We start from the raw sequence: 60948 nt of genomic DNA, 5'->3' as shown, positions 1-60948 counted from the left end.
TTAACACAATCTGAACTTGGAAGCCCTTGGGGTAAGGAGTAGGGCGAGCTACCTGACACGGCTGGCCTGCCTGACTGTACTCCAGTGAGGTATGAACACCTGCTTGGTAAGGATGCATGGCATTACCTCCTGGGGCGCGGGCCGCACTGGCGAGGTGCGGGATAGGAGAAAAACGAAGGCCCTGTTCCTCTGCCCGCAACTTCAGCACAACGTTAAGACCTACAGGATGTTCACAGCACATTGAGTGCGCATTTGCCACGACCCGACGAGGGGCACCCGTGCTTGGGGGCGAGCAGGGGAAAGGCACGCGGTGCGCATCCCACTCGCGCAAGCGGGGCAGCGCGGCCCTGCGTCCTCGGCCGGCCCTGGTCTCCCGCAGCGAGCGGACTCCATGCCCGACAAGGTCCGCGCGCCAACAGCCGCCAGGGCTGCTCGCTTCCAGGCCTGCGCTGGGTCCCCAGTAGCTCAGCCCTGCTCCTGCGGAAGCGCTCCACCTGGCCGCCATCGAGAGCCCGCGGGCGGGAGCCGCACGGTCCTCCCGGTCCCTCCCGGGCTTTCCCGTCGTTTCCCGGTCCTTCCCGGGCCCTCCCGTCGCTTCCCGGTCCTTCCCGGTCCCTCTCAATCCTCCCCGGTCACTCCTGGCCCTCCCCGTCCTTCCCCGGTCCCTCCCAGGGCCGACACGTTCCAGAGATCTCGCGAGAGGAGCCGTGGCTGACTCCTCCCCCAAGAGCGCGGCGCCTGCGTGCTCGCTCGCCGCCAGGCCTTCCCAGGTGGTGCCCGGGTTGCGCAGTGGACGCAGGAGCGCCGCTGGCGCCGTTCCGGAAGTGGACGCGCCGGCTCGCCTTGGGTCGGCGGAAGCGGCTTACAAAGCCGGCCCTGGCATCTTGGCGGAAGTTCGTCACGTCGTAGGGCCCCCGCCTGGCGGATGTGTGTCGCCGCGTAGGTGACGCTGGGAAGTGTCCGCAGCCTCCGCCGCTGCCTTCTGGAAGCGCTATGGAGGGAGAGAGGAAGAACAACAGCAAGCGGTGGTACTTCACTCGAGAGCAGCTGGAGAACAGCCCGTCCCGCCGCTTCGGCTTGGACCCGGATAAAGAACTCTCCTGTCGCCAGCAGGCGGCCAATCTGCTCCAGGAGATGGGGCAGCGTCTTAACGTGTATCCTTGCGGCCTAGGCCTTGGGCCTGGGAGTCGGGCAGGGCAGGGGCCGGGGCTCCGGCGGGCCGGGCAGGGGCCGGGGCTCCAGCGGGCAGGGCGGGCCGGGCAGGGGCCGGGGCTCCGGCGGGCAGGGCAGCAGCCAGGCCGGAGCAGCAGCCCGAGCTCGCGCCGCGAAGGCGCCTGCTCAGCCCTTGCCGGGAAGCCGGGTGGTGTGGCCGGCGCTCGCGCTTCCTTTCCTGGCTCTGACGCCGTCCCCGTGGACCGCTGCCTCCCACGCTGGGTGCGGAGAGCGGATCTCCCGCAGGTGCGGTGTGGGCGACGAGACTGGCTCTGCGCGTGCCGTCCGAGCTGTCAGGAGGGGCTGTCTCGCCTGCTTTGCGGCTGGGCATTCGCGGGGTTGGATGGGTGTAGAGTTCATGGATCCAGTGTTTTCTGCCGTCTGCGAAATTCTGGGTCCTTAAGCTTTACTCAGATTCGTTTTTCTTAATAATTCAAAGATTAGGGCATCGGGATGTTTTCCACCCGAGTGTATTAGAAAATACACACTGTGTGTTACGGAAAACAATATCGAGCTAAAACGCCTTCTGTTGTGCGCGTGAAAACTCTCCCTGAAGTTCTAGCGTGTTACTCTTACGCCTTGTATCAGGAAATGTGTTTGCCTTCTAAATCGGCTTTGTTTCTTGAGCGTTCGCCCTGTACAGAGCTAAACGGTTCTGCTTGAAATTCTGTGTCTGTGTATCCTTGAAACTTCCTGTGTTTGATTTAGATGGTTGGTGTCAGGGGCCTGGTCGTTATTGTAACCCAGTTGTTCCATGCGGTCTGGAGATGTGTTTAGAAGTTTTTCTTTTCAATGAGTGAGCATCAGATCATTTAGAAACTGCTGGTCCCAAGGGTTACTCCGTGGCCAGAGAGAAATGAGACTGTTAGTTACCAAGGGAAGTGATGGCAACACACTTGCCAGGGCCGTGACTGCATCCGGACTTAGTAAATGAAGATTAGGAGCTGTCCTGAGCCAGGGGATCAGCTTTGCAGGAGTTTTGGAAGTTGTGTGGAAAAAGCATTTAAGATCTTATGACACAGTTTTGTTTATAATCCACATGGAGCCACACATGCTGAGAAATTTAATGACACAGTGAAGTACTTGCGCAAGCTATTGCAGGAGGTAATGTGCCGTAAGTTGGCAATTAATAATTTGGTGAAGGAGAGCAGGCTGCTGCTTGAGTGGGAGAAGTAAGCAGGTTTTCCTTTCTGGAAGCCTCTTGGTTCAGCCTTTTGGTGTTTTTGGGAGAGGGGATGGGGTGATATTTTGTGGAATCTTACTGCTTGCCTGCTTGATCTGGAACCTTAACTGAAACATCTCAGCTCACAGCTGACTATCAACACTGCCATAGTGTACATGCATCGATTCTACATGATTCAGTCCTTTACTCAGTTCCATCGCAATGTAAGTATAACGTATTTATATTGGTGATGCCTTAGTGACTCCTTCCACATAGCTGTTTTTCTTTGTGGTTCGTCTTTGCCACTGAACTAAGCTATGAACTTGAGAATTCAACGTTGATCAGTTTCTGTCTGTGTCACGCACTGCTCTGAATACAGCATCCCAGTTTTCCTGTGAAATGTCTTGGTTTTCTGGTGGGTGGATTCTCTTTAATAATGAAGTGACTACTGAACGTGTGGAAATGTTTTTTGTGGTGAAGGAGTCGCGTTAAGTGTAAATCATTTTTCACTTCAGCTTACAAAGGGGCCAGTAATAATGTCACAACAGCGCAAGTGAGTGTAAGTAATTTAGATTTTCACAAGCCCTGGATGAAAATCCAATCAATGCTGCAAGGTTGTGGAAGGTGTATTATGTGATACTGCCTCTGGAAATAAATGCCTTGTAAGAACAGGGGAAAAAAAATAATAGTGATAACGACTTCTTTTTTCTCCTGGGCAGAATTGTAAATAATGCTGTTTTCAGTTTTGCTGTGGAAATGGTCCTGTTTAGCATCGATACTAGTAATTAATTGCCTTGGAAGTGAATGAATAGTGATAGTGCGGTTTCAGCTAAGACTTTTTATTCCAAGGTAATGGGGATCAGCTTACAGATCTGTTCATCAGAGATTTCCTTGTATATTTTTAGAGAACGTCATACTTTTGAAGAAACTGCTTTGGGATGATGGAGTTTGAACCTTTTTTTTAAGCTCTAGGAAGAGAATTTGTGAAGTTAGATACAGCCCCTGTAAATGAACACATTGGCAGAACCAAGATTGGGAGAAATTGCCTAGAAACCCTGTGGATTTGTGCTCTAGGAATTGCTCGTGTTTTCTGATTACTCAGCGGTCAGCTCGACTGCTTCTGTTCTTGACCCTGATACCTCAAGTCAGATGTCTGATAGTACCAGGTAGCATGTAGTCAAACTCCAGGAACAAGTTCATAGCTGCCTTGCCAATGTGAGGGCTTTCAACACCCCTTGCCTTTCATTCTGAGAAAGAAAGATTTGGGGGCAGCTGTGTCTGAAGTCACTTGTTAATATGTGCTTCTACCTTTCAAATTGTATCTTAAAATTTTGTTTTCATTGTATTTGAAAGGCAGAGAGAGACAGAGGTCTTTCTGTTTGTTGCTTCAGTTCTCGGATGTTGGAAACAGCTGGAGCTGGGTCAGGCTGAAGCAGAATCCCATGGCTTGATCTTGGGTCTCCTACGGAGGTGGCAGTGACCCAAGGCCTCAGCCATCCTCTGGGCCTCCCAGGTTCTCCTTTAGCAAGAAGCTGGAGCAGAAATAGAGTAGCCTGGACTTGGACCAGGATGTGGAGGTAGTCCAACTGGCGTTTTAACGACTGTGCCAAAATATTACCCCCTGATTTTGTGTCTTTACTTACATCATATATGTCAAGTTCAGCAAGAACAAGAACTTGGATTTTCTGTGTGTTTTCCAAAGCACCTTCAGTGAACTTGTTAAATGACTGATCTGGCGGTTTTCCAGTATAGAGTAGTCTTTTGGATGTCTTGACTGTCTTGATTTACTTTGAAAATCCAGTGGTTAGTTGAGGCTGTTGATCTTCTTGGAAGGATTGGTCTTTGGAAAAAGTATTTAGAGGCTGAGTGTTAACATGGGTTAACATGCTGCTGGAACCTGCCATATCCCAGTGCCTGGCTCCATGCCTGTCTCACCCCTTTGCTGATGTGATCTGTGGGAGGCGGTAGTAATGACTCAGGCAACTTCGTGACAGACCCTCTTGTGGATATTTTGGGAGTGAAACTGGTGGATGCAAAGTCTGTTTCTTCACAGTCCTGATTGCTCTGTTTCCAGTCTGGTTCCCTTTTTAAAAAAATCATTTATTTTTATTGGAGTTAATAGATGAAAATTATTGCCTTTTTTAAAAAAATTCAGTTTTTGCAAAAATATACTTATTTACTTGAATGGCAAGAATTACAGATTGGTTGAATGGGGCTTGGAGTAGAGGATTTCTTTTTTCCTTTTTAAAAAAAGATTCATGGGCCCGGCGCGGTGGCGCAAGTGGTTAAAGGTCCTCACCTCGCACGCCCGGGATCCCATATGGGCGCCGGTTCTAATCCCGGCAGCCCCGCTTCCCTTCCAGCTCCCTGCCTGTGGCCTGGGAAAGCAGTCGAGGATGGCCCAGGGCTTTGGGAACCTGCGCCCGCGTGGGAGACCCAGAAGAGGCTCCTGGCTTCGGATCGGCATAGTATCGGCCCGTTGCGCTCACTTGGGGAGTGAATCATCGGACGGAAGATCTTCCTCTCTGTCTCTCCTCTCTGTATATCCGCCTTTCCAATAAAAAAAAAAATAATAAAAATAAATCTTTAAAAAAAAAATAAATAAATAAAGATTCATTTATTTTTATTGGAAAGTCAGATTTACAGAGAGAAGGAGAGACAGAGAGGAAGATCATCTGTCCGTTGATTCATTCCCCAAGTGGCTGCAATGACCGGAGCTGAGCCGATCTAAAGCCAGGAGCCAGGAGCTTCTTCTGGATCTCCCATGTGGTACAGAGTCCCAGGGCCTTGGGCCGTCCTCCACTGCTTTCCCAGGCCACAAGCAGGGAGCTGGATGGGAAACGGGGCTGCTGGGGTTAGAACTGGTGCCCATATGGGATCCTGGTGAGTGATTTCAAGGACTTGAGCTGCTAGGCCACTGCACTGGCTCCCCCATTCCCTCTGCCGTTTTATTATTATTATTATTTTAATATTTGCTGTGCCATGAATTCCTAGACTCCTTTCCCTTGCTTATCACAGAATGTGTTTTTGTGGCTGAAACAGGCTGTCCTTGGTGGAACCCAATGAATTTTCTCTTTGTCTTCCTTCTTTTTCTCTGTCAGAAGTTATCTCAGCTTCTATAGTGCTTAGTCTGGTCCTTGGGTGTTTACAGCAATATGCTAGCTGACACTGTAGCTTCTTCCAGTTTTGCCTTTGTGACATTGTGATTTTGTTTGAAAGGCAGAGAAGGAGAGAGAAAGAAGAGAGATTGATTTTTCCATCTGTTGCTTTATCTGTGGCTTAGAGCTGGACCAGGTTGAAGTCAGGAGCCAGGGACTCCATCTGGCTCTTCACACAGTTGACAGGGGCCCAAGTTCTTGGACCATTGTCTGCTGCTTGCCTTGGTTCATTGGCAGGGAACTGAATGGAAGCAGAGCAGCTAAGATCCAAATCCACACTTTGGTATGGGATGCTAGTGGAATAGGAATTTATTCCCTTGATGTCTATAATGTTGTCTTTGTTGTATCGTATTTATTTGGCCAAAGGAACAGAGCAGCCTGGAAAACTTCTGTTGGAAGGCTGGTGGCATTGTGACACTGCAGGGGAAGCCATGCTTGCAATGCCGACGTCCCGTTTAGACACCAGTTTGTGTCCTGGCTGCTCTACTACCGTTCCCCTGCTCCCTCCTCATGGCCTGGGAATGACACCAGAGGATGACCCAGGTGTTTGGGCCGCTGCACATACGTGGGAGACTTGGATGAAGCTTGAGGTTCTTGGCTTCAGTGTGGTGTAGGCCTGGCTGTGAGGGCTATCTAGGAAGTGACCTAGTGGGTGTAAGATCTCTCGGTCCTCTGTTCTCTCTTTTTGAAATAAAGACATTTTAAAAAATGAATGAATGAATGAAACAATGAAAGAAAGAAAGAGAAATAAATAAATAAATATAGGGCCCAGTGCTACCAGTAGTCTAGTGGCTAAAGTCCTTGCCTTGCATGTGCCGGGATTCCATATGGGCACCGATTTGTGTCCTGGCTGCTCCACTTCCCATGCAGCTCCCTGCTTGTGGCCTGGGAAAGCAGTCGAGGACGGCCCAAAGCCTTCGGACCCTGCACCCACGTGGGAGACCCAGAAAAAGCTCCTGGCTCCTGGCTTTGGATTGGCTGCAGCCATTGCGGCCCATTAGGGAATGAACCGTAGATGGAGGATCTCTCTGTCTCTCCTTCTCTCTGTAAATCTGACTTTCAAAAAAAAAATCTTTAAAACAAACATACAAACAAGCAAACATCTCTTGGGTGTCTCTGCCTCCTCCTGGAAGACAATAGTCTGGTCAAAAGACCATGTTATTTGATATTTATTATAAAGGTAATAAATTCCCATGGTAAAAATCAAGACAGGATGGAAATGGTCCAGGTGTAATGGAGAAAATGGCAGCTGCTCTGTAACCCACGCTGCAGAGGTAGCCATTGAGCTTTCTGTATGTAGACTGACATTTGTATATTTGCATAAAGAAAGCATGTCTTATTAAACTACCATGGTATAATTTGCTCTTACCTCTTAACAGATCTTGAGAGATATCTTCATATTTCTGTGATTTTATATTTTCATAATTTTAAATGATCACTTAGTATTTGTTTAGTAACTATAATCTATTTAACCTGCTCCCCTGTTGGATATTTGGGTTGGGTTAGTAGTGGCAATAGTCTTATACTTGTATATTGCACTTATGAGCGTTTTAATCCAAATTTTTACATGTGGGGTTGCTTTGGTCAAGGCTATTCATATGTAAAATTTTTGTTGTGATAATTTGCCCTCCTGAAAGATTATACATTGTTTCTGTGTGGAAGTTTCCTTTTCCCCATATCTTTATTTAAAAAAAAAAAGGCTCATTTGTTTGAAAGGCAGAGTTACAGAGAGGGAGGAAGAGAACAGAGAGAAAGGTCTTCTTTCTGTTGGTTCATTCCTCAAATGCTGAAGCAGTTGGAGCTGGGCTGGGCGGAAGCCAGTAGCCAGGAGCCGCTTCTGGTTCCCCAGCAGCTGGGCGGCCTGCAGCTGTTCTCCAAGCGCATGAGGGACTGTAAACCATCACACGTGTGGGTCGCCGGCAGCGCAGGTAGCAACTGTGCGGTGCCTCAGCACTGGCCTCTGCACATGACAAATAACAAATATTCTTATAAGTACTACCATTATCAAGTGCAGAAGAGTTTTTTTTTTTCCAAAGATTTATTTTTTTGAATGAGTTAGAGAGATTTTCCATTTGCTGGGACACTCCCCAAATGACTACAGTGTCGCCCGAGCTGGACGGCCCAGAGCCAGGAACCAGGAGCTTCTTCTGGATCTCCAGCATGGCTGTGGGTGTCCAAGCACTTGAGTCATCTTTTGCTGTTTTCCCAGGTGCGTTAGCAGGGAGCTGGGTTGAAGTACAGCAGCTGGGACTCAAACTAGCGTCCATATGGGATGCTAGTGCTTCAGGTGGCAGCTCTGCCTACTATGCCAAAATGAAAGATTATCAAACAAGACACATGGGGTCCTAAATTACTTTCTTAAATGTCTGAAATTGGATTAGGTCTTGTAGTACAGCAAATTAAGCCATGACTTGGGATGCTGGCATCCAATATCAGAATGCCTAGTTTTGACATGAGTGAGAAGGGATGTATTTTTTTTTTAAGTTCAGGTCCTTGTCTTTGGGAAATGCATTCTAAGTGAAGGCACAAATCAAGTGCATAATGTGATAGAATTTAAAGGGTGAGAAAATGAGCACAGTTTTACAGCTGCATAACCACAGGTTGCCCCACACAGAGAAACCCTTGTCAGGAAAGGAAGTAGGCCAAAAATTCCTCTGAAAGCAGAAAAAAGGCCGTGGGTGCCTGGCAATCCCTTTAGCTATAGATTGCAGCAGAAGAACGCTCCTCCTTTATGAACGCAGGTGGTGCCTCCCCAGGGATTATATGACATCTCCACAAGTTCCAGGGGGAATTCAGTGTCTGTTTTCATGGCGTCTTCCCCTCAGGTCCTAGAGGAAGCAGACTCATCCTGGGGAAGGGGATGCCTGATTGACAAGTGGGTTAGAATTACACTTGGGATTATAGTCGGAGGGTGAGTATAAGGTGGTGATGCTGAGCCAGGCAGAGGACCTGATTGGAGACTTAGTTCCTCTTTTGATATACTTTGATCTGGAAATAAATAATGACTGTGCTTTTCTTTGCTGGTTCTGTGCAGTCCGTGGCTCCAGCAGCCTTATTTCTAGCAGCTAAAGTAGAAGAACAGCCAAAGAAGTTGGAACATGTCATCAAGGTAGCACACACCTGTCTCCATCCGCAGGAGTCACTTCCTGATACCAGGAGTGAGGTAAGAGGCTGTTAAACGCTTCCTTGTTTGTTTTGATTGTAGCTTTATTTTGCAACTTTCATGTACTGAAGTATGACTTAAAGGAACTTTTGATTTAAAAAACTGGTTAGCAAATGTAACAAAGAATGTAATGTCTACTTGTTTTCTTCAAAGCTTCATGCTTGAGTCTCCAGTTTTTTGAAATGATTGGCAGAAGATATTTCCTCTACTAAATAGAAGGAACTAGCATAGTTTATGTTCGTAGTGTACTTAGTAAAATTGTGAAATATGGTGGAGCGTTAACTACAATAAAGCTGTGAACTTGAGTTATCCCAGAAGTCATTTAGCATGTATGTAATCAGTGTTAAAACGTTATTGATGAGATAATTTATATTGCTGTTTTTACTAAGTCTTTAAACTCCACTATGTAATTTATAATCATAGCACATTTCACTTAGACTAACTGCATTTTGGCTAGTCAGTAACCACATGTGGCAAGATTAGATTTGACTGAGATAAATCTGATTTTTTTTTTGTTTATTCCCTTTTGCTTTGAACTCTTCCATTTTTAGAAATCTAGCATTTTCCTAAAGAGAATTGTTTGAGTGAAATATTGACTAAATATTACAATATAGTAAGAAGATAGTACAAGTATGTTTTGATGACAATTTTTGCAAATTTTAAATTTATTTATCTTGAAATGTTTGTTATGCAGATAAGGGGATTATAGACCCATGCTGGTCTCTGGGTGGCATGTGGGGGAATGAGGGGATCTCTCCCTCCTGTGACTGTGGTGGGAGTAGGGAGTAGGGAGAAGGGGAGATGTTATGCCTCTCCTTGCTGACAGAGCACATCAGCACCAGGGGACAGAAATGGTCCCTTGGTTCCACCTGAGGGAACCTGATAGGAAGAAGAAATTCCCTGAGGGTGTTGCTTGAATAGTCTAGATTGTTCTGAGATTGTGTTGGCTTCCTTGTACCAGGTGCGAGATACCACTTCCCATACTTGCCAGCTGTCTCTGTCTGTTTCGGTATGTCCGTAGTCTTAGATGCTTGGTGGAGGATTTGGCCTTCAGCATTATTCAACTTGCTCTTCTTTGCATCTTTTGGTGAGGCACTCAAGTTCCTCTGTTGAGTCAGAGAAACCAGCTGTCCTGTCTTTCATGTGCATCCCAGTGTGTTACCTCTCTAAGAATGGAGTCAGCAACAGAGGTGGGGCAGTCCCACAACATGCTCTGAGATGACCATTGTGCAGTTCCCTGAGGTTGGAGAAGAGGTGGTGGATCTGTTGGCTGACTCCTAAAAGTCCCTGCTGAGTTAGTTGGTCTCCAGATCTGGCTCTTGGGTGTGCTTGCAAGTGCTATAGCCCAGCACGGCACGTTTAGGAACCACCTTTGCATGCACTGGTGGGTACTGAAGCCTGGTCAGAGTAACCCCCAAGAACCCTGACCAGACCTGTGCCCAGATCCAGCCCATGTGTGTGCTGGCGAGTGTTGTAACCCAGTCTGGCGTCTGTGTGAACCTACAGGCCTGGCACATCCAGCCCCCAGGCGGGTGCTGTGACCTGATCCAGCCCACCCCTGAATCTGGCACCTGTACCAGTGGGTGCTGTTACAGTCTAGTTGGTGAGATCCCCAAGGACCCGTTCTAGTGCTGCCTCCAGACCCAGCCTCATGTGTACTAATGGTAGGTGCTAAGGCCTGGTCAAGGCTATTCCTCCAGAACCAGACCCTGAGCATGCTAGCAGGTACTGTGGCCTTGCCCAGCCTGCATCCAGACCTGGCACTTTGTTGTATCAGCAGGTGATGCAGCTTAGTCAGACAGACCCTTGAGACCCCTTTCCAGGCTTGCCCTCAGACCTGGCTCTCATATTTGCTGACAGGTACTGCAGCCCTACCCCAGCCCCAGATCTTAATTGTACCAGTGACTGCTTGTGGCCTAGTCAGGAAGTATACTGAGGACTACTACTAACTTGTCCTCTGCAACCTAGCCTGGTCCAGCCCTGACTGTTAAAAAGAGTGCTGGCAGATGTTGTGGCCTAGTTTAGCTTAGTCCCACCCTGGCCCTGGCTCTTGGGTGTGCAGATGGGTGCTTTGGCCTGACCCAGGGAGTACCTCCAGAGTCCCACTTCTGATCCACCCCATCTCAACTACTGTGATTGATTACCTGTGGGTGAAGGGGTTTGGTCTATGGAAGCCCCCCAAAATCATTCAATATATATCAAACAAGCCCTCAGTTAGCCCCCATTCTGACCTGTTCCCAGTCCCCCAGTCCCTAACAATGCATGCAACCCCTTCCTCCCCGCACTCATGGTGGCAGCAATGGTGATGGGGTGGCCCTGGCTGGTGTGTGACCATGGTGGCATAGTGGGCATTCTCTGCTCTCTTTCCCCAGATCTTAACAATGAAAAAAAAAGTAGAAAAAATAAAATAGGTAACTATATTGGCACATTGGTATACTTAACACAAATTTGGCTTAACCAAGTGCAGAATGTCTGCCAGCTGTTAACTTCTTTTCTCTCAGCAGTATAATACTGTCTAGGTACAAGGCAAACTAGGCCATTGCCTGCAGCAGGAGTAATGGCAGTGTTTAACGTGAAAATGACCCAGATCTCTGCTTTTGCTGTCACCATATGATTATTTCTCAATGTTCTAGTTCATCTTCTTTCTTTTTTTTTTTTAAAGGAAAATCTATAATGAATAGGGATAGTGATGCGGAATACATGCCAGTTCTTAGTCTAACTGTAACCACCCTTTTTTTTTGTGTTGTTGTTCCTATTTTGTTTTGATTGTGTGTGTTTGTATATTATGCCTTTTCAGGAAATAATTTTTCTGTCCTTTTACCTTTAGGCTTACTTGCAACAAGTTCAAGATCTGGTGATTTTAGAAAGCATAATTTTGCAGACTTTAGGTATGTATATTTTTCTTCACATTTAAAATATCATGTATGTACTATAATATTTGGGTTTGTAAAATGGAAACAGAAGGTTTCTGTAGAGTGTCCATCTGTGTTGGGGTTAAAAGGTTGTAGGGCGTGAAGAGTTTAACACTGGTCTGTGTAGAATGTAGACCAGTATGTACGTACAGTTGATCTTTCCAACAGCGATTAGTGAAGGTGTTTTCTCCTTCTGCTAGGGTTCATGATACACTTTTAAGGTTTTCTGATTTTTAACCAAATACATATTATCAAGAACTGCCTAAAGAACATTTTTTATTCCATGGATTGTTACGGGCTGTCATTGCATTTTAGAGAAAAGCATTTGTTCTTACAATTAGTATCCATTTCCATTATTTATTTATTTATTCGTGTGAAGATTTTTTATTTTTATTGGAAAATCAGATTGACAGAAGAAAAGACAGAGAAAAAGCTCTTCCAGTCATTGGTTCAGTCCTCAAGTGGCCACAACAGCCAGAGCTGAGCTGATCCAAAGCCAGGAGCCAGGAGCTCTCTCCCAGTCTTTCACACGGGTGCAGGGACCCAAGGCTTTGGGCTGTCCTCTACTGCTTTCCCAGGACACAAGCAAGGAGTTGGATGGGAAGTGGAGCAGTTGGGACATGAATTGGTGCCCATATGGGATCCCATCGGATGCGAGGCGAGGATTTAGCCACTAGACTGTTGTGCTGGGCCCTACAATTGGTATTAAGTTTTAGAAAGTTGGAGAGAGAGACAGTGCTTGATTGTCCATCTGCTGGTTGATTTATCAGATGGCTTGGCAAAGGCTCAACCCAGGAGCCAGGAGCTTATTCTCCATCTTCCATGTGGGTGGCAGAGACCCAAACACTTGGGTCATCTGCTGCTGCTTTTTTTAGGCCAGTAGCAGGGAGTTGGAACAGAAGTGATGCAATCAGACATGTTGCCATGCTACAGCCAGTTTTTTTAGAGAAGTGGAGTAGAAGGGTATGAACCCGAGCAGTAGGGATCAGGTAAGTGGCTCTGATGTTTTATCTAATATGATTTCTACCAGTTTACTACTTTGGTACTTTAGAGGGTAGTGATATTCTGGTGGAATAAATATGTAAATCAGTAACATCTAATGCACAGAATAAGAATAATTTACATGATCTGAATTTTGCAATAGAACTTGTTATCTGGGAAATTTTACTTACATGTTCAAAAAGAAAAGCTGGAGGATAATTTGCACACTGATTTTGCTAAGTTATTATGAGAAAGATCATTTGGGGTTGGCTGTTATGAGTGCTATGTTGCAAGATGATGAGAACAAAATAGAGCTTAGAGAAAGAAAGGTTTTAAATTTATTTTTCAAGACTAAGATTTGGAAAGTAGTTGTTTCTTGAACATCTTATTCTAATTTTGCATTATTTTCTATTGTTCCTAAAAGAGGAGGTTTTCAGCAGTAAAAACGAACGGGTGAAGGCCAGTCAGGAAAGGCCACTGTTCCTGGTAGGACAGGAAGTGGACTAAGTAGGGCTGGCTCAAGGACTCATCGATGGGCAAGAGAACTGGCATTGGGAGAGGTTCTGATGGAGAAGCTTGGGGAACTCCTCTGTCAGGATACAGGTCCCTACAGGTGAGCGCAAGAACCACAATAGGGAGCAACCCAGACCAAGTCAGGGTTGGTACCCACCCGCATACATTTGGTGGAGGCCAGGGGTGAACCAGGCTGGCCCACTTCATATTACCCACTGGTGAATCAGAGCGCCAGAATGGAGTGTGGGTTAGGCTGGGTTCGGTCGCAACACAACCTGGTTCACAAGAGGGCCAGGACTGGGGGCTGCCTGGGCTGGGCTGGGCTAGGCTGTACCCCATACCAGTGAGTTGGAACCTGGGAATGGGCTTGGCACAGCCAGGTTACAGCACCCACTGGCAAGTGCCAGGGCGGGCCATGTCAGGCTGGGCCTCAGCATCCAACCAACATGTGAGCTCAAATGGGGAAGGGGTGAAGTTGGTAGGGGGCTGTGAGGTGCTTTCCTGCTGGACCACCACTCCCGCAGGAGAGTGAGTTGGGATAGTGGTAGACCAGGCTGGGCAGGGCCAACACCTGTGGCCCTCATGTGAGCTGGATTAGGGAAATGCCAGGCTGGGTTGACTGTTCCTTTTGGTGCTTGCGAAAGCCAGAGTGGGTATGGGTTGGTTGGGCTTTGCTGCAGCATCAGCTAGCAGATGCTGGCACAGGGGCACATTCTGTTAAGTTAAACTTCAGAACCACCCAGAGAGTGCAAGATCCAGGAGTGGGGGTGGGCCCAGTAAGGAAACAGTGGGCATGTCCCTCTTGGGTTGCCACTTCCACTGGTGAACATGAGACCTAGGACAGGGGCAGGCATGGCTAGATAGAGAGTGGCACCTGCTGGCCTGTGTGTGGGCGGGATAGTGGGATTGGTTGAGTTGAACTACGCTTCAATGCCTGTTGACATGTATGAGAGCTGAATGGGATGTGGGACAGACTGAACCAATCTGCTGTACTTAACTGGCAAGCACAGGAACCAGGGTAGGGGGCAGGCCTGGTGGGGTTATTGCGGATCACTCCGGCTAGGATGCAGCTCCCACTGGTTTGTGTGAGGGCCTACTAAGCTGTGGGTAGGATCAAGTTGGGCTGTTAGTAACAAGACAGGGCTGGAGACAGAACTGACCCAGCAGTTGCAGCTACCAGCGTGTGCAACAAGTGTGTCAGACCCTGTATTGGCAGGCACACACAAGAATCGGATCTGGGATCAACTCAGATGAAGTTTCTTTGACAATCCCTCCAACTAACTGCTGATTTCAGAACCCTAGCCATGAAGAGAATTGCAGGCTCTGTTGTCTGACCATGATGTACGCATGTGTCAGAGCCGAACTTACTTAGTGGCTCAGCTGGAGCAGTGGGCAGCATATCCAGGTGCACATGGAGGATATGGCAGTACATTGGAGTGTGCAGAGGACACCTGGTACCGGATAGAAGACAGAACAAATTCATCAACTAGCCCAGCCAAGCATTGGCAGTGAATACCAGGGTGGACTATGTCAGCCAGTAGATTCTGGAGAGATTTCATTCTGCTTGGAGTGACAAGATTGGCAGTAATTCAGATCTGTTGAACTCTTTTTCTAAACATTTTTAAATCTTGGGCCCGGCGGCGTAGCCTGGCAGCTAAAATCCTTGCCTTGAGTGCGCCAGGATCCCATATGGGTGCCGGTTCTAATCCCGGCAGCTCCACTTCCCATCCAGCTGCCTGCTGTGGCTTGGGAAAGCAGTGGAGGACGGCCCAAAGCCTTGGGACCCTGTACCCGTGTGGGAGACCTGGAAGAGGTTCCTGGCTCCTGGCTTTGGATTGGTTCAGCTCCAGCCGTTGCGGCCTCTTGGGGAGTGAATCATCAGATGGAAAATCTTCCTCTCCGTCTCTCCTCCTCTCTGTGTATCTAACTGTGTAATAAAAACAAATTTTAAAATATTTAATCATTATTATCATTTTATGATACAGTTCCATAGGCCCCTGGGATCTCCCTTGTGCCCTCCCTAATTTCCCACTCCCACCGAGTCCCCCTATATTATTACTAAAGTAAAGTTCTTCACACAGAGATATATATTCATTTTTGTGGGCATGGACAATGGCAGAGAGTCCATCATCCTGTTGTCATGTAAGTTTCATTGGTAGTCCATCTTTAGTCTGGAAGTAGAGATGCATACTGCATTGTATCCTCCCATCCAGATATACTAGTCTCCATTTCACAGCGACTATATATCCCCTAAATGAAAAGCCACAAAAGAAAATCAACAATAGGAAGAAAAAAGAAATTAACAACACCATGAAGTTAAATAATGTGCTACTAGATGACTAATGTGTGGCTGAAGAAATGTAAAAGAAAATCAAGATGCTTCTTGAAGAAAATGATGCTTCTGTATGATCTATGAGTCAGTGAAGAATTTAATGAGAAGAAAGTGTTCTGAAGAGATGGAACTAACAAAGAAAAAAACACCAAAATTAATGAGATATAGTTTCCACTGATCTTTGTTGGTGAAATGTGTCTCCTGTAGGCGCCAAATAGGTAGGTTTTGTTTTTTAATCCAGTCTACGAATCTGTGACATTTGATCGATGCGTTTAAGCTGTTTACATTCAAGGTTAATACAAATAGGTGGTAATTTGATTCTGTTATTTTACTGGGATGTTCTTCACATTTGCCTTTGGTTTTGGTGGGTGCTATTCCTTTTCTCTGTCAAGAGAACATCTTTATCTGGGAGTGGGAGTGGCCTAGAAGGGAAAGAGTGGGCTCCTCCCTCTTGGATTACCACTCCCACTGGAGGGCACAAAAACTAGGACAGGGCTGGGGTGGCTAGACAGAGAGAAGCAACCAATGACATTTGTGAGGGCTGGATAGTGGAGCTGGTTAGATGGAACTAGGCTTCAATACCCATTGACATGTATGAGAGCCGAAGGGGATGTGGGACAGACTGGACTACTCTGCTGCACATACTGGTAAACATACTGGTAGGGGGCGGGCCAGGTGGGGGTTATTGTGGGTCGCTCTGACAAGGCTGCAGCTCCCACTGGTTTATGTGAGGGCCAAGTGCGTGCTGGGCAGAACCAAGCTGGACTGCAACACCCATTGGTTCCTGTGGAAGACGGCTGAAAACAGAACAAAACCAGCGATTGCAACCACCAGCTGATCGGGGCGATGGACTGTGCCGGCCCCTGTACTTGCTAGTACATATAAGAATCTGGACTGAAAACACCTCAAAGTTTCTTTTGAGATCTCCCCAATCGAACTACCGGACTCAGAACCTTAACCATGAAAAGACAGAAGACAGAGCAAGTCAATCCAACCACCTCAGCCATATGTTGGCAGTGAAAAACTGGGCAAAAGGAGACTCTAAAATGGAGACTCTAAGATTCTTCAAGGACCTTATTGTGCTTGGAGTGGCGAGATTGGCAGCAGTTCAGAACTGATGAACTATCAAAACCATTTGAGCAAGACTCTCTGAGCATGCCCGGTGGCATGGCCTAGCGGCTAAAGTCCTCACCTTGAACGAGCCAGGATCCCATATGGGCACCGGTTCTAATCACCACAGCTCCACTTCCCATCCAGCTCCCCGCTTGTGGCCTGGGAAAGCAGTGGAGGACGGCGCAAAGCCTTGGGACCCTCCACCCACGTGGGAGACCTGGATAAAGTTCCTGGAACCTGGCTTCAGATCAGCGCAGCACCAGCCGTTGCGCTCACTTGGGGAGTGAATCATCGCACGGATGATCTTCCTCTCTATCTCTCCTCCTCTCTTAGGTGACTTTGTAATAAAAATAAATAAAACTTTAAAAAAAAAAAAAGACCCTGGAGCATGCTCCACATCAAGGACCTGGGGTGAGTGGGAGTCTGGGTGGGGCTTCTCACTTATTATCTCCTTGTACCCTGGATATATGAAGGAAACAGTGCAGAAACAATAGTCTTACCTACTCTCCTATAGCCCTTTAACCTTTTAACTATGTAACCATTATCAAAACTATAATAAAAAAATGAAAAAAGAACATTTTTAAGTATCATTCGTAGTGCAGATTTGGAAGAGGCAAATTCTTTTAACTTTTCTTTACTGTGGAAGAACTTTATTTCATTTTCAAAGACAAAGGAGAACTTTGCTGGGTATGTTATCCTGGGCCGGTAGTTTTTTTGCTTTTAGAATCTGGAATATGTCACTCCATTCTCTTCTTGCCTGTAGAGTTTCCTGTGAGAGGCTTCCTGCGAGTTTAACTGGCATTCCTTTATATGTCAGTTGATTTTTTTCATGTGTACTTTTAAGGATCTTTTCTTCAAGCTTCAGAGAGCTTGACTATTGTGTGTCATGGTGAAGATCACTTTTGGTCAAGCCTGTTGGGAGTTCTGTGCCCCTACTGGATGTTGTTTCCGAATTCTTTCCTGAGATTCAGGAAGTTTTTCCTTTTTATTTCATTGAATACATTATTTTAAAAAAAATAGTAGTCTTTTTTTTTTTTTTTTTTTTAAGATTTATTATTTGGGCCGGCAGCGTGGCCTAGAGGCTTGAGTCCTTGCCTTGAACGCACCGGGATCCCGTGCGTATACATACATACATCCCGTACAGCATACATCCGCCTTTCCAATAAAAATAAAATAAATATTAAAAAACAAAGCAAACAAAAAAAGATTTATTTATTCCTGTTACAAAGTCAGACATACAGAGAGGAGGAGAGACAGAGAGGAAGATCTTTCTTCTGATGATTCACTCCCCTGTGACCGCAATAGCTGGTGCTGCGCTGATCTGAAGCCAGGAGCCAGGAACCTCTTCTGGGTCTCCCACGTGGGTGCAGGGACCCGAAACCTTGGGCCATTCTTGACTACCTTCCCAGGCCTCAAGAAGGGAGCTGGATGGAAAGTGGAGCTGCTGGGATTAGAACCGGCGCCCATATGGGATCCTGGCATGTTTAAGGTGAGGACTTGAGCCGCTAGGCTATGCTGCCTGGCCTTGAATACATTTTTAAACCCAGTTTCTCTTTCTGCACCTTCTGGGACTCCTACACCTCTTATATTAGGCCTCTTAATAGTGTCTTTCAGTTCTTGAATACTGTTTTTTAGCTTGTTCAGCTCTGCTTCCAGCTTTTTGTTTGTTTTCTCCTGGTGAGAGGACATAGCTTCCAATTCTGAGATTCTTTCTTCTGCCTCCTTCATTCTATTTTGAGGTCCTTCCACTGTACTTTTAATTTGCTCCACTGTATTCTTCATTTCTAATTTCTGTATTCTTTCATTTGATTCATTTCCAGTGTGACATATTCCTTGAATTCCTTGAACACCTGCTTTACGTGCTTCTCATTGTTGATAAGAGGCATTATAACAAGTGTTTTGAATTCTGTGTCACCCATTTTCTCAATGTCTTCCTCAGCTAACTCTGAGGTTGGCAGAGGGTTTTGCTCCTTTGCAGGGGAGTCTGCAGTAATATTCATTGTGGCTTTATCTCGTTTTTTGCTCTTGGTCGTTGTACTTCTGGCTAGCAGAATCTTCTCCTTGGGCAGGTTTCTAAGCTGTGTCACCCACAGGTCTACAGTTCAATTTTAATTATTGCAGTTGGTACACGGCTCTTTGTTTGCAGTCAGTTTTGCTACTCCCTCTAGTGAGTTCCAGATCTGGGTTCTTACGTTAGATATCCGCCATGGTCTCTGTAGCCCCAGCTCCTGGCTCACCAGTCTCCACCTGAGTGCAGGTGGGGCTGCACTGTTGTCTTTACAACTTTTGTCCCACCTCCGGTTGGAGCAGGTCCCAGGATTACGGAGACACCAGGAGTCCTATATAGCTAGGTTGTTGTTGGTGGTACTCTTGCAGAAACCTGTTGGCCGTTAGATCTGAGGGCTACATGGACCCCTTTTGTCCCATACAATGCCATGGTTGGTATTATGTGGGAGCAGTGCAATGCACTGAGTTCAGTGAGTTCTCCCCGGACTTGGCACATGCACAGCTCGCTGTTGTCCTTTGCAGTCCTAAAACTTTTGTCACACTGTACAAAATGTCACCTGACGTACCACTGTTAGAGTTCTTGATTTGCTGGCCATCAGTTTTGATAGCTGCCTGGACCTGTCTTGGGTGGAACCTGTAGGATGCCATGTTGTTGCAGTTGGTGGAGTCAGAAATGAGTTCACTCCCAGCTCAGCATATGCTCAGTCCTTTCCCTTGCCTTTACGTCCTTAAACAAAATGGTGCTCAGTTCGGCTCCAGGGGGCGCAGACTGGGCTGTGAAATCCACCTGGTTCTAGCACTGCTGGTTGGGATCTGCTGCTCTGTCTGCTCCTGGTCAAATCAAACAGACCAGCAGCATGGACAGTTTTTGTCTGGGTTTACCTCCTGAGCTCCCAGTGAAAGTCCCTTCTCATCTTATTACTGGTGTAGTTCTGGCTCCTGGTGGAGTTCAGATCGCTGTTTGCTGAATGCCTCTGGAGTATCCATCACTGTAACACCTCACTGTTGTTTTTGCTGATTTCCTGTGTCTATCAGTCTCCAGGTACCCCTCTGCTGTTGTTCTGTCATCTCCTATTTCCTGGAATGTGCCCTCTCTGCTTTATACTGGTTAATGTTTCTCTGTTTAAACGTGTCCTTTCCCTATTCCGCCATCTTGATTCTTCCAGAACCTCTTTAGCAGGACCCTCGGAACATGCCCCACATTGGGGGTCCTGGGGTGGTGTCGAGTGGCTGGACCCAGGTGCAGGGTCATTTGGAAGCTGGGTGTGGCTTCTCTCCTTATTTTCCCCCTTTCCCCAGATATAGGAAGAGAAAAAAGAGATTATGGAAATGGTGATCTCACCCACCTTCCTGTAGCCCTTTACCCTAATCATCCTAATCAACTATGTAAAAATTATTTAAAAAAATTGATTAATATGAAAAATAAAGAGAAAAGAGTTTTTGGTTTTTCGGTGGTCTTTTATACTTGCTGGCTGTGCTGTATCATCAACTTGGGAGGTAATAAGTAGGTCTGAGAGTGCCTTGAGTCTTGTGAAAGAAGGAAATCAAGAAGGCCTTTTGGTGCTCACCAAGGTCTTTCGTGATGAGTGAGCAAAAATGTAAATTGCCTTGAAATCTGTAACTTTTTTTAATCAGTTACTTTTTTGTTGAAGGCTTTGAACTTACAATAGATCACCCGCATACTCATGTGGTCAAGTGCACTCAGCTTGTCCGAGGTAAGGAATCCTCAGCTGAATTGACTGTCTTCGATTGTCTTGCTGGGTTGGGTGTTGGGGCACAGTGTAAACTGCCTTTTCGGGTTCCTGCAGCTGAGATTACAATGTTTGTGACTGAATTCTGCCAGTGGTTATTTGCTGTTGTTGTTTGCGTGTTCAAGATTTAATTTTTGTTTGAAAGGTGGAGATACAGAGAGAAAAGAAAGATTGATCCTGCCCTCTGGTTCACTCCCCAAATGATTGCAAATGCCAGAGCTGAACTGGTCAAAAGCTGGGAGCCAGTACCTTTTTCCGGGTCTCCCACATGCATGGGTGCAGTGGCCCAAGGGCTTGGAGCAGCTACTGCTGCTTTTCCAGGCTCATTTCCTGGATCAAAAATGGAGCCAAACCAGCTCCTATGGGTGCTTGTGCCATAGACAGAAGCTTAGCATGCTGCGCTGTGCTGCTGACCCTGCATCTGCTCATGTGCATGGGAGGCACAAGGTGATGACCCAGGTAATGAGTCCCTGCCACTCATGTGGGAAGCCTGTGTGGGGTCCTTGGCTCCCGGCTTCTTTTGGCTCAGCTCCAGATGTTGCCAGCAGTTGAGTGAACCAGCAGGTGGATATCTTTCTATTTGTGTCACTCTGCCTTCATTAAACCTTTCACGAAGTTGTTTTACAATCTAGAGACTGATCTGTTATGGGCAACAGCTTGGGCCAGAAGTTAAAATTGAAAGGTCTATTTGGCTTAAATCCAATTGAATAGTTCTGACTTGAAATTTTCCTATTGAGTTCTGATAATTACTGTTTTAAATGATTTTCAGGTAGAGTTAAATTATTGTAAATACTGGAGCCATATTTTGTAAAGTTACCAAATAGCAACTTTATTTACTATTTACTTTCATTTTAGTTAAAGGCAGAAAAGGAAACATGCATAAAGAAAAATGTTCCATTTACTGGTTCACTTCCCAAATGTATGCAACAAATTGGGCTGGGCCAGGTCAAAGCGAGAGTCTAAGGAATTTGCAGTCTTGGTCTCCTGTAAGGGTGGCAAGGGACCGAGGGACGTGAGCCATCGCTTGCTGCCCTCCAGGGATGGAGCATATCGGTAGAAAGCTGCAGTTAGGAGTGGAGCTAGGACTTGGTCCCAGGCACTTCAATGGGCGACTCAGGCATTCCCAGGTGATTTCCTTACGGCTGTTGTAATGATTTTAAGCAAATTTTGGGTGTGGGTGATTTTATTTTGGTTTCAGATCTGAATATTTATAAAATTTCTGCCATTGAGCATCCCTTGGGAGGACTTTTCTCATTCTAATTTAACAGTATTAGTGCAATTGAAAGATACCCAGTTACTTTCTTCAGTTTAAATAGTACTGTGAAGAGAACCTGCACACCCTGTGCTCCCAAGTTCTTTCTTTGAAAGTATTAAGATATTTACATTAAACAAGGATGGGATTAAACAGATGGAATCATACTAACAGTGAAAAGTTTTAAGGAAAGAAGTTTCCTTTATCATCACAACAGTTTTGGGGCAAGGAGGACTGTGGTTGTTTCCATTGTAGTATATTTATTTATATCGTGAGGATTAGCTAACAACTTAAAAGTAAATTTGATTAGCAAAAGATACTTTTCCCAAATACATTTGGGTCTTTTGAGTTCTAATCTTGCGTTTAGATAATCCTAGTTCATCTTTACTTTTGTGCTGCTTCTCAGTGAACTCTTGGATCAGAATCTGGGTTACTAGTTAACAATGTTTGCATTTTTCTCCAAACTTAGTTAAGTTCTAGGGTGTGGACCCAATAATTGCTTTTTATGCTTGTACCCTTGAGATCTTGTATATAGAGTGAAGCCGGAGCCCCTAGGTCTGGGACCAACATGATCATTAATATTAAAATTAAAAATCTTGGTGGGATGTGTCAGGTGGCTGGGGACCATGCCTGTGCTCGTCGTGCCTTGCAGGTGCTTGTTGACGCTGCGTGGAACTGACATTTTTCCTTTTATCTCCCCCCCGCCCCACTTTTTTCCTTCAGCAAGCAAGGACTTAGCACAGACGTCTTACTTCATGGCAACTAACAGGTTTAAATTTATTTTTTGTCTTCTATTTGGGACTACACTTATTTAGGTTGAAATGATCAGCTTTTAAGGGATTTAAGGAATCTAGATAAGTTATTGGCATATAACACTTATTACCCAGCATCTTGTTCCTGTGGTTTCTGACTTCCAGTATTATTTATGCTGACTGAAGACACTGCTAACTGTCGGGGCTGTTGAATTCAGTGTGATCACCTGACAGGAGAAACATGAAATACAGCATTCATGCACATGTAAATAAGTGAATGGTCATTGTTCTGAAACTGAAGGATGAGAGAAAGGACTTTTAGGACATTTCTTTCTGTTTGTGATTTAGGGATTCTGCAAACCAGAAAGCTTATGACAGCTTGCCTTGTTAGAAACTTTTTCTTAGGGAAAACACATAATGAACATTGGTTTGGGGCTTAGAAATTAGAAATCCATGTTTTTGTCTTTAATATTTTTTATTTTATTTGAGAAATGGAAATTAATTTTCCACTTGCTAGTTTAAGCTTCAGATGCCCGTGGGTGGCAGGGATGCCAGGCCTTGAGCCACTATCAGGTGTGCAGTGACAAGAGGCTGGTTAAGAAACGGTGTAGCCAGGACTCAAAAACAGGCACTCTGATATGGGGTGTGTGTTCCAGAGACTAACTAATCACCCCCAGAAATTGTTTCTAAAAACCTAGCCTTCTGGGGGTACCTGAACAATGGACGGATTGAGTAATGTGAAGTCATGAAATTCAGAAATGTCACCTGAAGAGTGGATCCTTAGCTAATCATTACATTGAGTTCTAGATTAATGTATTGGATAATTGGTTGAGTCTTGCCCTTCTGATTTTTTTGTTTGTTTGTTTTTGTATTTTTAAATAGTGGAGTTTTAGCTTTGGGTTGAGAAATGAGAGCTCACGACACTCTCTTTTTCCTTCCCTCCGATGTCAGCCTGCATTTGACCACATTTAGCTTGCAGTACACACCTCCTGTGGTGGCCTGTGTCTGCATTCATCTGGCTTGCAAGTGGTCCAACTGGGAGATCCCAGTCTCCACTGATGGGAAGCACTGGTGGGAGTATGTTGACGCCACTGTGACCCTGGAACTTTTAGATGGTAAGTTTTAGAGCAAGGGACCTTGAAAAACATTTACTTTTGGCCTGTTACATATCTGGCCAGATTTAGATGAAAATAGTGAGTTAGTTAAGGTTATTCTTGTTTTGTTTCCTGTGTCTCTGAATCTTTCTTGAATGTTTCATTCATAGAACTGACACACGAGTTTCTACAGATCCTAGAGAAAACTCCTAGCAGGCTCAAGCGCATTCGGAATTGGAGGGTAAGAAATTATTCTGGTCAGCTTGTGGAAGAAAATCAGTTTCTTTATTTGTACCAAGGAATATGGTAGAGTTGGATATGTATCTTAGGTTTGGAATTTTTCCTTTTATGGTTATGTAATGATCATGACTCAGCTTCCTAGCCTGAATATTGCCCGGGAATCTGTGGCTATTGGTGAGAGCAGTTTGCTTTGCATTATGTTACTCCTGCTATTTGGGCATTTGGTGTTTATTTTCTGTGTGGAGACTGTTGGAAAAAAACATGGCTCCTCTGAGGAGTATTTATTGGCTTCTGGTAGACTCAAACTTAGGACCTGACATGATGGCTCAATGGCCAAATCCTTGCCTTGCAAGTACTGGGATGCTATATGGGCTCTGGTTTGATTCCTGGCTGCTCCAGTTCCCATCCAGTTCCCAGCTTGTGGCCTGGGAAAGCAGTGGAGGATGGCCCAAACCTTGGGACCCTGCATCCACGTGGGAGACCTGGAAGAAGCTTCTGGCTCCTGACTTTTTATTGGCTCATTCCGACTTTTATGGCCATTTGGGGAATGAACCAGCAGACAGAAGATCTTTCTCTCTCTCCTTCTGTGTAATCTGATTTTCCAGTGAAAATAAGTAAGTCTTTAATCAGTAAATCAATAAATAAAAATCTTAAAGCTGGTATCATAATTTACCTGTATTTAAGGTGATTTTAGAATTTTTTTTTAATTTTTGTTTTTATACATCTGGAAAGGCAGAAAGACAACTTTAAAGCCAGAAGTTAGGAACTAGGTTTCCCATGTGTGGGGCAGAAATCCAGTAGCTTGCGCTATCACTGCTGCTTCCCAGGGTCATGGCATGATGGCTCAATTGGTAATCCTTCATTTGCCAGCGTCAGGTTCCTATATGGGTGTTGGTTTGTGTCCCAGCTGCTCTGCTTCCCATCCCATTCCCTGCTGTGGCTTGGGCAAGCACTGGAGGATGGCTAAAAGCTTTGGGTCTTTGCACCCATGTGGGAGATCTGGAAGAAGTTCCAGGCTTCTGGCTTCAGATCAGGTCAGTTCTGGCTGCAGTGGCAATTTAGGGAATGAACCAACTTATTGGAAGTTCTTTGTCCTTCTCTCTATAAATCTGCCTTTTCCATGAAAATTTAAGTAAATTTTAAAAATATGTGTGTGTGTATAAATCTACTTAACAGAGGAGAAATAAAAGGAATGATTTCATTCACAAATATGACTTTGATATACAACTCTATTGATTTTAAAGATATTTATTTGAAAGGCAAAGTAACGGGAAGGAGCAGGCGTACAGCCTCGGGGTAATGCCTTGCCTCTGTGTCAACGTGGATTCTGGCTCCAACTTTCTGTTTCTGTGTTGATTGCGTTCCTGGCACAGCTGCATCTCGTCTCAACTGCTTAGGGCATTTGGGAAGTGAAGCAGTGGGTGGAAGATCACTTGCCATCCGTTCCCTCTTTCTGCTTACCAAATAAGTGAATGAACAAAAAAAAGTATTGTCTTTATTTCTCATATCTAGGCTTGCAAACCTACTTTAATTCTCAGTTGAGTGAGTTACAGAACACGAGTTTTCTTAGAAACATGCTTGAGCTTGTAGTTATCTTTTACCTACACTCTCATGAAAATTTCTAGAATGTGTTGATGGATCAGATACCGTTACAAGAGGTCATAGATGCTTGTGACTGATGTCTAGATAATATGATCAGCTTTTCCCCCCTTTTAAAAGTACTTAAAGCTTTTATTATTTATATTCATTTAAAAGAGAGAGGGTAAGAGTTTCCATCTGTTGGTTCACTTACCAGATCCCTCACAACCTGAGACAGTCAGGCTGAGGGACACAAACTCATGCACTTGAGCCATTAGCTGCTGTCTCCCAACATGTATATTAGCAAGAAACCGGACCTGAGAGTTGAACTCGGGCATCCTATGGGATGCACTCATTCCCACTGCTGTCTTTTACTTAGTTTTTTAAGTTTTATTTATTTGAAAGGCTTAGTAGTCCTTCTCGCCTCTCCGCCTCCTACCACATACTTGCAGCTTCCATCAGCTCCCGGAATGGAGTCAGGGCAGGTCAGGTTGAGTCCAGAAGCGTGCAGCTCCGCCTTAGTCTCACATGGGTCACAGGGGCCCAGCTGCTGTGGCATGGCCTGCTGCTTTCCCAGGTGGCAGATACCTGCCCCAGAAATTCTTTATTGTGGTTGTTGTTGCTTTGTAACATTGGTATAGATTACTATGACTCTTGATTGAAGATTTTAAATATTTAATGTTTACTGGACTTCACGTTAGGGTGATTAACTGACCTGGAGTAAAAAGATGTTGCTTGCTTCATTGTAGGCATGCCTGGCTGCCAAAAAAACTAAAGCAGATGACCGAGGAGCAGATGGAAACACTTCGGAGCAGACAATTCTCAATATGATTTCCCAGAGCTCTTCAGATACAACTATTGCAGGTTTAATGAGTATGTCAACTTCTACCGCAAGTGCCGTGCCTTCCCGTCCAGTGTCCGAAGAGTCGTCTAACAAGTTAACCAGTGCGGAAGTGCTGCAAGGCGAGCGTTGGCTGTCCTCTCAGCCTTCTTTTAAACTCGAATCTTCTCAGGGTCACCGGACTAGTGAAAATATAGCACTTATAGGAGCTGATCATTCCTTACAGCAGGACAGTTCAAGTACATTCATTGCTCAGAAACAGAGTAGTAAGAGTGCGCCGTCAGCGAAAGTGTCGCTGAAGGAATACCGAGCCAAGCATGCAGAGGAGTTGGCAGCCCAGAAGAGGCAACTAGAGAACATGGAGGCCAACGTGAAGTCACAGTATGCGTATGCTGCCCAGAATCTCCTGTCTCACCATGATAGTCATTCTTCAGGTATTCTGAAAATGCCCATGGAAGTCTTGGAAAATTCTGATAGGTCTTTTCTTGAAAAAGCTGACAAAACAGCTCTCAAATTGAGACTACCAGTGGCAAGTGGAGGTAAAACTGCCTCTGCCAAACCAGAAGAGATTAAAATGCGCATTAAAGTCCACTCTGCAGGTGATAAGCACATTGCTGTAGAGGACAGCATCTCCAAAAGCCGAGAGCACAAAGAAAAACACAGGATCCCCCCAGCCAATCATCACCACCACCACAATCACCACTCGCACAAGCACTCCCACTCACAGCCTCCGGCCAGTGCTGGCAGCAAACGGCCAGCTGAGCCAAAGCATAGTAGTAGCCAGTCAAGCACCTTACCCCATAAAACCTACGGCTTGTCTAGTTCTTTCTCTTCTTCCAGTTCGAGTCGTAAAAGAGGCCCTTCTGAAGAGACTGGGGCCATGTTTGATCATCCAGCAAAGGTTGCCAAGAGTACTAAATCTTCTTCCATCAATTTCCCCTTCCCACCTCTTCCGACGATGGCTCAGCTGCCTGGGCATAGCTCAGACACAAGTGGCCTTTCCTTCTCACAGCCCAGCTGTAAAACTCGAGTTTCTCATATGAAACTGGATAAAGGCGCTGCTGGAGCCAATGGTCACAACACAACTCAGACAATAGACTATCAAGATACTGTGAATATGCTCAACTCCCTGCTCAGTGCCCAGGGTGTTCAGCCTGCTCAGCCCCCGTTTGATTTTGTTCATTCTTACGGTGAATATCTGAATCCGCGGTCTGCTGGGATCTCCTCCAGAGCTGGCAATACAGACAAAGCCCGGCCACCACCTCTACCATCAGAACCTCCTCCACCACTGCCACCGCTTCCTAAGTAAAGAAGAAAAACAAGAGGAGGAAAAACTTGTTTGAAAAAATGCTTTTTTTCTTGACTACTGATTCCGGACTAAGATAATTACTTCCCTTATGAAATATATCACCCTTCTTTGATTAGGGAATGCAACTGATGTGGCGTAGTAGGTGGGAGGGTGATGGTTGGCCTTGGTTGGTGTATGTGCTGCCTCATACATTGTAACTATTTTATGATAGTTTTTGCTGTTATGAGAGAGGTGGTCACTTGGTAAAACTGTGAAGGATTCAGAACACTTTGTTGGCCTCTCCACTTCCTGATTAGGTTGATTGGAGTTAGTATCTTCCCTCTTGTCAGTACTGAAACGTTGAAGGTTTGTTTTATCAAACAACTGTGGATCCTTTTGATGTTTAATGTGTTGGAAGAGGGGAAGTATTTAAACATCAAAATCATTTAAAAGACTTTAAAAAATAATTTAAAGAAAGTAAGTTATCTTTAGTTTTTTTTTTATATAATTGGGGAGGGGATTGAGATTTTTGCTGTGTGTAAGAAAGATGCATAGCAGTAACTCCTGGTGGGTGGGATTGGAGGGTGGGGATGTGTTTAGGGTGGGTGGGAGGGGAGGCTTTTGGCTAAGAGTTCTGAAACGGGCTCAAGCCACTCGAAGTGTTGGACCCTTTAAGTATGTATGTAAGTGTTGAGTATGTGTGTTTTTACTGTGTGTGTAAAGATCATGTTTTATCTTTCCCTCCGTGTCCCTAAGCATTTTCACTTCCCAGCAGTCTACTAGAGAGAATAGGGTTGGCCTTGGGATCACAAAGGAAAGGAGAGACGTGTATCTGACACGGTATTTCCTCCTTTCTTTATAATTGCTGATTTGGGTAAGTGAAGCTGGTAGCTTGACTGTAGTAAAAACTTCATTTTCACCCCATTTTTCATTTTGATACAGAACAGAAGTGGGGTTGAGGAAAGTTAGAGTGCAGGGCCAGCCTCTACCCTACAGAAGTGGGGGTGTCTTTTTTTTTTCCAATTGGGACTTTGAGAAAATGTTCAAATGAGAACAGTCTCAGGTTCTCTGAAAAGAAGGCAAGTATGCTGTATTTATCCTGCATGTGAAAGCCCAGGCCGTAGGAGAATAGCTCTGGGTGAAGCCATGGAGCCAGAGGATACTATAAACAATGAAATTGTGATTTAGAATTTTTAGAGCATTGTATTTTGCATTATGAATCTAAGGCTTGCTTGTTTGATTTATGTATCTGAAAGGAAAACAGCTTCATCCTCAAGTTCTACAGCTTCATTGGTTTTAGAGATCGGAGCTTGTGAAAGTCAGCAAACCTGTTAGGCGTAGATTGTCTGATTTTAGGCAGATTTTTAAAGATCTGATAAGTTTTTTTTTTTTAATTTCTTTTTTTTTTTTTTTTGTAAACCAAACAGCTCAGGAGTCCCGCTGTTATGAGGACTTCATTATTATTCCAGATACTAGGAGTGAACATTTTTTTTTCCTTAATCAAAAGAAATTTGGTTAGAAAGACTTTCTAAACCAAGCTGTTTAACTGAAAATGCCACCCAGCCACAGATAATTTGATAAGACACATGTTGGTCTTCGTAAGATTTTTTTTTTGGTGGTATAGTTTGAATTTGTCATTTTAAATACAGCTTCCTATGCACCAAATATTGTTTAGGGGGAAGTTGATTTATTTTCAAATTTACAGGATGGGAATTGTGTATGAACTCCTGCTTGCCAGGATCAGGTTGGGCCAAAAAAAAACCAATGTAATTCCAATTGATAATATACTGGCCTACTACGGGAAGGAATGTGTAGGAAGGTGTAAACTTAACTGAGGGTGAGTTAGCGTTCTGCAGCTCTTCACTTGCCTGCCATTGCTTTGTAAAATAAGTTCTCTGCTGACCTATAAGCCAGTAATACTTGACTTGGAATGTCACTTTATTTTAATAGATGATAGTTTCCTCTTTTTCAATATTTCCTGTGTTGTGTCAGATAATTTGGTAAATGCGTGATTATGTTTACTAAGTTTAGGCTTCTAGTTAGCTTTTCTTTGTAGAATGGCAGCTTCCTTCCTGACTTCGCAAAAGGGAATATGCTATTTAGTTTACATCTGTATCCTCGTGGAATTGATAGCCACTGATTTGGTTGTGGTAAGTGTTTTCCAGGGTTTTCATCGCATTTTGTAATGACATGCACTCCCTCGCCACAGAAGCACATATTCATCCACCTGGTCTCTGGAGCGGTATTCATCGGCGGTGCTGTAGTGCTTATCGAGGGCCTGCTGCTTTGTAGTCTGGTCTTTGTGTAGTACATCATTGCTGAAATAGGTCAGTTTGAGACCCCTGTGCGCTCATGCCCACTGGTACTGTGTTAACATAACCAATGGTGTCTGCCTCTAGATTGAAACTCCTCATGGGCTCTCTGAAGCTACTGCATTGTCTTCAGGTGAGCAGATATGTGTGTCAGCATATCATCCACATTCCATTAACTTAAGATTTCTAGGGGGTTGTGTGGTTTCTAAGCTTTGTGTCTTCCCTGCCCTCTCACCTTTAAAAGGTGAGCATTGGGATTTATTTAGCCAAAAATAGTCTACTAAACATGGTTTTCTGTTTCATCCTTGAGTGTGTTAAGTGATGACAAGCGGGTCTACAGCTCAAGTTCTGTAAATCTTGAGATATTCCTAATACTTCACTTGACTCTCCTGTTGACAAAAAAACAAAAACCTGTGGAGTGTCCTTAGTGGTTTTTAATCAGATATCTATGTTGTTGTAGGCTGGACTCTAGTGAAGCATGAACCAAAAGCCAATTTCATCTTCTGAAGTAATCAGTTGCGCTTTTTGGGTTTGGAAAATTCCTAGGTGGTAGTCTAGTGTTGCACCTTGTAAATCACTGTGTTTCTATATTTGAGATCCTTCCTTTTTTTGTGTGTCAAAGATCATCTTAAATGTTTGTTTAGACTTAGTGTATCCTATAGAGTCCTGTATTATTGGCTTCACCAGTGTTGATGGAAAAAAAATTTCAATTTCCAGTTGCAAAACATTAGGTTAAATTATAGAAATAAAATCATGGTAACATTGCTGGGTTTCTTTAAACCTCTGCTACATAATTCCTCATTATTGGAAATGGGTTCCTCTCAGATCTTTCTTGTGGACAAAGGCAGTTGGAGGGACCGTATCCTAGTATGGTTGGACTACAAATGTCTCTATATTTACTTTGGAAATTGATTTTTTTTTTCTTTTACATTTTCTTCTGTTAATCTGATATCAGTACTAGGAAAGTGGAGAATCTGGGGCATTCAGAAGTTTGAGTAGAAGTGTCCTCTTGGGCTTGGGACAATTTGGTCTGTTCAAGCCATCAGATGGTGACAAAAATCCCTGTAGTCCCACTAAGCGCTGACTTCAGTGACATTGCTGGGCCCCCAGCTTTCTTGGGCTGTTTGCTGGCGCCCAGCTTCTAGCTGAGTGTTGCTGTCTGATGGTTTGGGAAGTGTTCGTGTTGCCCCACAGTCAAGTTTTAGTTTACCAACTTATCTCTTGGTGAATGTGAGTTTGAAAGCATCACAGTACTGTAATCCTACCCAATGGAGTAATCTGTAAATAATTATTTTTTAAGTGGGAGAGCTCCATTTCAGTGTCTAAGTTTCTAAGTATGAACCTGGAATTGCAGAAAGGAGGGAAAGAAAACATGTTGTCTAAAAAAGCGAAGTCTGCTCTTCCCTTCATCAGCATGTGTTCATGGTCGGATGGAGAGAAGAGAAAGGCTGGGATTCTGTGTGGCCATGGTAAGCGTGGAGAGGGATGCTTGGCAGCATGCTAATTGAAGCCAGAGCAAGTATGTCTCCATCAAGAACTCTTCAGTTCTGAACCGACTAATTTAACTGATTAGTTGTTGATCATAATTGGTTACAAAGTAGAAGTGCTAGCTGGCTGAAGCATCCAAAGAAAAGAATGCAGCAGCCTTAGTGTCAAGCTAGGTTTCTGACCTTGAAACTGATCTTTTCCCTAATCCTATTTTGTATTCCTGAAACTGTCCATTTTCTAATCAGACCAAAGAGCAAAAAGGAAAAAAAAAAAAAAACAACAAAAAGTTAAAACATTTTAGCAATCTATGTCACTCAGGTACAATTTTGTGAGATTTTTTTTGTTTTGTTTTTATAGCTCTGTAGAGTCCTTTCTCTGTATTACCTGCTGTTGCCTCTGTCCTGGGGCACCTCAGTGCTGGGTGCCATCCTGGGATTTCTGCCGCCTGTTCAGTGAGTGATAGGATGTAAGTGACCATGGGACTAGTAAGGGCTCTTTATAAAAAATAAATAAAAACATTTTTTAAAAGGATATTGTATACATTTTATAGTCTGGCTATCAGTTTGATATCTTGCTGTCAAGTATGTTTCTCAATCTGTATTTATCCATCCCATCAATAAATATTAATGCTAAAAACTCATTTTGTATGTACTGTGTCTTTAAGTCAGTCCTCAGTCTTTAATCGCCAGTTTTCTTCCACTTTGATATTATTAGGTTCTTTTTATTTTTTTTTTTTAAGATTCGTTTATTTTTTATTGCAAAGGCGGATATATAGAAAGGAGGAGAGACAGAGAGGAAAATCTTCCTCTGATGATTCACTCCCCAAGTGGCCACAATGGCCAGAGCTGAGCTGATCTGACCAGAAGCTTCTTCTGGGTCTCCCACACGGGTGCAGGGTCCCAAGGCTTTGGGCCGTCCTTGACTGCTTTCCCAGGCCACAAGCAGGGAGCTGGATGGGAAGTGGGGATCCCGGGATTAGAACTAGTGCCCACATGGCATCCTGGTGAGTTCAAGGTGAGGACTTTGGATGAAAGTCATGATAGCTCCCACTGTGCTTACCTTGCAAGCATTGACAAAGAATGGTAGATACAGTAACAGATTCAGAAGAAAATAACTTGGGGAAAAAGGTTCTTGATGGCACCTGGAAATGATGGTGCATGCCTATCTTCTTCATTCAGAAGCAGAAAAAGAATGAAAGACCAAGGCGAGTCTTGGAAGAGTAGGGATGCTAACGAGAAAGTACTGCAAAGACTGAACTGAAGTTCAGCAGGTTTAAAAGGAAGAAGTCACTTTCTAAAAGTTTGCTCGTTCTGGGCCCGGCGCGGTGGCGCAAGTGGTTAAAGGTCCTCGCCTTGCACCCCCGGGATCCCATATGGGCGCCGGTTCTAATCCCGGCAGCCCCGCTTCCCTTCCAGCTCCCTGCTTGTGGCCTGGGAAAGCAGTCGAGGACAGCCCAGAGCTTTGGGAACCTGCACCCGTGTGGGAGACCTGGAAGAGGCTCCTGGCTTCGGATCGGCATAGTATCGGCCCGTTGCGCTCACTTAGGGAGTGAATCATCGGACGGAAGATCTTCCTCTCTGTCTCTCCTCTCTGTATATCCGCCTTTCCAATGAAAAAATAATAAAAATAAATCTTTAAAAAAAAAAATAAAAGTTTGCTCGTTCTATTGTGGTTTGTCCACTTCGGGGAACATGTAAGCTAGAAGTCTGCTTTTAAAATTTTGAATCCATGACTAGCATGTAGTGTGTTAGGCCCAGGCTCTGCTTCAAGTTCCAGATCTTCAGTTTCCATTTGTTTCAGCTCCTTGCTAGTGTGCCAGGGAAAGCAGAGCAAGTGGCCCAGGTCTGTGGCTTTCTGCCACCCACACAGGAGACCTTGAAGAAAAGCTCCTGGAGGGACCTGTCTTGAAAACCCTGTTCCTGCGGCATTAGAAAGTTTCTGTGGGGAAAAAAAAAAAATCCTTAGTAAATCTCACTTTGCACACTTAAACAGAAGCTCCTGGCTCCTGACTTGCCTTGCTCAGCCCTGGCCGTGGTGGCCATGAGAAATGAACCAGATGTGGAAGATGTCTTTCCTCTGTAACTGCCTTTCAGAGAAGTAATCTTTCAGGAAAAGTTTTAAGAGCCTGGTGCAGTGCTTGCGTCTTGTGCACACTGGGATCCCATAAGGATGGCAGTTTGTATCCCAGCTGATCCACTTCCCTTCCAGCTCCCTGCTTGCAGTGGAGGACATCTCAAAGCCTTGGGACCTGCACCCACGTAGGAGACCCCAGAAGAAGCCCCTGACTTTGGATTGGCTCAGCTCTGGCCGTTGGTGGCCATTTGGGAAGTGAACCAGCAAAGGGAAGATTTTTCTATCCATAAATCTTTCCAATAAAATAAATCTTACAAAAATTTGAGTCCATCTATGTTGCAGTTACAGGTTTATTAAATTCTTGATATAGACCTGGATTTCATTTGACATTAATGCCTACATTCCTGTTTCCCAGACATTAAGAATTGCACAATTAGACATAGAGGCTTGGTGCTGAAATTCAGCTGTTCCTTGGGATCCCTTATGTTAGTGCTTAGATTTCATAGACACTAAGTCTTTTTTTTTTTAAGATTTTATTTTTTAGATTTTTATTAGAAAGGCGGATATACAGAGAGGAGAGACAGAGAGGAAGATCCAGGCGGCCGCAACGGCCAGAGCTGAGCCAATGCGAAGCCAGGAGCCTCTTCCAGGTTTCCCATGCGGGTGCAGGGTCCCAAAGCTTTGGGCCGTCTTCGACTGCTTTCCCAGGCCACAAGCAGGGAGCTGGATGGGAAGTGGGGCTGCCAGGATTAGAACCAGCGCCCATATGGGATCCTGGGGCGTGCAAGGTGAGGACCTTAACCACTGCACCACCGCGCCGGGCCCAGACGCTAAGTCTTTGTTGCACTCTCATCCCATGTGCGTTCACACTACTCGCTGTAGTTTTAATATTCCTTTTTGGTTCCTGCATTTGGTTACAGTTTTCAAAATGTATTTCTAGGAGAGAAGAGAGATTTTCCATCTGCTGGTACTCTTCCCCAAATGGCAACAATGGCTTGGAGCTAGGCCTGTCTGGAAACCAGGAGCCAGGAGCTTCTTCCAGGTCTCTCACGTGGTGCACAGGCCCATCTCCTTGGGCTGTCTTCAGCTGGAGCAGCTTGGGACTTACAGCAGCACCCATCTGTGATGGTGGCACTGCAGGTGGAGATACAGCGTGATACGGCCATGGTTGCCAGCTGCTTTAAACATTTATTCAAAAGGCAACGGACAGAGGGACTCAGGTTTTCCAGACTCAGTTTCATCCCCCAAATGCTGCCAACAGAAATCCGATCTAGGTTTCCTTTTTAAATTTTTCTAAAGATTTATATATTTTTATTGGAGTCAGGTTTAAAGAGAGAAGGGGAGACAGATTTTTTGTCTTGCTGGTTCACTCCCCAAGTGGTTGCAATATGAAACGAGTTGCTGCTTCTGGGTCTTCCACAAGGGTGCAGGGTCCCAAGGCCCCGGGCCGTCCTTGACTGCTTTCCCAGCCACAAGCAGGGTGCTGGTCGGAAGTGGAGCAGCTGGGACACAAACTGGTGCCAATCTGGGATCCTGGCACGTTCAAGGAGAGGACTTTAACCGCTAGGCTATCAAGCCAGGTCCCATCTAGGCTTTCTAAGTGGCAGGGACTTGGGCGCCTCAGGAATCATCTGCTGCCCCTCGGGTACGTTAAGTTAGTAGCAGGTTCCATCAAAGGTAGGACATGGGGGCCTGGCGCAGTAGCCTAGCGGCTAAAGTCCTCTTATTGATTGCACGGAAACACATATGGGTGCTGGTTCTAATCCCGGCGGCCTTGCTTCCCGGCCAGCTCCCTGCTTGTGGCCTAGGAAAGCAGTCAAGGACGACCCAAGGCCTAGGGACCCTGCACCCGTGTGGGATACCCGGAAGATGCTCCTGGTTCCTGGCTTCGGATCAGAGCAGCACCGGCCATTGCGGCCGCTTGGGGAGTGAAACATCGGCCGGAAGATCTTCCTCTCCGTATCTGACTTTCGCAATAAAGAAAAACTATATATGAAAATCATTAGGTTCATCATGTAGACCAAAAACACGTAGAAAAAAAAAAGTATGGAACTGCTCAAGAAGGATACAGCTATTCCATATGTGAATAAGTCACAAGTGGTGATGTTCCTTTTTTTTTAAGTGGTGATGTTCCATCACACGTGCGTGTAAGTGCTGTTAGGCAGCAGCACCTGCGCCGCGCACAGGAGCGGGAAGCCCACGCCGCCAGGCAGCAAGCCAGGCCGTCCGCCCGCCGCCGGCTCAGGCTCTGACGGACAGTTCTTCCAGCCACTCACGCCGCGCATCTCGGCAGCGCCCCGCCCCTCCGGTCCCGAGCCCCAGCCAATGGAGTGCCCGCTCCCGCGGAATGGCAGCCAATCGGTGGGGAGCAGCTTGGGAAGCCGCCGGGCCGAGTTAGGAGCGGCCCGAGGAGAGCGAGGTGCGCGGAGAGCGCGGCTGAGGAGGTAAGATGGCGGCGCTCCCCGGCCTCGGCCCTTGCGTCCGGGCTGCCGCGTCGCCCCTTCACTGGGCGCAGACGTGCGGCCGCCTCTGAACCGGCGTCTGGAGCCCCTCTCCGGCCCGCGGCCCCCCAGGAGCCTGGCCCTCGGGTGCCCAACCTCCGAGGACAAAATGGCGGGCGCGCCGGGCGGGGCGGGCTGCGAGGCGGCGCCGGACAAAGGCGGCGCCCGGGAGGCGGGGCGGCCTCGAACCTGCGGCTCTGGCCGCGTGCCGGGCCCGGACAGGCGGCGCGACCTGCGGCCGTGGAGCGAGGGGCCCCGGGAAGGGCGGCGGGAGGCGAGCGCGTGCAGCCGGCGAGGCCTCGGGACGCCGGCCGCCTGGCGTGTGCGGAAACGGTGAAGGCTTTTTGATCTTCTGTGTGACGCCACAGGTTCTGGTATGAACAGGATTCGGATTCACGTCTTGCCAACCAGTCGGGGGAGGATCACCCCGGTCCCCAGGTCCCAGGAGCCCCTGTCCTGTTCCTTCACTCATCGTCCGTGTTCGCAGCCTCGACTGGAGGGGCTGGAATTTTGCATTAAGCATATCCTGGAAGACAAGAATGCACCCTTTAAACAGTGCAGTTACATATCGACCAAGAATGGAAAAAGATGTCCCAGTGCGGCCCCGAAGCCGGAGAAGAAGGATGGGTATGCACGTTTATGTTACTTGTGCCTTTGAATGAACGTGAGACGGGATGTGGCGAGCGGGCGGTGGTGGTCATCTAACAGTGGGGGGGTGTTAGCTGGGTCATGGCCTTGTAAAATTGGGGTGAAGGGTGTATCCTTGGCAGATTAGAGGCAGTTAAACTGATGAAGATTGGAAGGACGGCTAAAATCACTTAGCCTTCCCCTTCTCTGAAAAATGAAGGTGTGTTGGAAGTTGCTCTTTACTTGGGGGTGTGCTTTTGTGTGTGGGAGGACCTTAGTAAATAACAGGCGGAATTGCCTCCCTGCATTTTGGACCATGATTCGTAGCTTCAAAGGCACTCATGCAAAAACGTAACCTGAGTGGGATAATTTGTATAGAACCTGTAATTTTAAGGCTGTGTGTTACATCTTCCTCCTCTGCTGTGAATTCATTACTAAATTTGCCTTCCAGAACCAGTATTGAAAGATGAACAGTGGATCTCTTTGGTTTGTTACAAGATGATGTCAGCAGTTTATAGTTGGGACTGTTACATTTCCTGGCTAGAGCACTTGGTTGTGCGACCTGCTTTTTCTTTTAGTACAATTGAGTTGATCTCAGGCCAGCTGAGTTCCTCTAACTCATGTTTTTTTTTTTTAACATTTTAATTTTGTTTTAAGGTTTATTTTTATTGGAAACGTAGATATACAGAAATAAGGAAAGACAGAGAGGAAGATCTTTCATCTGATGATTCACTCCCCAACTCCCCAAGTGGCCGCAATGGCCAGAGCTGAACCAGTCCAAAGACATGAGCCATGAGCTTGTTCTGGGTCTCCCATGTGGGTGCAGGATCCCAAGGCCCCGGGTCGTCCTCAACTGCTTTCTCAGGCCACAAGTAGGAAGCTGGAGGGGAAGTGGAGCAGCTGGGATTAGAACCAGCGCCCATATGGGATCCCGGTGGGTTCAAAGCCAGAACTTTAGCTACTAGGCTACTGTGCCAGGTCCACTCACTGGTGAATAAAATATTCATTCATTTGAATTTAAAAGTGACTTGATAATCAAGTACAGTGGAAACTCCCAAACTTGTCAAGAAGAGACCTAGAAATACTAATATTTCGTCTTTTCAGGGTGTCCTTCTGTGCAGAGCACGCCCGTAGAAATGCCATGGCACTCCATGCTCAAATGAAGAAAACCAACCCGGGGCCTGTGGGCGAAGCACTCCTGTGCCAGCTGAGCTCCTATGCTAAGTCAGAGCTGGGCTCCCAGACCCCAGAAAGCAGCCGCAGCGAAGCCATCCGTATACTGGGTAAGATGAAAGAATGGGCTGCGCTCTGGCTTGGCACCGTTCCTTGGACGGGCTGGCAGTATTGTTAATTTGTTGGGAATTGGGTGAGAATCCCAGGATTGTTTTCGTTGGTCTTGGTGACCTCTTGCTTCATTACTGTTTTTATGCTTAACACCTTCGCTAGGTTATTTCAGGAAATAATCACTTTCAGTTGACTTTTTTCCCCTCTCGAGTCGTAAGTAATCTTCCCTGCCTGTGTTTTGAAGTGTTTCTGATTGCTAGCGCCTCTGTCTCGGGTGGCTGGATGGAGTGCTCTGGCTCTGTGTGGTGGAGTCACGGAGGTGGGAAGTCTTAATGGCTGCTCTCCCTTCCTTGCCTCAGAGGAAGACAGCTGGAGTGATGGGGAGCAGGAACCCATTACTGTGGATCAGACATGGAGAGGTGACCCTGACAGTGAAGCTGATAGCATAGACAGTGATCAAGAAGATCCCCTAAAGTAAGTCGTCACTCCACGTCAAACTTTTGACTACTTTGTGCAGGTAGTGTGTGCTCTGTAGAACTGCATGGTGTTAATAGAGTAATCGCACTGGCAGGGGAGAAGACAAATTTTGTGAGCAATGACAGATTCTTAAAGCTGCCGCGGTTCATCACTGCTTTGCCTCAGGGCAGGATGTAATTTACTTTGTAGAAGTTTTGCAATTTAGAAAAAGATGTGAGCACTAAAAAAAAAAAAATAGGAAATTTCTTGGATCATGGGAGTGGGAGGTGGATTGAGAAATTCTTTAGCCCAGTTAGAGAAGACAAAATGGGTGTGAACAGCTGCCTGGCCTAAACCTCGGGAATGATAATCCAGTTGTACTTGAAGAACTGCTTCATTTGCAAAACTTTGTACTTAGGGATTTTTGTTTTGTTTTGATTTGGGAGCCCGAGCTGGAGCTCTCCCTGTCTTAATATGGTAATGCAGTAGCTGGGCTTGGACCGGGCTGAAGCTGATCGTTGGTCCTGGTGTCCGAGGTGGGTGGCGGGGAGCCAAGTACACTGAAGCTGGACTCAAGGAGGGAGCCAGGCACTCAGGGATGGGATTCAGGGGTTTTAACTGCTGTACCACATGCCTGACCCTGGTTATATTTTCTTTCCGTTTTTAAAAATATCTCTTTTTTGAGAGACCTGTTGAGAAACAAAGAGGCTGGAAGGGAGGGAGAGAGGTATTCGTCTTGTGGCTTACTCACTAGGTTGCTGTGACAGTCAGGCCTGGGCCATGCCGAATGAGGAGTTCCTGCATGGAGGGCCAGGCCGCCGCCTGCTGCCTTCCCAGGCACGTACCCCGCCGGGGCTGGCACCGATGTGGGATGCCCGTGTGGTAAGTGGCAGCTTGACCCTCTGCCACAATGGCCCCTCATTACGTGTTGTGGGCAGAATAATTTCGTTCATCTGTTGAGTAATCTTAGGGCTGTCAGCCGTCCAGGAAGTTCTGTTTTTGCAAAGTCCATCTATGTTGTTTGAAAGAGAATGCTTCCTGTTGGCATTTTGTCCCAGTACAGCTCACACCAAACATATGCCTTCTGCTTTTGTCGTTGTTATTATTCTAGCTGGCCATATTTGCTTTAAAGACCCGTATCCTCCCTGGATTCACTAGTTGACCTTTCATACAGTAAATCAACTCCGCTTGGAAGATTCCGAAATTTGGTTTTGTCAGAGTGATTTAATCCCTAGAGCATGCACTCAGACAGATTAATTCCTAAGAATGCTATCTAATCCAGAATACCACTTAATTTCATGAGAAGAAGAAATGCCAAAAAGACTTGGTGGTTGGTATTAGTCTCTCCTGAAAGATACTCAAAAGGGAAAATAAAGCCCCAGGTTTTAAAAAGATATTTATTTTATTTTTATTGGGAAGGCAGATTTACAGAGAGAAGGCTGAAAGATCTTTTGTCCACTGCTTCACTCCCCAAGTGGCTGCCACAGACACAGCTGAGCTGAAGCCAGGAGCTTCTTCCAAGTCTCCCACGCGGGTGCAGGGTCCCAAGGCCTTGGGCTGTCCCCAGCTGCTTTCCCAGCCACCGGGAGGGAGCTGGATGGAAGTGGAGCAGTTGGTATAGGAATCAGTGCGCATATGGGATCCCGGGACGTGCAAGACAAAGACTTTAGCTACTAGGCTACCACACTGGGCCCAGCCCCAAATATTAAAGATAGGCAGCTAATATAAGACTTTACTTAATATTCCCAATGAGCTTATCCAGTAAAAAAAAAAAAAAGCCCAATAAGTATATGCACATTTAGGGATGTACATCGAGTTATTAAATGTTATAACTTGGTGTAGTGACATTATTAGCATGTTATGTACAGGAATTTAATGGTGTGTTCATTTAATTAAATTCTTTTCATTAGGGGTTTACATCTTCTGTGCCAGTAGCTTTGTCATCAGTAGGACCAGCTTTATAAAAAACGTTTTACTTATTTGAAAGACGTAATTAGAGGGACAAGTGGCTGCAGCTGCTGGGGCTGTCTGGCCCAGGCCAAAACCAGCACCCTGGATCTCTGTCCAGCCCTCCCTTGAGGGTGGTAGGGTCCCAGGCACCTGCTTTCCCAGGGTCCTTGGCAGGGAGTTGAGTTGACACTCCTGCGTGGGATGCCAGCATTGTTACGTGGTGTCTTCCCGTGCTGTGCCACAATGCTGGCCCCCTCCTGTTTGTAAAAAATTACAAACAACTTTTTTAGCAAAATGCTGCTTTCAGCCCTGGTTTTTAAAATTAGTATTTTTTAATCAGAAAGGCATAATACAGAGAGGAGAGACAGAAAGATACGTCTGCTGGTTCACTCTCCAAGTGGCTGCAATGGCCATCGCAGCCTGGAGTTAGGAGTTTCTTCTGGGTCTCCCACACCGGCACAGGATCTCGAGGACTTGGGAACCATCCTCCACTGTTTTTCTAGGCCACAGACGGGGAGCTGGATGGCAAGGGGAGCAACTGGAACACCAACTGGTGCCCATGTGGGATGCTGGTGCTTGTAGAAGGAGGGTTAGCCTCCTTGACGAGGCCTTTCACTCCTGAGTTTAGTTCTGTTCATCATGTGTATTCCACTAATTATTAGCATGCCTTGAGTTTCTGTTTGGAATAGGCAGCACAGCTTAAAGTTGATACGGACTGTTTTAGATTTGACAATTAAGGATTAACTTGGGGTGTTGAATTTTGAAAATAGTATCAAAATGAGCTGGGGACAGTATGTATATACGGGGCTGCTTGAGTTGCAGTATCTGAATATGCTTTTAAAAAGTTAATAGGCATTTGTTGTTGATGTCTTTTTTTACTTTAATTAAAATATACTAACATACTAAAGATATTAAGTAGAAATGTTTTAGAAGGTTATGACTGATTATTCTTAAATCATTAAAGCAATACAAGTTATGGATTAGAAAAAAAGTCCATGTTTTTTACATCCTCACTTTCTTAAAGTTATTTTTTAGAGATTTATTTATTTGAAAGGCAGAGATACAGAGAAAGAGATATTACATCTGCTGGCTCACTCCCCAAACAGCCGCGGTTGCCACGGTCAGGCCCGTCAGAAGCTGTGAACTCTGTCCAGGCCTCACATGTGGGTGGCAGAGCTGAAATGTTTGGGTCTGGTTTGGGCTGCTTTCCAGTGGACGCTGTCAGGGAGCTGGGCTGAAAGCTGAGCAGCCAGGACTGAGGACGGCATGCTGGGCCTACCAGCGGTGGCTTAACCTGATACCCCGTGGACCTGGCTCCTCAGGCTGTTGTTATACTTTGCTGAATTTTTTATTCCAGACACGCTGGTGTCTACACAGCAGAAGAAGTGGCCCTGATTATGCGTGAGAAGCTAATCCGTTTACAGTCTTTATACATTGATCAGTTTAAGCGACTTCAGCATCTGCTCAAGGAGAAGAAGCGCCGCTACCTGCACAACCGCAAGGTGGAGCACGAGGCTCTAGGCAAGTTTCCTGTCCCTGTAACAGCTGTACGGGTCCAGCCTGGTGGGATGGGGAGTAATTGGACTTACTTCCATCGTAGTATGTGGTATAGAGGACAGTTTGCTTTTTAAAGTGCTTATGTTGACAGCCAAAGCTTTTCCTGTTTACTTGTTGATCTGGAGATGGATCCTTGATGGAGATCTTGGCTCTTGTGACTTCCCAGGTGGTAGTCTTCTAACTGGCCCAGAGGGACTTTTGGCCAAAGAACGAGAGAATCTGAAACAGTTGAAATGTCTGCGGCGCTACCGCCAGCGCTACGGCGTGGAGGCGCTGCTGCACAGGCAGCTGAAGGAGCGCAGGATGCTCGCCACAGAAGGTGCCGCTCAGCAGGTAAGCCTTCTGGGCAGGGGTGGCGGAACTCTGCTTTCCTGCCAAGGACCATTTTGATATTCATAACATCTGTGGGGCGTAAAAGTTTGTCAGCTTAGTCTGTGGAATTCTGAGTTTTGAGTACCACCTGTGGTTGGCACGGTAAGGCCAGAGCAGATGGATCATTGGATGCCGTTCAACACTGATACTCTAAGGTATATACATTCCGTTTATTTACAAAATTAGGATAGCTATTAGAACATGGTATCCAGGCCTGGCACAGATGGCTTATCTACGATTTTGTGACTTGGGATAGTTCTTTGGTTTACCTAGTCCTCAGTTCAGATTCGGCACAGGTTAAAACTCTAGCTTGGCAGTTTTGGAAAGCCAGGAGATAGAGCAGAAGCAGCTGAATACAAAGGGAGTAAGGTTTTACAGGAAGAAGAGGTGACTCAAATTTGTTATTTAAACAAAAGTCATTTTCATTTTATTTGAAAGGTAGAAAGAAAAAAAAAAAGGTAGAGATTGTCACCTGCTGATCGTACCCCCACATGCTTGGACACCCTCTGCTGGACCAGACCGAAGCCAAGCGCCAGACCTTGCTGCCTCGCCCGTGTGGGGGACAGGGACCCACGCGCGAAGGTCGGCTGCACTCTCCAAGGGACAAATTAGCAGAAAGCTAGTGTGGGTACAGAGTGGGGACTCAGACCTAGGCTCTGCAGTAGGGGGCGTAGGAAACCCAGGTGAAAAGTAACCCATGTTGAAAGTAACCAATAAGGAAATGCTTTGTAGGTGAATGTTCTCATCATGTTCTTGTATGAGTTCCTGTGTTTTCCATTTTTAGGCTCATACAACGCGCTCCAGTCAGAGGTGCTTGGCTTTTGTGGATGACGTTCGTTGTTCCAATCAGTCCCTTCCAATGACCAGACACTGCCTGACGCGTATCCTTTCAGTATGTTGAGGCTCCCATTTGCTAGCTAGACTGAGAGCCGGTGGGAATCTCCCTGTGTAGTTTGCTTATTGAAAGGCTTTGCTTCGGCCCTGAATCAAGACCCACAGTTTGCTGAAGCTGTTGGTTTCAAGCAGGAGCCTACAGAAATGTCTTTCTCTGGTCTGTTGACCATTTCAGAACTGCGGAAATGTAATGGTCAATTCATTGGGAAGAAACATCAGAACTGTGGATGATAGGTGTGGGTTAATGTTTATTTTTAGTATGTGGATTTTAAAAGATTTATTTGTGTCTCTGGATTCTTGGTTTAACGTGTTCAGTTTAGAGTTAAAATGCTGTTAAGTTACTATTACCAAAAAAAAGTTACAGTGAGTTGATGAGCATACATTGTGAGCTTTGAATGTCATCCTTCTGTATGATCAGGACCCTTACTTGTATGTTTTAAATTTCATTTAAATTAGAGTTTCAAAAATCGAGCTGTTGCATTTTCTTTTTTTTTTTTAAAGATTTATTTATTATTTTTATTGGAAAGGCAGATATACAGAGAGGAGGATCTTGCATCCAATGGTTCATTCCCCAAGTGGCCACAACGGCTGGAGCTGAGCCAATCCGAAGCCAGGAACCAGGAAACTCCTCCAGGTCTCCCACACAGGTGCAGGGTCCCAAGTCTTTGGGCCGTCCTCGACTGCTTTCTCAGGCCACAAGCAGGGAACTGGAAGGAAAGCAGGGCCGCCAGGATTAGAACCAGTGGTCATATGGGATCCTGGTTTGTGCAAGGCGAGGACTTTAACCACTATGGTATCGCGCCGGGCCCTGCTGCCTTTTCTTATAGTTGATTTGTCTTTAACAGTTCTTGATTCTACTCTAGAGCTATATTTACATTGGGTTGCAAAAGTTGTTTAATTGTGTTTTGGACTGTGAAGTGCATTTTTATTCTAGATACTTAATTGTGGGTATTTACTGAGAATTTTTGCATAGTAAAGGTGCTATTAAATAATAGCTAGTAAATAGTCTTTGTTACAGAGGCATATTTTGCTTGTCTTGCAAGAGATAAATATTTGGATGTCAAATTTTCTTTTTTAAGTTTGTGGAACAAAATTATTTTTATTGGAAGGACAGATCTACAGAGTTGGAAAAACAAAGAGATCTTCCATCCGCTGGCTCACTCCCTGGATGGCTGCAGTGGCCGGAGCTGAGCCAATCCGAAGCCAGGAGCCCGGAACTTCTTCTGGGCCTCTCATGTGGGTGCAATCCTAAGGCTTTGGATCAGCCTCTGCCACTTTCCCATGATTTAAGTAGGGAGTTAGATGGGAAGTGGAGCAGCTGGGATGTGAACCTGCATCCATATGGGATCTTAGTACTGTAGGCAGATGATCTAGTCAGTTGAGTTATTTTAAAATTCAATTTGTTTATGTACTGTTTGGAGTCCTCTTCTATTTTTTTTTTTTTTTAAGTTTTATGTTATTTTTATTGCAAAGTCAGAGAGGAGGAGGAGAGAAAGAGTAAGATCTTTCTCTGATGAATCATTTCCCAGGGCACCGCAACATCTGGTGCTGCACCAATCTGAAGCCAGGAGCCTCTTCCAGGTCTCCCACATGGGTACAGGGTCCCAAGGCTTTGGGCCGTCCTCCACTGCTTTCCCGGGCTCCCAGGCTACAAGAAAGGAGCTGGATGAGAAGTGGGGCCATTGAGATTACAACCGGTACCTGTATGGGATCCCGGCGCGTTTAAGGCGAGGACTTTAGCCACTAGGTCACCACGTCAGGCCCTCCTCTCCTATTTCATAGTGAAGAGTTTTTTTTTCCCTTAAGATCTATTTGAAAGGTAGAACAGCAGAGAAAGGGAAAGAAAGTAAAAGATACTTTGCATTTACATTTGGTGGTTTCATTCCTGAAATGGCGGCAGCAGCTGGGTCTGGGCCAGAAACTCCCATGTGGAGTGTCCCATGTGGGACAGGGAAGGTGTCCTTTGATACTCTCCCAGGCCTGCTAGCAGGAGGCTAAACTGGCTGCTGAGTACTTGGGACTAAAACTGTCACTCCATCGTGTCTCATTCCTGTTGCCTGGCTCAGTCCATCACCCACATCCCAGCTGCTCCACTTCTGATCCAGTGTTCTGCCAATGTGTGTAGGAAAGCAGTGACATGGCTTAAGTGCTTGGACCCTTGCTGCCCATGGAGTCTTGGATTGAATTCTTGGCTTTGGTCTGGTTCAGCCTGGCTTTTAGGGTCATTTGGGGAGTGAACCAGGAATAGAAGCTGTCTGTGTCTCTCCCTGTAATTGTGCCTTTCAAATAAATAAATACGTCTTGAAAAAAAAAAAGAGCTCCCATCTACTGTTTACTCCTCCAGTGCCTAAAATGGACAGGGCTGGGCTGAGGCCGAACAGGGACCTGGAACAGCCCAAGTCTCCCACGTGGGTGGCAGGGCTCAGCTACTGGAGCTGAAAATGAGGCTTCCCAGGAGGTGCTTTTTTTTTTTTTTAAATGCAGAAGTACGGGGGCTCTTGCATCTGTTCCAGTGGCTGGAGCTTCACCAGGCTGGAGCCGGGGGCTTCTTAGGCCTCCTGTGTAGGCGCAGCGGCCCAAGGGGCCATCTCTCATGCATCACCAGAGAGCTGGATTGGAGATGTAGTAGCTGAGACTTGAACCAGCGCCCAGATGGGTTGCCTGCAAGCTTTTCTGCTATGCCACAGCGCCTACCTCCCTCCAGATGCATTTTAGCTAGAAGCTAGAATCAGAATTAAAGCTGGGATTGTTAGTTCTGATAAGGGGATGCAGGCATCTTGACTAAACAAATACCTGCCGCCAGGTTTCATTTGAGTGAGTGGATTTCAACGATAGGGTAGGTGAGACTGCCAGTGGGACTGTACAGTGCTGTGAGCTATTTGAAATGCAGTTTAAGTATACAGTACCAATGAGAATGAAAGATGATAATCGTTTGTATATCAGTATTTTCATATAAAATATTCTTCCAACTAGAGGCAACCTTAATACTTTGAGAGGTGTGGAATAGTAAACAAATCATGCCATAGTATAATATGGAATATTTTAGGGTATATTAACAATTTATGAATTGCAGTAGAATGGTAGTAAAAAAAAATCATGGAATTTCATAGAGAAAGAATGTAAACCTTTTTAAAAACAAAGTTGATACCAACACTTGAGAAAGGAAGTCTTTTTTTTCTCTCTCTCTCTTTTGTACTCTTCTAATCATAGTTGCCTAAGTCACTTACCCTTCCTTAAGTCCTTATCCCAGAGAAAGATGGACTGCCAGTGGGGGCCTGGATATGTTCTGGTCTGATGGAGACCACACTGGACTGAGGGAAGGATCCAGACTCTTAGTTGTAGGTCACTTCTTCCCTTCCTTGTGTCTCTGTGTCTTCCTCTGAAAGGGTAGGAGGCAGAGGGAGATGGAGAATGGATTTTTAGGCCTTTGTATTCAAAGGCTTTTGTGGAAATTCTTTAAATTCATAAAAAAGTTAAGATTGAAACATTTTAGTGGATTAAGATTTTAAATAATTAAATAAGATTGGCTTATTAGGCATATTAGATAATCCTTAGATATATATATCTTTTTAATTTATCTTTGGAAAGGCAGATTTTAAGAGAGGCAGAGAAAGATCTTCAATCTTTCGTCTGCTGATGGATTCACTCTCCAAATGGCCATAAGGGCTGGAGCTGAGCCAATCTGAAGCCAAATACTTGAAACTTCTTTCAGGTCTCCCACACAGGTGCAGGGTCCCAAGGCTTTGGGCCGTCCTCGACTGCTTTCCCAGGCCACAAGCAGGGAGCTGGAGAGCTGGATGGGAAGTGGAGCTGCCGGTATTAGAACTGGCGCCCACATGGGATCCCGGTGCATTCAAGGTGCATTCAAGGCGAGGACTTTAGCCGCTAGGCCATGCCTCCAGGCCCTGTATGTGTTTTTAAATAAAGATTTATTTACCTGAAAGGCAAAGTGAGAGGGAGAAACAGTGAGGTTGTTATCTGCCATGTGCTGGTTCACTGCCCATGGTGGTCAGGGCTGGTCAGGCCTAAGCCTGGAGCGTGGAACTCCATCTTGGTCTCACATGGGGAGCAGGGCCCTGAGCACAGAGCCTGTCTTCTGCTGGCTTCCCTGCCCCGTTAGCATAGAGTTGGAGAAGAAGTGGAGTAACTGGGACTTGAATTGATGTAGTGTTGCAGAGGGCAGCTTAACACGCTGTGCCAGCCCCTAAATTCATGTCTAATGAATGATTATCCTGTGCTGGCTACTGCTGTTTTATTTGTTTTAATGACTGCCAACTTTGGGGCATTTTGTCTTCTGTTTGGCTGTGTGGAGAAAGTTTTGGCTCTCAGTGGGGTGGGGCCGCCTCAGAGAGAGGTGGTGAGCAGGGAGGCTGGCAACAACCTCCATCCGACTGGCAGCTCCCTGCTTCACAGTGTCAGCAGTGCCATCCCGGTGAAAGCCTGCTCCAGTGGTTAGTTAGCTCCCAGTGTGGGTGGAAAGAAATAGCTTCATTCAAGAAGGCTTTTTAAAGAAAAAACCAAAAAAGGTTAATTTATTTATTTACATGAAGGACAATTACAGAGGTAGGGAAAAGAGGGAAGTCTTTCACTTGCTGGGCCATTCCCCAATGGCTGCAACTGCTTGGGCTGAGCCAGGCTCAAGCCGGGTGCCTTGAATTCCATCTGGATCTCAGGAGTGTTGGATCGCAAGGACATGGGCCATCTGCTTTCCTAGGCATGTTATCGGAGAGCTGGATTGCAAGTGGAGCAGTCAGGACTTGAACCAGTGCCCTATGGGATGCCAGCGTTATAGATGGTAGTTAGACCTGCTGTGCCATTAATACTGACCTCAAGAAAGTTTATTTGATTTTAAAATTAACAATTACAATAAGTGGAAAGTTTTTTTTTTACTTTATTATCTTTCCCCTTTCCCCTCCTTTTTTTGGAAGGCAAAATTGCAGAGAGAGGTTCACAAATGACCACTGCAGGCAGGATCAAGGCAAGCTGAATCCTGGAACCAGGAAATTCATACTGGTCTCCTGTGTCTGATAGGGACCCAGAAAGTTGGGTCTTCAGCTGTACCAGGTTTATGTAAGCTACTAGCTTTTGTCATAGCATACTTTTGAATGGCTGTTACCTTCCTAGGAGCTCTGTTGATATTTGGTTAGACATTTTCCTAAGAGGGAACAAGGTTAGTGTATCTGGTTTAAGTGAGGATCCTAAAAAGGAGATTGGGGACCAGTCCACTACCGGTAGAACAAGAATTACGTGCTGGGGCCCGGCGCGGTGGCGCAGTGGTTAAGGTCCTCACCTTGCATGCCCGGGATCCCATATGGGCACCGGTTCTATCCCGGCAGCCCCGCTTCCCTTCCAGCTCCCTACCTGTGGCCCGGGAAAGCAGTTGAGGATGGCCCAAGGCTTTGGGACCCTGCACCCGTGTGGGAGACCCGGAAGAAGTTCCTGGTTTTAGATCGGCATAGCATCGGCCGTTGTGCTCACTTGGGGAGTGAATCATCGGACGGAAGATCTTCCTCTCTGTCTCTCCTCTCTGTATATCCGCCTTTCCAATAAAAAAAAAATAAAAATAAATCTTTAAAAAAAAAAAGAATTAAATGCTGGTTAACGTACAGTTATTTTTGAGAGATAACTGAAAATTGTTTATTGCATTTGATTTTATATATAAAGAATGTGAGATATATATAGATTACAGATTATTTCCTGTAAGTTTTACCTAGACAACTCTGTCTTATTTGGCACTTTGGATAGATCCAGTTTTATTTTTCCTTAACCATTCTCTACCAGATATCTGTCAGGACACGAATCAGGTTCTGTTCAAATGCTGCCAGGGATCTGAGGAGGTTCCCTGCACCAAGCCAGTCCCTGTAAGCCTCTCGGAAGATCCCTGCTGCCCGCTGCACTTGCAGTTGCCTCCTCAGATGTATAAGCCCGAGCAGGTGCTGTCTGTGCCGGAGGGTCTGGGAGCCGGCCCCGTGGAGCTGTACCTGAGTGCTTCTGAGCTGCAGCCCACTGAGAGTTTGCCACTGGAGTTCAGTGATGTAAGTTAGGGAGGCTCTGTTCTGCCTGGCCCGGAGACGAGGCCTTGTCTCAGTGGTGAGAAGAGGCTAGTTTCTGTGGTCAGGAGGGTCGAAGTGGCAGAGGTGGGGCTGATTGTGTGTTAACATACTCGCTGCTGGAGTTCTACCCTATCCTGCTTTTTCTTCAGACTTTCTTAAAACTGCTTTTTTTGGGGGGGAAGGGGAACATTTGGATGTCACATGGTCTGCCCTTTTAAATTGTGTAATTGTAGTATTTTAAAGTATATTTATGAAGTTATGCAGTTATGGAGCATTTTCATCAAAGGTTGCTCTGTAGCCCATGTGCCCCACCAGCTGGGAGCTAGGGACCTGGTCCAGGCTGCCCAGGCTGAGCCAGGCTGAGTTTTCTATGTGGCAGGGGCTCAAGCAACCGAGCCATCGTGTCAGATGCTGCCTCCCAGATTGTGTGTTGGTGGCAGTGGAGTTGGGAGTGGAGCTGGTACTACATGAGTATGCCAGGTAACAAGGCAGACGTGCCCTTCTCTTTCCCTGGTGAGCAGTGCTGTAACTGCCAGGCCAAGTGTCTGCCCCTCTGTCCGTGTCAGCATCACTGAGTGAGCCTAGTGGGAGGGAAATTGGGAAGACCGCGTGCTGGTTGGACTGTCACGGATTGGGTGCTGTCACCAGAGCGAGTTCTGATTGGAACTGAAATGAATTCTGATTTCTGTAGAAGTAACAACTCAAAATGTAGGCTTGTGATTCGGCAAGGTAGTAAATGCTCTTTTCAGACTGCTGTTTCTCGGAGAAATGATTCTCAGTTTGGCTCTGGCTGCTGCTTTAACTTTTGGTGTGTCACATGCAGATTGTGCTGTTAGCCGAATAGAACAGTGATATTGCCAACTGTTTTTTTTTTTAATTTTTTTTTTTTTTAGTTTTGTTACTTTTTAAAGATTTGTTTATTTTCATTGGAAAGGCAGATTTACTGAGAGGAGAGGCAGAGAGAAAGATCTTCCGTCTGCTGGCTCACCCCCCATGTAGCTGTGCCTGATTGCTTGCTTTATTTTTTTTTATTTTCTTTTTTAAAAGGTTTATTTATTTGTATTGGATAGTCAGAATTACTTGAGAGAAGGAGAGATAAAGATCTCCTATCTATTGATTTACTTCTCAAGTGGCCACAATAGTCAGAAGTGAGCTGATCTGAAGCCAGGAGCCAGGAGCTTCCCCTGGGTCTCCCACGCAGATCAGGGTCCCAAGGTTTTGGGCCATCTTTTAGTGCCTTCCCAGGCCACAAGCAGGAGCTGGATGGGAAATGGAACAGCTGGGACATGAACAAGCGTCCATATGGGAGCTCAGACATGCAAAGCAGGCTTCAGCCACTAGGCTACCCGTGTCGGGCCCGCACAGTTTTCCAGGTATGTACACCACTCTGACTTTGAAAAACCTGCCCCTTTGTCCCTGCACAATGTCCTAGTGGCTAAACTCCTCACCTTGCAAGTGCTGGGATCCCAGATGGGCGCCAGTTGGTGTCCTGGCAGCCCCACTTCCCATCCAGCTCCCTGCTTGTGGTCTGGGAAAGCAGTCGCCAAGAACTGGCGCCCATATGGGATCCCAGCACTTTCAAGGCGAGGACTAAAGCCGCTCAGCCACCATGTCCTGCCCTTTTCTGTACATTTCTAAATTGTGTAATGAAGATGTCTTGCATTTGACTGTGACGTGTTTAAAATCATCCCAGTTCTAAATGGGAAATTTAGTATAAGTTATGGCATTGTTAAGATTTTGGTGGCGAAATCTGTGTCACTAAGAAAATGGACTAGGGCAGTAATTTATCAAAGACAAAATAATATTGAATAAATTAATTGAAAATTTCCCCCATAGTTTCTCTTTTTAAAAAATTGATTATAAGGTCTGGTGTTGTACGGTGTGTTAAGCTGCTGGTTGGGACACCTACCTCACGCCAAGCGCCCGTTGGTTCTCTGCTGATGTGCAAGGGCAGCAAGCAGATGGTGACTTGAATACTCGAATCCCTACCTGCCACATGGAAGTTCCAGGCTCCTGGCTGTGGCCTGGCTGTTGATAGCACTTAGGGAGTAAACAGCATCTGGTTAAGATTGGTTGCAGTTCCCTTATCCCATCTCAGAATACCTGGGTTTGGGTTCTGACTCGAACTATTTACTCGTGCTTCTTGCCAGGGAGACCCGAGGAGCAGGTGGCTCTCACGGAGTTGAGTGTGGAGGACCGGGATTACGTCTGGTTCAGTCACTGCAGTTGCAGGCATTGGGGTCGGGGGTACACCAGTGGACTGAGCTCCAACCCAGTGAATGCAGGACTCTTCTCTGTCTCTTCGCTTTGTCTCTGTGGCTCTGACGTATAAATAAATCTTAAAACAGAATAAACATAGATTCCTTGTATTCTGATACTTTAGTCTCTAAACATTCCTGGTTTTTTAAATTATTATTTTTATGATATTGGAAAGGCAGATCAATGGAGAGGAGAGACAAAGATGTTCCATATTCTGGTTCACTCCCCAAGTGGCTATAGCAGCTGGAGCTGAGTCAGTCTGACGCCAGGAGCTTCCTCCAGGTCTCCCACAAGGACATGGGGTCCCAAGGCTTTGAGCCATACTCCACTGATTGCCCAGGCCACAAGCAGGGATGGATGGGAAGTGGAGTAGCCAGGGCATGAACCAGTGCCTATGTGGGATCCTGTGCTTGAGGGGGGAAGATTAGCCAGCTGAGCTGTTGCACTGGGTCCATATTCCTGCATTTTCACTAAACCTTTGTTTGCAGGTTTAGTTTTAATTTTTTGAAGCTGTATTCATTTAAGAGTTGAGGAGAAGGTAGGATGGGGGAGAGAGAATATTTTCAAGTGCTTGTTCACTTCCCAGATGGCTGCAGTCAGGAGCCAGAAGCTTCGCCTGGGGCTCCCTTGAGTTGACTTGGCATTCTTCAGCTGCTTTTCCCTGGTCCTTCACAGGAGGCTTGACGTGGGGCAGCTGGGACTCCAGATGACACCGTATGGCAGGTGGTCACCTTCCTGCTTTACCACGTGCCAGTCCTTACTTTTATTTTTAACTTATAGAAATTTATGTAAAAAATTTCATGTATTTGATCTTACCTGTCCTTTTGTTTGCTTTTGGCTGCTGTTTTGAATGGGGGCAGCATGTTTTCTCTGCACTGTTGCAAGGGTATCCTCCCTGTTCACAGACGCGTGAAGACAAGCTCTGTCATGGGATGCAGGAAGACCCAGATCCGCCAGGTTTCTCCTGTTGACAGAGCTAGGACGCTCGGGATGGGTGTTTGAGAGCTGCGAGGGTGTGGGCTGCTTGTGTGCACCGGAAGCCGCTGTGGGGAGAAGTGGCCGGCCTGTGCTTGCCAGGCCTCTGCACTGCGTTCCTGGGGACGAGTCCTCAGAAAATGCTTGCATGCCTACGAGCTGCCACTCTGCCTGTCCCGGAGGGAGCAGAGAATGCTGGACCCCTCTGCTCCCAGAGCTAGGCTTTTTGGGGATGTTGGCTCTCAGAAGGAACCCCTGTGAAGTTGGGGTGCTTTGCTGTGAGGTGGACAAGTGGGACTTTGGATTTTGGAGTTGCCCTGAGCCCTTTTCGCATCTGAGTGAAGCCCCTGGGAGTTTCCCTGCAAGTGTCCTCTGTCCCTTGTAGAGGTTGAGTCAGCAGTAAGTCCCAGGGAGCTTAGAGTTAGGTGCTGTCCATGGGGGCCGAGTCTTGCCCTCCGGGTAGGGGCTCGCTGCGTTTTGGGGATCCCTTTGCTGAATTTCCAGGGAGTGCGTGGTCGGGGTGTGGCCTCAGTGTGCCTTCGCCTTGCTTATTGTTAGGTGTGAGAGTTCCTTAATTATGTGGTGAGCAGGCGGCAGGGAACTGGTCTGTGAGCAGACGTGTCTGTGCAAGGAGAGAGAGACATTTTCAGTCCTTGTCATCTTGTTAATTGAATTACTTTAGCTTCACTGATTTCTATAGAATTCTAGGTTACTTATATAATTGTACATACTAAAAAAGAATTGCAGAAACACAGTTTATAGTCTGCAGGGTGTGAACAGTGGTTTCTGTGGAGGGTCCTGCATTTCCCAGGACATTAGCAATAGACATGAGACTGTCTTTTTTTCCTGTTTGTGCTTTTTTTTTTTTAAGATTTGTTTATTTTTATTACAAAGTCATATATACAGAGAGGAGGAAAGATAGAAAGGAAGATTTTCTGTCCGATGATTCACTCCCCAAGTGAGCGCAATGGCTGGTGCTGCGCCGATCGGAAGCCAGAAACCAGGAACCTCCTCCGAGTATCCCACAGGGGTGCAGGGTCCCAAAGCTTTGGGCCGTCCTCAACTGCTTTCCCAGGCCACAAGCAGGGAGCTGGATGGGAAGCTGAGCTGCCGGTATTGGAACCGACACCCATATGGGATCCCGGCACGGTGAAGGCGAGGACTTTAGCCGCTAGGCCACACTGCTGGGCCCTGTTTGTGCTTTGATTGCCCAGCTTAAGGCCACTAGACTTGCTTCCTTTCTTGTTTTCTGCTTTATTTGAGGTGAAGAGAGAAAGTCAGCTACCATCTACTGGCTTATTCCTTCAATGCCCACAGCTTATGACTGGGCCATGCTAAACCTGGCAAGCAGGTGTTCGGTCTAAATCTCATGGGTGGCAGCCCCCCACCCCCCCATAAGCCAGCACGTGCTGCGCCCAAGGTGCGCTTTAAGAGAGAGGTGGAGCTGAGCAGAGTTCAGGCCTTGACCCCAGGTATTCTGACATGGAATGGCAGTGACTTGAGGTGTTGAAACACCTATACCAGTAGGTTCTTTTTAGATTTATTTTTACTGGAAAGTCAGATTTACAGAGAGAAGGAGACAGATCTTCCAACCACTGGTTCATGCCTTAAGTGGCCGCCATGGCTGGAGCTGAGCCAATCTGAAGCCAGGAACCAGGAGCTTCCTCTGGGGTCCCATGTGGGTACAGAGTCCCAACGCTTTGGGGCATCCTCAACTGCTTTCCCAGGTCACAAGCAGGGAGCTAGGTAGAAAACAGGGCATCTGGGACAACAACCGGTGCCCATATGGGATCCTGGTATGTGCCAGGCAAGGACTTCAGCCACTAGGCTACCACCCCAGGCTCCAGTAGGTTCTTTAATGATAATGCTTTTTGGGATTGGCATAATGTCTCAGCTGACTAATTTTCCCCTGGAAGCATCAGAATCCCATGTGGGCGCTGGTTCCTGTCCTCACTATCCCGTTTCCCATTCAGCTCCCTGCTCGTGGTCTGAGAAAGCAGTGGAGGATGGCCCAAAGCCTTGGGACCCTGCACCCACGTGGGAGACCTGAAAGAAGCTCCTGGCTCCTGGCTTTCTTCAGCTCAACTCCGGCTGTTGTGGTCATTTGGGGAGTGAACCAGCGGATGGAAGATCTTTCTCTTTGTTTCTCCTTTGCTTTGTGAATCTTTCCAAAGAAAATATTTAAATGTTTTTTTTAAAAAAGAGAATTTTTAGGGGGAGAAAGAGGATTATAAATTTCTGCTCAAAAGCACTTCCAGAACCAAGCTTCTTATGGAACTAGGTTATTAAAAAACAAGCGGCCTCCACAAAGGCCAGGGGTTACAAATCCTGATGTGTTTTGTCACCCTTGGAAAGGAGAGTTTAGTCCTGGACATTTAGAATGTAGTGGTGTGAAAGTTTTATATACACATACTGTGTGAGGCTTTGCGATGCCCTGGAGGCCCTTCATCAAACCTGGTTGTTTTTGTAGCTTTTGGTTTCAAATAGTCAGCAGTAATGTGTTCCTTGTGGTCACTTGACCCCAGCATCCCAGTGGGAATTACCAGTTCAGTTACTCTAGAATAGAATCTGTTGTCTTTTTTCAGTAAAGTAGTTGAAGTCTAGAATATATATTGCCTTTTTAAATACAGCATTTGAAACATTAGGCATAAGGATCAGAGAGTTCTGTGTTGGTTATTCAGAGGAATTGGAGGTTTTGATGCCTCCTTCCTCACCCTCCTTTCCCTTCCTCACTGGCTTGCTTTGTGGATCGTTAGCAGTTCTGCGGTGCCTAGCATTTTATGTGATGTTTAATTTACATTTACACTGATTCTCCATATTACATGAATAACTAATGCACTTGGATGTTGATTGCAGTTAGTCTCAGGAAGTATGTGCTCTCTTTAAGGTTTAGTTATTGAAAAGGCAGATTTACAAAGAGAAGGAGAAACAAAGATATTTCTGCTGGTTCACTCCCCTAACGGCTGCCACAGCTGGAGCTGAGCTGGTCTGAAGCCTGGAGCATCTTCTGGGTCTCCCACACAGGTGCAGGGTCCCAAGGCTTTGGGTCATCCTTTACTGCTTCCCAGGCCACAGGAAGGGAGCTGGATGGGAAATGGAATAGCCAGGACACGAGCCGGCGCCCATATGGGATCCTGGTACTTTGAAGAGTGGGGGGGGGGGGGAATTAGTGAATTCAGCCATTCTGTTGGTCCCAGAACATGCTCTTTTTAAAAGGCATGTTTTGTGGTGGGTGTATGTATATACTGTTTTAACTGCTGTAGCCATTTTTAAGTATACACTTGACAGGTATTAAGAGTATTCATGTTGTTTGCAACCATCACCACTCCTTTTCCAGAGTTTTTCCATCAATTCAGACAGGAGCTCCCTATTGAACAGTAATTCTTTCCTTTCTGCCAATCCCTGGCAACTCACTCTGCTGCTTTCTCTCACTGTGAATTTTCCTGGGAGTTAGCTTTCTTCCCTTTTTGTATGTCAGCTTAATGGTTTGTGCTTTATACTTGGCAGCAGTAAAAAGTTCATAGTGTTTCTGGGTCTTGTTTGTTGAATACTTGGTAAAATTTTCTTTTGCTTGGGGATAGGCTGGAGTGAGGAGCTGCGGGAGCTGTGGGCTTAGCTGAGGGCTCTGCCAGTGGGCGCGCACGGCCCCCTTGCTGCTGCTGACGGGTCTCCCCTTTGTTCCCTAGGACTTGGATGTCGTGGGGGATGGCATGCAGTGCCCTCCATCACCTTTGCTCTTTGATCCTTCACTGACCCTTGAAGATCATTCAGTCAAAGAAGTTGCTGAAGGCGCAGTGGATGTTTTGGCAAGTGAAAAATGCCAGCCCGGGTTCCTTCTGGCTGATGGGAGGGGTGTGGCATCGCAGGTGGACTGAAAAAGTTCCCCCAGAGAGGAGGCTTTCCCCCAGTAGTGACACTGTAAGGCAGGCACGTCAAAGAATAATGCCCAGATGGGCCCTTAGAACCTCTGATGGCTCCTGATCCTTGTTCCAGAGTGGGACATGAATTTAAATAAAAGGTTAAGAACCTGAAGAGTTTTGTTAGGAGTTTTGTTACCTGTTTATTGTCAGAGTATTTGAAGTTGAAACCAAGACAAAATTTGTTTCAATTCATTATGTATTAACTGAAAAGGGTTGAGACCCGAAATCACTGTGTTAGGGAGAGTTTGGCTCTCTCTGAATCGTGTGGGGGGTGGGTGCCCATGGCCCTCACTGAAGACCAGCAGTTGTACTGTGGCTGTTGGTTTCAAGCAGAGGCCTACAGCACTGTCTCTGTGGTCTGGTGGCTGTTCTGGAACCTCATCGGAGAATGGCTGTTTGATTGAACAGAAACAAAGCATAGCTCTGTCTGCCATCTGGGGAGCCTCAGGAATGCTGCAATAGCTTCTGACCTTGAGGGACAGGCCAGCCAGAGGTGTGGAGTAGAACTGTCCAGGATTATTTATTTCTGTTATCTTGTTCTTGCAGCTAGAAATGGGCATTGATCAGTGAGATTCAGACGCCACAATGGATAAATGAGTTCCTAACCCAAGGTGCCTTTCTTTAACAGGGCCAGATTCAACTGGCTGGAGATGGGTGCAGAAACCAGGGATCTCGACATGCTGAGAAAGCTCCCGCACAGTTGCCTCCGAGTGCTTTGGCTACTGCAAATGGGAAGCCCGAGCCCTCCGCCCTCAGTTGACAGGTTGCTTTGGAAACCATTTGACTTTGGTGGAGTTGAACTTCCCATTCTTTACACAAGTGTCCGTGAGCATCTCTCGCTCAGCACTGGCAATCCAGACTGCTTTGGTTTTCCTCTGCATTGAGGTCTACAAGCATAAGTCCACCTTTTGGGAGAACGGAACTATATTGTTCTAAAGTTGTAGGATTCTTCCTGCCCTGGGTAAGGTAGAGATAATGTTAGAGCTTGTTAGAGCTTCTGGGATTGGATGGCGGCTGGGGTTATGTCTACGAGGAAAGACTTCTTTGCGTTGCGATTTCCCAAGTCCGTGGCAGGAATCCACAGAGACGGGCAGTATTTGGAATCCTGGTAGCCTTAATGTCTGGTTGTCTGAGACCTGCTTCCCTCACCTCCATTTCATTGGGCAGCCTGAATCCTCCCCCCAGTGTACTCTACTTTTATTCCTCAGAAAGTAGCTCACAGGCCTGGGCTCTCCTTAACTATCCGTCTTGTTTATAACCTATGTAAATTTCTATGGTGGCTAGCTTATGTTTGACATATTAAAAATTTATTGTATATAGTTTCTAATAAATGTTATTAAAATATTAAAAAGTCACCTTAAGTGAACGCATACTTTGTGTTAGAGTGTCTTTGTTTCTGGGTGTTAGAGGGCTTTCTGATGGGGGCAGGAAAAATGAGACACGTAATCTCTTTTTTTAAAAGTTCGTTTTTCCTGGGAAAGCAGATGTACAGAGAGAAAAGAGACAAAGATCTTCCATCCATTGGTTCACTCCTTGTGTCTCCAATGGCCACAGTTGAGCTGATCTGAAGCCAGGAGCCAGGAACCTCCTCTGGGTCTCCGATATGAGTGTGGGGTCCCAAAGCCTTGGGCCGTCCTTCACTGCTTTCCCAGGCCACAGGCCGGGAGCTGGATGGGAACTGGAATAGCCGGGAAACAAACTGGCACCATATATGATCAGGCACATGCAAGGTGAGGGTTAGTAACTATTAGGCTACCTCACCAGGCCTGAAACATAATCTCATTCTAAGAAGTAAGGCTTTCAGTAGTTAGTAGTTGGTTTTACTTTTTTTTATTAGAGCCATCGCACTGAGCCTTAAAATTTCAGAAAAGAAAAAAATTTTTTTTTTAGTTTCCCGTTGTTTTTATTAGAAAGTCAGATATACAGAGAGGAAGATCTGAATCACTCCTCATGTGGCCACAACGGCCAGAGCCCATCAGATGCCAGGATCCTGGCGCTTCCTCCAGATCTCCCACACGGGTGCAGGGTCCCAAGGCTTTGGGCCGTCCTTGACTGCTTTCCCAGGCCACAAGCAGGGAGCTGGCTGGGAAGTGGAGCTACTGAGACACTGTAACCCTCATGGGCACCATAGGGTATCCCAGCACATGCAAGGCAAGGACTTTAGCCGCTAGGCTATTGTGCTAGGTTCTTAAGTTTCTGTTTTAGATTTATTTATTGGAAAGGCAGATTTACAGGGAAGACGAGAGAAAAGATCTTCCATGTGCTGGTTCACTCCTTGGGTGGCTTCCATTGCCGGAGCTGAGCTGACCCAAAGCCAGGCGTTTGGAGTTTCTCGGTCTCCCGTGTGTGCAGGGTTCCAAGACTTAGGGTTGTCCTCTGCTGCTTTCCTAGGCCTCAAGCAGGGAGCTGCATGGGAAGAAGATTAGCCAGGTTTTTTTGTTTTCTTTGTGTTTAATTTGTAAGGTGGAGAGAGTGAGAGCAAATGAGAGATGTACACAGGTTCAGATCTGTCCACTGGTTTACCTCCCAAAGGCCCAGTACCACCAGGGCTGGGCTAGGCCGCGGCCAGGAGCCTTGGTCTGTCACGTGGGTGTGAGGAATCCAAGTGCTGGGGGTATTGTCTTCTAGGCTCTGCCTAAGCAGGAAGCTGCATCTGTCATCAAACCTAGTTGGATGTAGTCAACTGAAATGGCCCCGTGACTGCCATCCAGCTCCCATCTCTTCAAGCACCCCCCTCTCTGTGCATTTTTGGCTTCCAATTCCTGCTGCTTTGTAGGGAAATCTGGGAAGTCCCACTTCGCTGAGTGTTGGTGTCAACGTGTGGGTCAAAGATGCCTTGGTAGTAAGTTTGCCTCGTTTCTCACGTGTCTGGTCAGGATGTCAAATCCTAGCAGAGGGTGCTGCTGGTCTAATGACTTTTTGCTCGCATGGTCTCAGGTTCTTGTCTCCTTGTCCACGCACCATCAAAATCTAGTTTGGAGAGTGCTCCTTTTAAGGTCAAAAACAAGCTTCCTGTGCTTTGAAACTATAGTCTTCAGGAGATTGTATATGCTACTGTGTCTGTTACGCATTGGACCTTTTTTAAAATAAATATTGCATAACTTGGAAAAAAAATGCTCCTTTGATTCCTGTCAGTATATCCCATATTTTTTCAAGATGTATTTACTTGAGAGAGTTACAGAGCGGTGGGGGAAGAGATGTCTTCCATTAGCTGGTTCGCTGCTCAGATAGCCACAGTGGCTCCAGAGCTTGGCCCGGCTGAAACCAGGAGCTTCTGTTTCCGTTGTGGCTAGGAGAGGCCATTAGCCGGGAGCTGGACTGGAAGTGGAGCAGCCAAGACTTGAACTGGTGCCAATTTGGGATGCAGATGGCAACTTGTTCTTTCCTTTTACCAGACTCAGTACATTTCCAGCTGTGTTATGCTGGGGTTTAATCCTAACTGTTACCTGGTGTCAGTGGGTGAAGTGGAGGAGATTCTGGCAGGGGTTGGTGAAAAGGTCAGATGTTTTGTGAGAAGGAGCTTTAATGTCATGGGGAAAGTGCTGATCTTGGAAGAGTGTCTAGGTCTTTCCTGCAGGCCTGAGCTGGCTTTGCTAGCGGGCCGAGCCCTGGTCCTGCAAGCCTGGGCTGGCTTTGCTGGCGGGCCAAGCCCTGGTCCTGCAAGCCTGGGCTGGCTTTGCTGGCGGGCTGAGCCCTGGTCCTGCAAGCCTGGGCTGGCTTTGCTGGCGGGCCGAGCCCTGGTCCTGCAAACCTGGGCTGTCTTTGCTAGTGGGCTGAGCGCTGGGTAGTGGAGCTCCTCTGACCCGAGGCAGCGTCAGCAGCTAAGAAGTACTTTTTCTGAAGTCAGTCCCAGATCTGCAGGGCCCTCCTCTAGCGTCTTCTGTTTGCACTGCCCTTCAGGTGGTGGTTGCTTCTGTGATATCATAGTGTTCACTTGGTGACTTTCCAGTTCTCACACCCAATAGCAATTTTTAAAAATAATATATTTTTTATTTTGAATTTTGAATTATGTGGTACAATTCTGTGTAGACTAGGATTCTCCCCCGAAAAAACTCCCACCCCCTGACAGATATTCCTCATTTTATGGTGCAGTCCTTCATAAGGAATCATAATTCTATCAGTCTCTTATTTAAGTGTACCCCAACATTGGTACAGACAGTGTCAGTCCAGCATCCCATTGTCTACACATATCCAACAATTTCATTGGGAAGCCATTTTTCATCTGAAGGCAGAGATGCATGTTGCATTATACCCCCACATTTGGATATGATGGGCCCCAGTACTCCATCACTATACATTTCCATAACTGAGAAGCCATGAAACAAGGTCAACAACTGGTATGAGTTAGAATAACAGCCACAACAACAACAGCAACATCAACAACAAATAGCACCATGAAAAAACGCGCCACTGAGTGACCAACACATGAGTGACTAAAAGGAAACAAAAGTTTCTTGGGAAAAACGATGCCACCGTGTAATCCATGAGCCAGTGATGAATTCAACAAGAGAAAAGAAATTTGGAATAAATAAAACTGAAATAAAAATCATCAAAACAGATGGGATACAGCCAAACAAACAAAAACCAGTACGGATCGGATTATTGAAGTTACACTTTCCATGTTGGTTTCCTTATATAAGAGAGAACATACAGCATTTGTTCTTTAGTTATTGACTCATTTCACTGAGCGTAATGGTCTCTACTTGGGACCACCTAGTTGTAAATAGCATAATTTCATTCTTAGTAGCTGAATAATAGTCCATGGAGTAGATGTACCACAGTTTCTTTAACCACTCTTTGGATGCACATCTAGATTGTTTCCATGTCTTCGGTGTTGTAGATTGTGCTGCTGCAAATAAAGGATTACAGATCCCCTTC

At 46.1% G+C, this 60948-nt stretch overlaps 2 protein-coding genes and 2 non-coding genes across 6 annotated transcripts; all 4 read left to right on the top strand.

Annotated features, from left to right (window-relative positions):
* The first annotated feature begins 870 nt into the window (after positions 1-870).
* Positions 871-31789, top strand: CCNT1 (cyclin T1). The gene is made up of 9 exons (XM_040978426.1): positions 871-1154; positions 2517-2598; positions 8567-8695; positions 11523-11583; positions 20206-20268; positions 22280-22325; positions 23260-23423; positions 23573-23643; positions 25970-31789. The coding sequence occupies exons 1-9, from the start codon at positions 994-996 to the stop codon at positions 27368-27370; spliced, it is 2178 nt and encodes a 725-aa protein (XP_040834360.1). The 5' UTR covers positions 871-993; the 3' UTR covers positions 27371-31789.
* A 3786-nt stretch (positions 31790-35575) lies between these two features.
* KANSL2 (KAT8 regulatory NSL complex subunit 2) lies at positions 35576-57440 on the top strand. Of its 3 annotated transcripts, XM_040978394.1 has the most exons (10): positions 35576-35666; positions 36092-36350; positions 37455-37633; positions 37994-38108; positions 41398-41561; positions 41764-41930; positions 42754-42850; positions 48645-48898; positions 55837-55956; positions 56699-57440. In XM_040978394.1, the coding sequence occupies exons 2-10, from the start codon at positions 36100-36102 to the stop codon at positions 56828-56830; spliced, it is 1479 nt and encodes a 492-aa protein (XP_040834328.1). In that variant the 5' UTR covers positions 35576-35666; positions 36092-36099; the 3' UTR covers positions 56831-57440. The 3 variants fall into 3 exon arrangements, with proteins under 3 accessions (XP_040834328.1, XP_040834348.1, XP_040834338.1); XM_040978414.1 differs by lacking the exon at positions 35576-35666 and having other exon boundaries at positions 36085-36350; positions 48645-48796; XM_040978404.1 differs by lacking the exon at positions 35576-35666 and having other exon boundaries at positions 36085-36350.
* On the top strand, positions 42945-43081 carry LOC121164111. The gene has a single exon (XR_005885020.1). It is a non-coding gene; the product is annotated as a small nucleolar RNA SNORA2/SNORA34 family (small nucleolar RNA).
* Positions 56352-56486, top strand: LOC121164115. Its single transcript, XR_005885025.1, has one exon. It is a non-coding gene; the product is annotated as a small nucleolar RNA SNORA2/SNORA34 family (small nucleolar RNA).
* Positions 57441-60948: the final 3508 nt, after the last annotated feature.

Source organism: Ochotona curzoniae, unplaced genomic scaffold, assembly GCF_017591425.1.
Source record: "Ochotona curzoniae isolate NIBS_2020 unplaced genomic scaffold, NIBS_Ocur_1.0 contig_1014, whole genome shotgun sequence".
Lineage (NCBI taxonomy): Eukaryota > Metazoa > Chordata > Mammalia > Lagomorpha > Ochotonidae > Ochotona > Ochotona curzoniae.
The sequence above is the reverse complement of the archived record's forward strand: the minus strand, read 5'-3'. Positions and strand labels throughout refer to the sequence as shown.

What these genes read in the sequence shown, in the direction of transcription:
- CCNT1 (XM_040978426.1), top strand. Translation starts at nt 994, where the DNA reads ATGGAGGGAGAGAGGAAGAACAACAGCAAGCGGTGGTACTTCACTCGA. An exon ending in TTACTCAGTTCCATCGCAAT is followed by an intron (nt 2,599 to 8,566) that starts GTAAGTATAACG and finishes GGTTCTGTGCAG; the next exon opens with TCCGTGGCTCCAGCAGCCTT. An exon ending in TACTTCATGGCAACTAACAG is followed by an intron (nt 22,326 to 23,259) that starts GTTTAAATTTAT and finishes CTCCGATGTCAG; the next exon opens with CCTGCATTTGACCACATTTA.
- KANSL2 (XM_040978394.1), top strand. Translation starts at nt 36,100, where the DNA reads ATGAACAGGATTCGGATTCACGTCTTGCCAACCAGTCGGGGGAGGATC. An exon ending in CGAAGCCATCCGTATACTGG is followed by an intron (nt 37,634 to 37,993) that starts GTAAGATGAAAG and finishes TCCTTGCCTCAG; the next exon opens with AGGAAGACAGCTGGAGTGAT. An exon ending in GGTGGAGCACGAGGCTCTAG is followed by an intron (nt 41,562 to 41,763) that starts GCAAGTTTCCTG and finishes GTGACTTCCCAG; the next exon opens with GTGGTAGTCTTCTAACTGGC.